The sequence below is a fragment of the Microplitis demolitor genome, chromosome 5 (genome assembly GCF_026212275.2).
Source record: "Microplitis demolitor isolate Queensland-Clemson2020A chromosome 5, iyMicDemo2.1a, whole genome shotgun sequence".
Lineage (NCBI taxonomy): Eukaryota > Metazoa > Arthropoda > Insecta > Hymenoptera > Braconidae > Microplitis > Microplitis demolitor.
This window is the reverse complement of record NC_068549.1, coordinates 4,160,628-4,226,078: the sequence shown is the minus strand read 5'-3', so window position 1 is coordinate 4,226,078 and position 65,451 is coordinate 4,160,628. Positions and strand designations below refer to the sequence as shown.

Sequence of the window (65,451 nt, the reverse complement as noted above, 5' to 3'; positions counted from 1 at the left end):
TCTTGAATACTTAATATATGCACTACTATATTTTTTTCTCCACTTGTGTCCACGTGTTACTCCATTAAAATTTCAAATTTTTTTTAACGTTAATTTGGGGGAGGGTCAAATGATATCACGACTTAAAAAAAAAAATTCGCTTCTTACAGAAAAATTTATAATTTTCCCTGAAAAAAAAATCATTAGAAAATTTTTTTGAGGTTTTTTTTTGTTCTATGAGTGCAAAAGGGGGTGAAATGAGCCACATAAATGTTGTAAATTTTATAAGTGATCGGTGTCAATAAATTTCAGTAATAAAAAATAAAAATTTTAAAACTGGGGCAAAATGATCAAGAATTATTTTTAATTTTCAAAAATAAAAAATTGTAAACTATGTTTTGTACACTTTGAAAAATTTATAGAGAGAACGAGGATGAAATTCACTCTGAAGGGGAGTTAATTTTAATATTGAGACCCTGGTTCAAAATGAAACTTTTTCCTAAGGAAGTTTATTTAAATATAAAAACTCCGAATCGGAGTAAATGCAGATTTTAAAAAAATCCAGTTAACTCCAAAATCACTCCGCGGGAAAAACAAACTCCGTATTTACTCTGTATGCAGAGTGATTTTTTCTAAAATTTCAAATTCACTCCCAATTTTTTAGCATTGTCCTAAATGAAGAATGTCACCAATTGAACCTGAAAATTTTTTAAACAAATTATTTATTGAATTTCATGATTAAAAAATTTTAATAAAAAATCCCCCAGAAATTCAAAATTAAATCTCAGATAAAATTTACTTCTATAAACAAGTTTCAAAAAAGAATTTACTTTTTTTACCCTATAAACTATCAATCTAGATTACAATTATTTATTAACTAAACGAACTCTAAATAAAAAATAATAAAAAAACGCAATCTCAGTTCTCTGTTTTTTTCAGGTAAATTATCTAGTGTGCAGTAAAAAGCGGAAGTCGCGTGCCGACAAATCTATAGCAGCTTAACTGCAATGTTTGCACTAAACACATCCCACGAGTCATTAAGACTATATATACCTATATATATAAGGTTAGTAAAGATTGTACCCAGTAAACTAAAAGCCCATATCATTAATGAACCACTTGAACTACTACCGGAGTAGTATAGTATCGTGATTCATAAGTAGAAGTAGAGGTAAAAGTAGTATAAGAAGTATAAGTAGAAGTAGCTAAAGCTAAATTAACGATTAGATGCACACCCTGTTTATCATGTTATTTATTTTTAGTCTAAGTAAGTAAAAAAAATTACACAATTTATAATAATGAATATTCAAGTCCATTAATTCTGTATCGTGGGTTAGTTATTATTATTATAATTAATTACTGAAAATTTATATGAGAAAGTAAATGAGGGATGAGAGTAAAAAATAATAAATTGGTAGCAAGATGATGGAATATTGTAAGACGTGATCGATCTTCATCGAATGTCGTGTGCTCGCTACCGATTATTAGCCGGTTCTTTTTATATATATGTCTTATATGTCTTATATGTATATAAGGCATTAAAAAGCTTAATTAAAGTCGACGATCCGGTCTCTATACTCAAATGTATAAAAGAAAGAATAAATTTATGATAAACGATCGGGACGAAAAATTGCGAATAGTTTTTGACAAGAAACCTGTTTTCTTTTTTACTGATAATTTTTGTTAAAAAAAATTATTAGAGTAAATGAAAGAATTGTTAATGAATTTTAAAAATTAGACTGAGTGTTTGATAATTTTTTTTTTGGTTTGAATCAAAATTTTTTTGATTTCAGACATATATTTATTTGTATATATGTACGTGTACATATAGTTATAAATGTATTACACTTTAGGCATACAAATAGTCTTGAAACTGCCAAAATAAAAAGAGCATTTATGAGAACCGCATTGATCATTGTCAAAACACTGAAATAAATAAAAATGATTATTTTTAATTATATAATAAATTATTTTATAAATTAAAACTTTCAATTTTGAGTTTAAGCTGTGATAAAAAATTATCAAAAGATAAATGTTTATATGGTGATATCTATCTAAATATATATGGTCATATATGGAGATTTCAGCAAGTATAATGGAAATAAAAATGTATTCAGATATAATTAGATTTGACGAATTTTGGCTATAGATATATCCGTGTAAAAACAATTCGTTGATAAAAAAATTTCAAAAGAGCTTGACATGCAGAATTTCAAAATATGAGACAAATTAGAATTAAAGGTTCAATTTTTCTCGATCTTTTAGGATTTCATTAATGAAAAATTTGATAGATTTAGAACTATATTTAGACGATTTTCAAGTCTGATGAAAACATTTTTGAAGCATAATTTTCAAAACGTCTTCTTCTACATTTTCCCTCGTTTGGGAAAAATTCAAAAATTTGATATTGGAAATAAATAATGTAACAAGTATACGTTTTCATAATTTTATAAAAATGTTCTTATTTGACTCAAAACGCGCTCTCATAAAGTTCCAAATTAACTCTACTTCTTACTGAAAAATTTATATTAAAATCTTAAAAGTTCAACTCGCAGAAAGTTATAATTTAAATTGTTTCAAATAAAACAAGTGGTCTGAAGTCATTATTATAATATTAGTTATAAATCCAAAAGTATTTACGTATGTTTTTGCCATTCGGTGAACAATTTGGTGTAGGGGTAGTCAACTCATAATTAATATTAAACGGAACATCGTTAATTTGTATCTTACAATAATTTAGTTTAGTAAATGGTATGTGCTTACACTCCTTAGAACAGAAATCATCGTCCGCCGTACACTATGTTTAATAAAAATGTCTCATTTATTATTAAACACTTGAGTACTTATTAATGAATGAATTTGTCCCTTTTTGGGCTGTGTAATTTTGTTACGTACATAGTGGTCCGTTAAAATACAAAATGTTGGATTTGGTCTACTAAACAATGGCGTCTTTTGACTGTTCGGTGGATTTTGATTTTTTGAAGTGCAACTTTTGAAAGACTTACCAATCGTTAGACTGCAATTATTAGTATAGCAGTCACTGTCAAATGAACACTGAAATGTAATATTTAATAGATTTTCAGTTAAATATCGGGCAGATTTAAAATAATTGATTAAAATTTTTAAAATATTTATGTCGAAGTCACCCTCAGTTAATATTAAATTAATTTAATAAATATTCCGAGTTATTGCAGTAATAGTATTCGGCGTTTTCTAATAATTTATACATACACGACTGCCAATTGGTAAGAGATTATTTTTCAGTGCTTTTGCTTGTACTCCAACCACAATTAATAGTTTAACGATACAAAAAAATAATGATACCATTTTATGAAAAATATTTTTTAGCTGTGTTGCCACTGTTTCTAATAACTCTTCAGTACTTCTGTCGAAGAAATTTTTTAATTTAATAAAGTATATCAGTCTCTAAAACGGTTATATTTCGTTTTTATTGATAAAGTAAGCAAGATAAAATTTAAAAATAAATATAATTGCATTGTTTCGGGGCAAGACATTATTATATATTGGACTTTTAACAATAAATCACAATTACAACGAAAATATATGTCATAATGTCATTAATACCAATTTATGTCAAGCAATAAAGATATATATATATATATATAAATATATATATGTATGGATGTATGTATACTGTAAAAAAAGACCAGGGTAAGTTTGAGCAGTGTAGATGTTGAAATTTTCGGTGTTAAATTTCGATACTGAAAACGGTGTTAAAATAACACCGCCGAAGGTGTAAATATTCATTATCAGTGTTAAAAAAATTTTCAGGTTTTAACATATTTTTCGGTAGTGAAAATATTTTACTTTGTGAATATTTTTACGTCCTTGATCACTCCAATTAGACTGTGATTTTATTAATAAATTAAATTATTGGTGACTGAAATGGTGGGCGTAAAATTGTGTAATTTTGAAATAAATTATGTATAATATAAATAATTATTTAAATAAGTACATGGAAAAATTGAAACATCCTCCAGATAATATTAATTACATTTTTAGGGACGGCCCCATTTTGCCCGAAAAACTGCAAATTTTTTTTATTTGCTTTGAATATCATTAAAAAAAACAAAATTTAACGTATTCGGGTCCGCAAAAATTTAGTATTTCCTCAAGTACTTGTTTTGCCCCTCCCTCTCCCCTATATATATATATATATATATATATATATATATATATATATATATATATATATATATATATATATATATATATATATATATATATATATATATATATATATATTCTTATAATAATCTTGAGAATTTTTAATAAGAGCAAATATAATAGCAGCAGGATTTATTTACTAGATTTTATAATGAGAAATTAATAATAAAATAAATTAGAATATTTATCAAGATTATTTATTTTATCCAAAATTCAAAATATAGTTGTTAAGAATACACATGAAGAAATCGTTTTTGACCAAAATACTCATATTATATATAGTAATGCTTTACTATGTTGACCGTACAATTAAGATTAAAGAAATGAATAATTTTTTTATTGAAAAAATTTATTTTTTGTTTAAAATAAATCTTCTTTCTTATTGATGCAATAATGAAGTCGAGTTCCAATTAAATTGTAACATTTGTTGGAACAGCAATCACTGTCTGTTATACACTAAGAATAAAAATGATTGATTTAACTATTTTTAATTATTTAGAAAAATAAAAAATTTTTTTTCAGTACTAACATAATGTCCAGGTTTCATGCACCAATTTGGCTTTACGCAAATTTTACTATTGAAAAATCTGTCGAACGTAATACATTTATTAGAACAGCACTCAACGTCGGAATGACACTGTAGTAAATAAAATAATTATGTAGTCTTATAAATTAATAGTTTATGAAAAAAAAAGACAAGTAGAGCTCTAATTAATGAACTGATTGAAAATGTCAATTATTATTAATATTATTATTATTAAATTTCGGTATTGGAAATAGTAAAAGCCTTTAACTTTTATTCCGCCTCCTGCGCCGAAAAAATTTGTATTATGGCAACTCAAAATGGCCCTTATTCTCTCCGAATTTTAATGAAAAGCAATAAATTCAGAGTAATCAGGACAAAAAAATGAGTTTTTTTTTGCGTATCCCAAAATTTACCTGATCCTCTTCATTATTTGCAGCAATCAGCACTTACCTACTCCATATACAAGAGGGTAATTTTTTTACAAATATACTTACTGTTTCGTCATTTTGAAAGCATTTAATAATTTTTATATTTTCTCTCGTAGTAATAACAGTGGAAGTGATATTTTCCGGCTCACAATAATGATATTTAGTTCCCATTTGACTCAGACATAAGTTAGAACAGCAATCATCATTTTCCGTGCACTGTGAATATAAAAATATATATGTTTATCGTAAAAAGCTTATAAAATAACCATGCATGTTTATGGTGAGATAGTATTTTGTTATTAGTGTATTATTTTTCCTATAAAACAGTTTATGGTTTTACTCCGGTCTCACAATTTATGTATAATTATTCTCTACGGAAACCCGGAGGATTGCTTCAATCGCAAAAATGTCTGCTGTTTTCCGAAAATAGTGATTAATAAATTTAAACGTATGTTTATTTTTGAATTATTTTTAAAATTAAAAAAATTCCCAAGTTTGTCGGGCGGATGAAAATAATTGTCACATTAAGCTTTAATGATATAATTAAAATGAAATTAGAACGTATACCCGGGAGATGACGCCGACACTTTAGTATTTTAATTACACTAACAAATTGATATTTTTCTGTAATTTATAAATTCTTAATCTAATAAATTTATGTTAAACACTGATTAACACCATCACATATTTTATTTTATTACCGATTAAATCATCAAATTTCATTCCCCCTCCCCCGCCTAAGATATTAATTCATAATTAACAATATAAATAAATGAATTATATTTCATACATACTTGATAACCAGGAATGAGACAAATATTTTGTGATACTTGTGCTCGTATTTCGATTATAATTAACAGTTGAACGACAATTATTAATAATAACATGTTTTATAGCTGACAGTATACTTTTTAAACTTTTTTTAGATACTGTCTCTAATGACTCTTGTCGTATTACTGGTGGCGAGTTTATTTTTTTTTACTACGTATAATGCCTCTGATTACTATTTTATACCTATAATTATATTAAAGATTACAAACAAAAATAAAAAATCATCAGCCTTCATTGTGACAGTATTCTATTATATATGACTCTTATAACGCTAAATAAAAACGTAATATGACTATTGAAAAAATTTTTATGAAATTTAATAAAAATTTAAACGGATACGGAGCATAATGGGATGCAAAAAAAATTAATTAATTAAATTTATTTTTGCGATTTTAATTATTGCATTAAAAAAATATGTCATTTTTGTAATCACAATATTTTTATAAGTCGTAAATCGATAAACATTTTTACACTGAAAATTTCATATCTAAGTTAAAAAATGATTTTTTGTAGCAGAAGAAAATTGAAACTTATTTACCCTATTCCAATAAAATAGCAACTTCATGTAAGAACATTATTTTAAATGATATCATGACATTTTTGGGCTAAAAATATATATTAACTTGGAAATTTCCAAAAGCATTATTTTTTATAAGAAAACAAAATATTCCTAATAGTGGTTTTTTCCTTCAGTGTCTATATATATATTTTCATTCAACTTATATTCAAAAAATCTGTAATTGTGATGATTTATTGATATTTCTAATGAAAAAAAAAAGTTAGTTTTCAAAGCAGGTTCTGAATATTTGAAATCAATCGGAATCCTTTGACTCTTTGGTGTTATTAATTTTGAAAACAAAATAATATGATTACTATTTCTATCCCTAGACTTTTCTGTGATGAGTGTTTTTTAGTGAGTATTTATAAAGGAAGTCAAGAGTAGAGATTGTTTCCTCGAGATTACTTCGGTAGTCAAGATCGTGTTCGGATAGTAAACGAAACTCTTAAAAAAATAAAAAAAAACCTTTTTAACCAGACAGCTCCATTACACTATACTAGATATAACACTTAAGACCTTGAGATTCTTTTTTTCTGAGACATCACGCACAAGAGTTTGGGATTCTGTCATGACCAGGATCAGGAATTGGTTTTTACTTTGAAAACGTTTATCGGTTCTTAGGAATTGTCGTCTTTTTTCTACTAATTCTCTAATGTTATTCAAAGTCTGGTGTCTGTGTCTTTGTCTTTGTCTGCTCTATATTTTATTTTTGTTTAGAGTAAATACTGCATTTTATTCAGAAATTAATCGATTAATAATTTATTTAGTACACTTGTACACAGAAAAAAAAAATATTTTTTACCCCAAGGCAAATTTTATTGGTCACAAGAAATTATTTTTTCAGTGTACCATACACTAATAATTAGAGACTTTTAGCTTTAGGGCTTTTTGAACTTCTCATAAAAGGTTAAAAATTTTTGATTTTTTTTATTATTAATTAAAATACTCAAAAACTACCCATTCAAGTAGTTTTAAAATTATATTTTGTTGGCAGCAACAATAAGCAGAATTTCCGAAAATTAGTGACATTTTTATCTTATTTTAATTTTAAAAAATATGTTCAACCTCCAAAACCACAGAAAGACACATTTAGAAGAAGATGGGGCAAAACAAAACAGAGAAGCAAAATGTGACATTATTGATCAAAATTTAAAAAAAAAAATGGTTTTCGTTTAGAAATGATTAATTAGCGTTTTTAGAAAAGGGATGGGTCAAAATAATCAGCCCAAACAAGTATGACCAATTTGAAATTTTCAGTAACAAAAGGGTGTCTCTCTTTGCACCACTTTCACCCTAGTGATGTTTTTGATCTAAAGACTGGTCGGAAAACATAATGATACTAGAACAATATCACAACGGATATTAAAATAGTATCACACATGTGTTACAAATTTCGAACCAGTGATACAAATTTTGTTTTAGTTTTTGCGCATGCGCAAGTAAACCGACGATTGTAAACATTAATGGTTAAGTTGTACTAGTTTTTGTATTTTCAGATTCATTTTCATTTTTGATGTTATTTATTTGAAAAATAATATTTCAAAAATGTTTTTTTTAATATTTAATAAGTGACTAAAATAAAATACGTCTTAATTATTTTATTTTATGTAGCAACGAAATTAAAATAACAGATTTGTATAGGTTATAGTCGTCTTAACGTATGTACTTTACTTACGTATACTAAACTATATAATATATAGTACATGTAAAACGTCATTAAAAATACATTAGATATAAAACTTATATCAGAAAATGGTACCAATGTCCCTGATTTAACAAAAATTCAATTTTAATACTGTAGTGATGTATATTCATCATTGAGTAAATAATTTTTCTTTAATCAGGGGTAGTATCAAATTATTTAGATCCAGTCCTGATACAAAATTTGTCTGAGGTGGTACAAATCTTAGATCACTTTTTTTCGTGTGAGAAATTTGAGCTCTGGTCAGAACTTTCTTAAAAATAATCTATTTATTTATGGAAAAAAAAAAAAAAAAAAAAAAAAAAACAACTAGATAATTTAAAATAAATCAAGAGTACATAAAAAATCTTGGTACCATCGTAAATAAAAGTGAAATCCTTCACATTCCAACAAATTTTTTTTACTTCGTATTTTCCTTCTATATATACGTATATATATATACTTTTTTGTAGTTATTTTTCAATGGGATTTATGGTTCTGGTTTACTAAAACAAAGAAAAGTCGCCAATGGCCAGTTAAAACAAAAAAAAAAAAAAAAGTAAAAGACATAAACTAGAAAATACTTACCCTTAAATGTAAAAAAAAAACTTATAGATATTTATCTCCAATGGGTACAATTTTACCTGAATTGTCTAATGTCCAGACTCTTGCCGCTATTCGCCGTTTCCGGAGTTTGTGGGGTCACATAAAATTCCTGGGTTTAAAAAAATAAGGAATTATATATATTTTATTTTTCTCCTTTTTTCGCAGATGACGTTAACGTTAGTGACAAACTCGTCGATCAACACGATGATATATAACACACTAAAACCCATTAGCTATTTAATGGCACCAATAACCATGAGCTATTATTATTATTGTATTTTATATAGTATATACATTTTACTTATTATAAATAAAACTTTCTTATCGAGATACTTAGTTAAAAACATGGATATGTTATAAACGGATGTCGTTCAACTGAAAATTTTTATATAATTCTAAAAGTTTCTAATTTTTTTCCGGTTTTTAAATGGCTTTTGAAAGAGAAAAAGAGAAATAAAAAAAGAAAAACATTTGTCGGAACTCTGGCAGAGGACGACAACGACGACAAGACCATTAGGGAAATGGAATCGAGACATTCGTACCAAATGACTTTTATAGCTTGGGTGTGAATTAATTATTATTATTTTTTATTTATTTGATTTTTTTTTCACTCAATCATTAGTTTATATTTATTTATATTGAAAGTGATATAAATAATATTTCAAATTATAGAGTTGCAGGGATGGAAAATTTTAACTTTACTCCAGGTAAAATTAGTTTACTTCTTTTATAAATTATTATTTAATTATTTTATGTTCAAAAGCTTTTAAGTCGGAAATTATAATATTCAATATATAAGGATACTAGCAGACTCTAGTTGGCGGTCGGAAACAAAATATGGTTACTGTTGAATAATTTAAAAAATTATAACATAAAAAATTTTATGAAAGGAATTAATGATTTTTCTTATTTTTTTAAATATGAGATTAAAAACGGGTTCAGTGGATTGAAAATAAAAAATTTGTGAAGTGAAGGCAGATTAAATCTGGATTGACTTTGAAGTAAATGCGGAGCTGTTGACTATATGGGTATTTATTTAATTCCCTCGGAGTAAAATTGACTTCGAAGGGAAGCTTACCTTAAATTAAAACTCCCGAACTCTGACGAGTAGCGAAGTGAATATGGATATAAATGAAATTTATAATCATGACGAATTTACTCCCGATTTTTTACAGAGTAGTAGTTTCTTTAGGCAAGGTTTATTTAAAATGAAAAATAACTGTATAATTCGAAATTAGTTTGTAAGACGGCTAAAATATATTTGAAATCCTGATTTGTGATATTTTTGGATAAATAATAATATATATTGTGTAGCAAGATATGAAACAACACGTTTTCCAAATACTAGAGGGAAAGAGAGTCAGTTGCTGAAAAAACCAAAGTCCTCACACTCAGAGAACTTTTCAATGAAAAATGCTTAGAAAGTTTGGTATAATGGGCATTTCACCAATATATAAATTATTGCCATGCATAATACAAAAATATGTTATATACTGAGATCATATAAAAACACTTAAGTTCGCGCTATTCTGGTATTATTTTCCAAAATGTAAGTAGACTATCTAGATTTCAGCAAAATTCTTATCAAAGTTTAAATTATTATATTTTGCATGAAGATTCTGAAGTTTTATAAAAAAATTTTCAGACAGAATTTTTCAATGGAAAATTTAAAAAGTGACTAAACTATTACTAGCTGTGCTACATGTACATATGGACAATTCGTTTTTATGTAATGACTGCTGATACAAGCTTAAACAAAACTTCCGCCCGCACTTATCTATATATTCTTCTATTTTTGCAACGCATAGGCGATAGAATTTCTGATTCGTAGTGTCATTATAGCTCTAAATTCACTTTCCAAGCATACAAGTATTTAAACTATGGCTACAATGTATTTAAGTGCAAGTAAACTTATAAATGTTGTAAATTGACTCATAAAACATTTTAATTTACGGTGTATTAAAGGGCGCTATCTTATGACGGTTAATAGCAGAAATCGATTTTCTTATATTTTATAGTCCCATAATTTTTTCCGTTTAATTACAATAATGTATCAAGTCCAAACAGATGGTTTATTACAATCTATGCCAACATATTTGTTTTTGCTTTTTACAGAATATAATACCAGCCTCAGCATTGGCACGCTAACAATATAAAGATGGCGACTTTTTAAGAAGACTACTGCTATTTTATGAAATAAGAGCTTTTTAAGAAGTTCTTTTTTTATCAATTCAGATCATTTTTTATCAAATCAGAAATAAAAGATCTTCGTATCAAGAAGTCGTTTTTATGAAGTCAAAAAAAAAAAGAAGAAGAGTTTTTCGAAAAGAATTTTTTAAGATAGCAGAAATATGAAAAATATGAATTTTTTAAGGAATTTTTTATATTATCATAACATAATGCATTTAATCTGGTCCAAATTTACTAAGGCATTTCATTTTGACCATGATATAGATTTCTAAAACATAAATATGAACTCATTAAGACATTTTTTATGACGACGTCACATTGCTATCTGGGGTTTTTTTTAATTTCTCAAAACATATACAGAGAAATTATTCTTGTTTGAAATCCTATTAGAGTGTCATAATAAAACCGAGCCATGTTAGCCACTCGCAGAAATCGAAATAAACGCATGTGACAATAACTATTGCCACAGTAGAATTAACATCCAGGATAATTTCCTAAATTACTATAACAATGTCGATTCTACTATGGTCATAGTAATTTCTGAATATGTATTTCGATTTCCGTAAGGTGGCCAGTATAGTCCGGCTGTACTGTGACACCATAGTTTTTTAAACAAAAATAATTTCTCCCTGTTAAATATGATTGTTCATATAAATTTGATATTTCTACCCCTCGACTACAAAAACAACTCTAAAAACGAATCAGGAAAAATCTACTTATTGCGGGTAAAAAGCATACCACTACTTAAATTAACGGCATACTTCTCACTATTAAACGGTAAATAGTCACTATTTTCGTTATTTCAAATTCCAAAAAGAAACAAACAGAAATATCTATACCATATAACAATTCGATTGTTTCTTCAACACATCTACGATACAAAATTATAATATAGCAACTAAATAAAATAGTTTTTATAAAAAACATATCAGATAATCATTATCGCCGTACTTGAGGATAAAAAAAATTTAAAACGAAAAAAAGAATGAAATATCAGCGAGTAATTAACGAGCTTAGATTAATTGCGTGTATAATTTTCTTGATTATCGATATCCTGGACAATTTCACAAACTCGCCGCTCTCAACAATTTTGCATATATGGAAATTTACTCTAATTATTTATCAAATGCATACAGTCATACATGTTGCACTATTTATGTACTCCTACCATAAATAAATACATTCGTCCAACATCGAATTATTGAAGTCAATTTTGAAACTCCCAATAAATAACTAAAATAATTTATTAATAAAACTTTGATTTAAAAAAACCACAATATTTCAAAAACAAAAATATTAACAAAGAATGAAAGATTAATTATAATTACACGTATATTTTTACCATATCTATATATGTTTCTTACAATGCTTGATGTTTTTATCATTTAGTAAAATCTCTCGTCAGACATTACCCGAGCAGTCGCAAAAAGGGTTTACGTGCTTATGGGATCTTTAAGTGATTTTATTTAAAATTATTGAGAGGCGTGACTTAAGCTCATACTATTTATTCATATATATATACATCTATATATATAATAAGCTCATAAAAAGATATCAGAAAAGTGGGCGTATTATCGCCCCGCCTCTCAATCGTCCATGTGAGTTTAAGAGACGCCCGTTTGTAAAATTTGCTCAGGCTAAAGGATTCTCAGTCCCCACCTTCTCTATCGTATGTGAATATATATAAATGTATATGTATATATATATGTATAGATATATGTAGGAATATCTTAAGACTGTACCCCACTTCTACGGTATTATTTTGCCGCCAAGCTCTCCTACTACAGTAAAAGGTGAGTGTCCAGGGCAGTCTGAGAAGCGCAGTCACCGACTGCACTACGTCAGTCGCCGTGTCCTTTTTGACTTTTCACTAAAATTGTTTGTTATCTACTTCGACCCTTTTCTAACAACAATAGATAATTTATTGTTGACTTTTTTTTGACAATTTAACTAACGTTAGTTGATTTTTTTGCTGATTAGTTAACTAGTTGACAAATTAATTGGGGTGTTTTTTAAATTTTTTGTGATTGTGGACTTGTGTATTAAGTAACTTGAGTGTAGAAAAGATGAATTGACGAGAAAAAATTGGTGATTGGTGACAATAAATAATAAACTGTAATTATTGTAGAGTTTTGTTACTTTTAGAAATGGGATGCATAATTTATTTGAGAAAGTGAGGTGTTGACTTTGATTTTTTAATTTAATTGATTCATGGTTAATCGATTGATTTATTAACATACGGACTAATTGAGCACGTGACTGTTGTTTGCAATCAATTTGAAATTTTTAAATGAGAGATTTATTTGATGGACTATATTGAGTTGTAATTGACGCAAAAAAATTAAGTGCTTGTTTTTAAACTGTCGACGACTGTGTGATTACATTTTATTATTGGTAAGTTCTTTTTTCAAAGTTGTTAAAGAATTTAAAATTTTATTTAAATGACAGCCATTTTGCCGCTACCCCCACTCTGATTTTTTACCCCCTTTAATTTATTGCGGGTTATTTACGGTGGAACTGAAATGAGAGAGATGATATAAGGGGAAAATAGCGGATGCATTAAACAAAAAATCGGGAGTGAATTTAGAGTAATTACGGATTTTATTTAAATCCCAGTACGCTTGGCCTCTCGGAGTTTTTGAAAAAAATTACTTCGCATACGGAGTGAATAGGAAGTTTCCCTTTGTCTAGGTTATGTTGCTACTAACTCACTGTCTACAACTTTTTAAAATTTTCAATGTGCAAAAAACAAAAAACTATTTTTGGATCATCCCAACATACATTTGAAAAAACATTATAACTGAAAATCACCAAGAAAATTATGTAGGATGTTTCATTCTGTAAAAACATCTCATTAATATAAATTATTTAAAATTTTCTCATTTTAAGAAATCTCTTTCATTTTGATCTTCTCTAAGCAGAAAACTTGATTAATTTTATTTAAATAAATTATCCTAATTTTGAACTACAATTTTCGGAAATCTTTAAAATAACAAAAGTACTCAATAACAAAAGTTGAATCAATAAAAATTTCGTGTCATTTCAAATTGTGCCATCTCTTCTCCTTTTGAACTCAATATAGGGAAGGGTCAAGCAAAATATATAGAGATGATCAGCAAAATCTCCATTTTTTCCGATTTTGAAGGCCTTATATCTTTTACTACTTACGTACATTTAATAAAAATGAGATCACTTGCCATTTAAAAAATTCATTCTCAATTTTGGGTAATATAGAATAGTCTAAAGAAAAAAAAATGAAAATTTATTCATAAAATTTGTGAATTTTCCAGTGTACTCTATGGAGTAACTCTTTTTCAAAATTCAGGAATAATTATTTTATTAACAATTTTTAAGTTCAGAAAAATTGTTTTTTTCTAATTTATTTATATTGGCCTTTATTTTAAGTCTACAAGTTTAATGTTTGTTCTGAAAAATAAAATAATAAATAAAAAAGTGATATTATTTCCCGAAGGTAGACATACTGCGTAGGTTTAGGTAGACTATCTGCAAGCTATAAAGCAATTGACGTCTACTCTTTAACGTGAAGAATAGCACAACAATACAATGCTATCTACATGTTAAACTTTTTTGTTTCACATACTTTGTTTTGCTTTACTTTATATATTTTGTATCATTTATTAAATTTTTTGTTTACATTAGATTACTAAATATTTATTAACGTACGACGACATATGTTTATGATTTTGTATATACACATATATATATTTCAGTCTGACAAGTGAGTTTATACTAGTCCGCATGAATCTGGTATTTATATGCGGGTGTCACACTATTTTTGTTTAAATGCAAACGACTTTTTTTCCGCCTCTTGAACTCATATACGCATAATATTCATTATATTATATATATTATAGGTGTAAAGTATGTAAGGCTGTAATCAACTGAGGGCGGAAGTTTAACAATCTGACCAGATAGTTGCTATCATTATCTTTTATACGCTGATAGATGTATGTAGTTTTTTTTTTTACTTTTAACTCATCCTATACATATATATATATATATATATATATATATATATATATATATATATATATATATATATATATATATATACATTCAATTTAATGGTTACTCATAATTAACGACTTAGAAAATTAGTTTACTAAAAAATTTATTAAAATTTTTTTTCTATATATTTTAATTTTCTAGATGTATAATTAAAGGCATTAAAGTTATTTTAAAACACCAAAAAATTGGGTGTAAAAATTATAATACATTTAAACAAAAAGTCTTGCTGTTTTCTTCTTGGAGATCAAAACGGAAAAAATTTTTGAAATGGAACTATTCTAAATAATTTATATCAATGACATTTTTTTTAACGAGGCATGATATTTTTGTATTGAATATTATCAATATTATTAATATTGACTAAATAATATGTCTATGATAAGAAAAAACGTCACCGCGTTTTCTTATATGCAGAATAAAAAATTCTAAATAATGTTCTCGGTGATATTTAGTGATAATGTTTTTCTGAATGTATGTTGGGATGATATAAAAATAGTGATTTAGTTTTTTTCACATTGAAAATTTAAAAAAGTTGTAGTCAGTGAGTTTATAGCAACATAACCTATAAAATCCACTGATTCTTCGCTATTAGAAGTTTGTTGCGTCATCTTTCCCTTAGTAGAAATAAAACTAATGGTTTTATTTGTGATTACTAGTAATTAAAATTTTCATTACGTTACAGTCACGCCGAAAAAATATTTTTGAATCTCAATGCTTAGGTCCAAATTTAGCATCACAAATTTTGTGATTAAAAAAATTCTTACTCATGGAATTATTTGTACATTTACTACTCTAGATATCTGTATATAGTTCTACATCCGCTGATGAGCTTTCATTAGTTTTCTCAAACAATTTCTCTAAATAATATTAACATTGAAATTTGAATTTCATGAAATGCATGTAAGCTAATAGAAATAAAATTAATTATAATTATTAACTATATATAACAAAATTTCTAATTTAACTGTTTTAACTTTCTCAAAATTTTTTTAAAATGAATTAGATTTTATTTTAGGAATAAATTAGTTTTTTGTTTTTTAATTATTATTAAGAGAGACCTGAAAGACAAGAGATGATCGAAAGACATATGAGACACTCAAGACGATTTAAGACCACTCATTTGACTGGAAGGATAGAAAAAATAAGAAAAATAAATATATGTATATATATTTATATCTTGTCGTGATATTGGTGAAAGAAGAAGACAAAGAGAAAGAAGACACCGGCGATTTAAAAGCCACCTTCGGAGTTTTTAGGCCTAATTAGTTGTCGCCCGTCGTCACGTTTGTAAGAGTATAAATATGTATATATATAAAATTATACTTTTAGACGCCTGATCATTTTCAGCACAATGTATTATAGAATCTGTTAAAGTCACCCGACGGTCACAAAATCCTTCTTCCGCCCTCCGGATTCTGTTCATCTCTCTTGTACTTTTATTTTTTTATTTTGTCTACATACATATTTTGCCTTTTTTTTTTATTTTATTTATTTCCCATCCGGTCGTTTGACAACGCGCTTCATTCTTAATCTTTCTGTCCCATCTAACCAAAAGGAAATAATTATTAGTTAAATCAAACAGTTAAATTTATTTTATATTACAATTTCATTTTATTGAAATAAAAATTAGCAACAATTGTTGACAAAAAAATTTAATGTATAAGTACATCACAAAAAAATCTATAGGTGAATTTTCAATTTACAGAAAAAAAAAATAGAATTTTCAATGATAGCTAGGTTAAATAATTCATTATAATTAATTATTAACATGAAAATTTTTCATTGCTTTTTTGAAGGACAAAAAATTAAAATAAAAATATCGATGTAAAATCGGTAGAGCGAGAGGTTCTGTTGAATTGTATATATTTATAATTTTGTAAAAGAAGAGAGCGACTAAATTGGTTAGAGGACGAAAAAAATAAATTAATGGAGGGTCGCGTGTCCGACGGGAAATAGCGGAATGATGACGCGGATTCATTTCTACCGGCGGGGCCCAATCCTTCGTTGATGACACGAACATGTCTCACATGTTTATATACCGTATATATATATAGGAAAGTATGAGGACAACTCAAAAATGCTCGAAGATTCGAAAATCTCTGACTATTTTAACACTGCAAACTTTATATATATATATATATATATATATATATATATATATATATATATATATATATATAATATTTATTCATTCGTGTTCTCTAGGGGAGACCGGGGTAAGACGGCCCACCTAAGCCGATTATTATTCTTTGTGGCTTTTAACCATCAAGTCGATTTACTCTCGTCCAACTTTAACTCAATTCACCAAAATTTTGGTGAAGCTCCTGAAAAAAAATTTTTTTTTGGGGCAAGACGGCCCCCTCCGAAAAAAAATGAAAAGAAATTTTTTTTTTTTTAATTGTAAAAAAATTTCCCGCGTCACAAATGTTTATATTTTTCTTTTTAACAACTATATTTACTTATATATTATTCGAAATAACCTTTTTTGATATAATACGAGTAATTTATTCACTTCTGTAGAAAAAAATTGAGTGTTTTAATTTTTTTCCAAACATATTACCAAATACTGTACCAAATTTTATAAATATATTATTCATAATGTTACATATAATAATTATAATTGTTTTGTTGGATTCTATAACAAATTATATGAATAAATTAAAAGTTATTTAATAAAAAATAACTTAATTGATTAATAATTATTTTTCTATTGAATAAAAAATTGATTATTGGTATTTTTAACTTTTTCAAATGCTCTATTTTACTCCAAATCCATAGAATTAACCAAAAAATGATACTTCTATTAAATTAATCATGATTAGGTTAAAATAATATGAAATACTTTTTTTTTTTATAATTTTTGAGTGGTTCATTTTACCCCTAGTTTCACGTATAAGGCTTAAAATGAGTAAATAATCTGAATTTGTGATAATCAAAAGAAAACAAGAAAAAAAAAATTTTGGTTAATTTTTGAGGTGGGCCGTCTTGCCCCGGTCTCCCCTATTTATTTATTTTTAACACTTTCATTTTTTGCTGCCTTCCAAAATCTTTTTGTCGTTGCCGCTTTGGACGCCTACATGCCAAAGGATTGATTCGCTAGATGACCATCGATTGAGTTGCTCATGTCTCGATAATAATCTTTCATTATTATATTTTTCTTTTATTCAAATCTTATGTTTCTGAATTTTATCTCTACTTGCTCATTTATCAACTCAAATTAATTCGTTTGCCTGAAATTAAAATTTCTTAGTGTCAAACTCTCCGCTAGGTGGCGCATACGTTAGGTCATCTCATAAGTAGCATTATTGCTTTTATAGTAGAAATAGAAAATTAAAGTCTCTAATAAAGAATAACTTTTAAATAAATCCGAAAAACCTTGAATTTAAATTACATAATCAATAATCGTAAATATAAATGATAATGATAAAAAATAAAAACGATTTAGTAAATGCATTAAATTAAATGCAAGTTGAATCGTCATCTATTTTCACAAATAGCTTCCTACATACAATAACAATAAAGAGATCATGTCTTTTACGATAATTGTACAGATCTCGACACATATATATATATATATATATCTAATCAAAATAAAGATGTTTTAAAAAAACATAATTTCGATTACAATTTAAATTTACTTCTTTCTTTTTATTTTATTAAAAAAAAAAAAAATAAATAAATAAAGTCAAAGTACTGAGACCACAACAAATAAATGTAACTGAGTCGACATAACACTGACAGTTATAACGCACTGGTACCATTTGCAAGATCGTTTACTCGCGATTTCTTAAAATAAAAAACTTAATGCCGGTTCTTGTGTTCGTGTCATTGGTTTGCCATCAGAGTAGTGAGCATCGTCGATTGACTAAAAGAGAACTAAATATTAAGTGTTTATATCAATTTTTATAAATATAAAACCACTAACGCACGTAATCGTATTCATTTCCCACAATTTTATTTTATTAAATACACATTTTTTTTTTAAAAACTTAGATAACTTGTCTGATTATTTAGCTTATAACCTGTAGATCTTGTTTTACTCATAAATAATTGAAAAAACTCATTAGAATATTTTCAAAACTTTATTTTTTTTTTGAGAGAAAATAAAAATAAATTTTGAATTTTTTAGTACCGGTTTAAAAGCAACTCGTGATATTTATTTAATTTTTTTAAAAAAATTCTCTATCTATACTTGAGTCTCATAAATTATATCAACACCTCGAGGCCTCCGTGGGTTAGGTCTGGAAGCCGCGAGATGCGCCCACGTTAATATGCTCTGATATCCTTTGCTTAGCTAAGCTGAGTATATATTTGATCTATGATATTATCCTGTCTATAGAATTGACAAATAACTACCTCTCACCTCATCTACTTAGTCATATAAATATATACTATTTAACATTTAATAACGAATGCAGGGCAAGTTGGTCTCTAAGTAAAAATCAACAGCATCAGAATTTTTTTTTCCATTATCAGTTTAGTTCAAAAAATTTGTAAGCTCTTACTTTTTTTTTATGCATATTTGTATGGGAATTGAAAATTTAAATTCACTTGCTATGCTTTTATGTGTTACTGATTGCGAAGAAACTGAATAAAAATGGGTACATGTAGTAAAGTCTTGCATACGGGAAAAATTTGGCAGCGAAGGTGAGTATAATGTTAAGATACATAATGGGAATCCACGAGTTAATTAAATATTCCGATCAATATCTTTAGGTCTTTTATTACACTCTTGGTTTCTGTTTATGAATACGAATAATTAACTCCCATGAGTATATAGATTTTATGTGCACAGTAAAAACTACATATTTAATCATTATTTAGCTACTAATTAATTGAAGTATTGTTTAAATTTGTTATCTCTGATTTAAATTATCTACTTATAATTAATTTTTTTATGTCTATTTATTTTATATTATACAGATTTATATACATATACATATACATACACATATATGTTAGAAAACCAGTTACAGAACTTCAAAGTTGAGACAAAAATAGAAACTAATGATACAGTTGAATATTTAAATAGACTCTTATTTTTTTTTTATATTGTAAAGTCTGTAAAAATTTTTATATAAATTTTGTTAATTTACTCTGATGAAAATCGGAAGTGAACTTGGAGTGAGTACGAATTTTATTTCAATTTAGATTTAATCCGTGAAACCGGAACTCCGGAGTTTTAGTGTTACGATAAACTTCCTTTTGGAGTAAAGGAATATTTCATTGGACTCAAATTTTTTTTATATTCAGTTTTGTAAAAATTTTTAGATCAATTTTGCTAAATTTGGACTGTTGAAAAACGGAAGTGAATTTGGAGTGAATATGGATTTTATTTACATCTAAATTGACTCAGTTCTGAAGTTCAATTATCCAGTTTTTTTTTCGTTGAAAATTTCAAAATTTTTTTTTTCTATAAAGGCAATATGAGGAAATGAAAAAAAAATTTCAGGTTTTAGTATTTTTAAAAAATATATCAACATATTTTTTTTTAATACTCAGGCCATTAGCTTCAGATAACTATATTATACATCAGTATTAACCAGTAGCAACTAATTAATGCATATTGATAAATATTTCATTTTATTAACTATTTAATGACTATTATTATATATTTTAAAACGCCCCTTAAACGATTAAATTAACGCGTACTTAAGGCAACCACGCAAATATTATATTAAGTATAAAAAAATATTTTCATGCTCAATAATCGTCACTTTAAAACCAACAAACAACATCAGGATCATAAGATCAGCAACTGTAAATTTACAATAAAATCTGATAAAATCATGTCTTGGTAGCTTGACATCGAATCTAAGCAGTTATCATTACCCACACACATACACATGAAGATATATGTATATATGCTTAACGAACATCACCCGTATGAAATATATGCACATATACATACATATATACAAAAGTTGCAGTCACAGCTTTAAACCCGTTATATCGGCGGGACATGGCAATTAATTAGAGTCTGTCAGCTGCATTAACTGCCTAGACACTAGGCCAATGCAAACACCTTATTTCTATGAGTTATAATTATTTTAACTTAAATCCTCCTATCAATTCTTCAATTTATTGATTGCATTAAATTTTATATCTCGTTGACCATTTTTTTTCTAATCTATTAATAAATATTTCAAAAATACACCCATGAAAAAATTCATTACATCTAATAAGATCTGATTATATCAATTTAGATTCCATATTTTGAATCTATATATTTGTATCACTAGATCTACTCAAATTAATGAGTCTCTCAGATCTCAAAATTTTTTTAAATTTCCTGCTATGAAAATTGAAAATTTTCAAAAATAGGGAAGTTATTGGTTTCGGTCCAATTTTAAAAAATTGAGTTTTCATCAGATCTCCAAGTTTTGAGGTTCTATACTATTCTGACCATTTTCAAATGGACGTATGTTCCTTCGTGTGTGTATAAACTTTTTTTGAAAAAGGATCACTAAGGCTTAAAGCTAATTAAACTTTGAAGTCGATTTTTTAGGTTTGTTGCATAAGCGTAAATCGCTCGACCGATTTATTTCTAAGTTTAATCAAATCTAAGTCTTCACAAACTCTTTCGATTGTCGCAAATAAGCTGCCCAATTTCAAAATCAGACAGAAATAAAATTTTTGAAATATGTATTGAATCATATTCACAAGACTACTGAAACTAAAAATACCAAAATATCGATTCTGAAAAATTTGTCTCTTACTGTGTTTTGAAATTGGGCAGCTTATCAGTCGATTTGTTCCAAAGATGTCGTCAAACAGAAACTGCTTTTTTTTCAGCGAAATTTATACTCTTGTCCAACCGTTTTTTGAGCTCTAGAAGCTTAAAATTTTACCAAAAATAACATATTCGAGCTCTGGGTTCGAAATCAAGGGAAAGTTTTGTGGTTGGTCCATAGAGTCAACCGTTGTCCAGATTTTTTTTTTATTAAAAGTTAAAAAAAATATTTGTCAAAATAATTGTGATTTTTTTTAACTTTCTCTAAATAGATCTCCAAACAGAGTTCCAAGTATATCCATATATACTTTGTAATATGTATATGAAGCTGTGAGAATATCAGTAATTAATTAGCTGAATTAATTTTCGTTATATTTATTGATATTGATAATAATGATAAATAGAATAATTATAATGATTTATAATATCATATAAAAATAATATATGATGTTATTAATTTCCGGTATCTCCATTATATTCCATAAAAATATTATAAAGTTATATTATATGTAATATATATATTTCATGTATGTAGAGAAGAATAAAAAGAGTAAATGGAGTAAAAGAAGATCTAGAGAAGTTTATTGATAAGATCTTACGTGGGAATATTGATTGAAGTGAGATAAATAAGAAAGTATTAAATTCTTAAGATACTAGTGAGTCAAGAGTATTTAATATGTAATTTGTAATCCACCTTCATGTGTGTGCATGTGTGTGTTAAGCATAGTATAATGAGGATAGAAGGATAGCAAGATTCTGAACGAGTTTGTATTTTAGATTTAATCATCAGCTTCTATGTAATTACTTAGAAAAATTTATCACTTTATTGATTGACCTATTTTTTTAAATTATTTAAATGGACTACATATTTTTAATTATTCAATTAAAGGGTCTACTTATCAAAAAAAGTAATTGATTTACTTTAAAATGTTATTCGTGTTGAAAAAAAAAAAAAAAAAAAAAAGACAATAAAATGCAAAAGGAATAAAAAAAGAAAAGCGAACAGCTGATGGCCGCGAATCCATCAAGAAAATTCCATGTGCTTGCAAAGCGTAAGAAGGAAGGATTTAAATATTCAAGTTATTCAACGGTGGCTAGTCCACATATCTTAGGTAGTACTCGAGGGTTACGGGCACATTTATACCTTTGTAGGCTTCGTGTGCGTCAACAATTCTTATAAATTTTTATTTATACTGTACTAGTATATATATATGAGATACACGCGACGCACATATCAGAAAGATACTTAGAGCGATATTCGCCCAGTAGCAACTGGTGCATTAATTTAAGACTAGTGAATTATTACAAGCTAGTAATTGCCCTCGGTTTTATTTATAGTAGAGGGAGAAAACGAAATATTAAAAATTTATGTAAAATTGTAAGTGGAATTTATTATCATTATCAATAATTGGAATTTTTATATAATTTGATGCGAAGTAGTTTACTAATCTTTGGAAATTCATAATTGCTGTAGTAATTTATTTCGATTTACTACTTAAGAAAAAATTGCGATTGTAAAATTTTTTTTTTTTAATGTTCTTATTTTTAAAATTTTTATTCTTTCAAAAAATTAATGAAATATTGCAGTTAGTTGATAAAAAGTCTAACTGATTAATAATTATTGAAAATATCATAGCCAATTGAATATAAAGAATACCAACTTTTAGAAAATTTCCAAAATTATTATTGAAATAATTCAAAATATTTATTAATTTTATTTTAGCTCAGAAGTATTTTGACATAAATATTTCACAACATTTCATAAAATTTATTCAAACCTCCTCAATATTGAGATAAAAATTATTTTTTTTTTTTTTAAATTTTGTTTTTTGTTACACTATAGATTAAAATGTATCCTCAAGCGACGAAAATAATTTTTTTTTGTTTTTCACTCTACCCTTATATACGTCGAAATTTTAAATCCAAAATATACAAGGAACTGATAAATTCTCAACCCTCATTTTTTTCCATGTATGAATTTATATTTAATAATTTATTATATAAATTTTTTTATTTTTTTAAATATCATCAATTTATTGCTTAGTGCTGATACTTAAATTCAGGTAAACGGGAACTATAAAATTTTTCATAACTTGATATTAATTTTGACCTTTGGTGGTTTAATAAAAAAAAAAGAAAAGAATTAGGTAAAATATGTATTAAAAGGTATTTTAGTTCGCACGAGGTCAAATATATATAAATGTCAAATTGTATTTATATGTAAGTAGTACTGAGGAGTAAAGTATATTACAAGGCATTCACCTTTCCCTTATTTTATATGACACTTATGATGTTATGAAAATAAATTTTATGAAAAATTGTATTATAATTATTTATGTGAAGAAGAAAACATACTAATTAATTTATTAGCATATAAATAGTAAAATAGATATTGATCAATTGTTAATTTATATTTATGTCGTAATGTGGCTATTTTCAAAATGTATACAGAAGATATGTAAAAATTGAATTATATAAAATTATGGTGCTTATTAATTGCATTAATTAAATGATGTAATGCACATTTTTTTCAAGTTAATTTCATTTTATGTTTATTTAAGTGTATATAAATTACAGATTTTAATAATATGAAGTTAATATTAAAAACGAGGCAAAATGGATAATTTTGAAAAATATTAATCGACTGTTACAAACATATGATATTCATTACTAATGTAACAAAACTTGCTAAAAAAAAAAAAAAATAATAATAATTTTCCATCAATTTTTGATTCTAGAAATTTTTATTGATAGAAAAATTTTAATAAATTGTTAATAATTAAATATAACATCATATGTACAATTAACCTGAGTAACTTTAGTCCAGTCAGGGTAATTTTGAACGTCTCCCAAAAGTATGTTTAGATTTTATCAACTAAAATTTCAAAAACTTTGAATTTCAAGCCGTCTGTTGATTACGTGTATTATAAAAAATAAATTATGTCACGTATAACTATTTTTTTTTTTTTTGCAAATAATCTTTTCCTATTGGGCCAAAATTATCCGGGATTCCAATTAACTTACATTTTTTTAGTCAAAATTATTTTTTTTTCCAATTGTCAAAAAACTTTTTCTTAATATTAATTTTTCAAAAAAAATAAACTTCAAAAATGTCCTACTGTCAATTTTAACTCGGAGCAACTAAAAAATTACATTTAGCCAAAAGAGTTGTTTCCCTCTAATCCGTCAGGGTAATTTTTGTCAGTATTCAAATTTGACTATATTTTTTTCCTAAATGTAGAGTCATGTGGGGCAAGTGTGTGCTGTAGATAAATGTTCGCACAGTTGTCCCACAACTCTACAAAGATTTTCTTTAAAAATAAATTAAAAGCCAAATAAAAAATAAAAATTTTACAGACAAATTTTATCCCCCTCTCTGTCTCTCTCTTTCTTCTCGACTCTGTTATTATACCAGAATCGTATTACATTTATATAGCATTTATAACCACAAGCTGATAGGAATTACGATACGATAAAATACAAATCAGCGTCCTCAGGCTCCTTGCATTCCAGAGTTATCGCTCTTATAAGCCTGGATGCGCGCATTTGCGTACTTACACACACGCACACACACTTATTATTCAAATAATCAACGTATCATTAATACACACATTAAATTTATCATAACAACAATTATAATTATCGAAAATAATTTCCACAAATTAACAATTTCTAACACGCAATTACTCATTTACTTGCTACTTTATACTATTAAATAACAATTACAATCTACAATAACAATAATAATGAAATGACTATTTGATTATTTATTATTCAATTATTAAGTTATTATATTTTCTTTCATCACATATTCAACGATTTTATCTGATGTCAGTGAGAAATTACGTTCATTCATAAAATACATTATTTTATAATATCAAATTGAGTATATCTATATCTACATCTATACCTATATATACATGTATATTTGTATATACGTTGTTTCTACTATAAATATATGCAAATATAATTTAATTATTAAAAAAAAATCAAATAAATAAAAATTAAATGGTAGTTAAATGTTAATATATTTAATATCTGTGATAAACATTTTTTTTAAACAGATATAATTTATTAATGCAAATTATTTTATAATATAAAAAAAATTATCGCCTTCAATGATTGAATTACATTAACACGTATCGGTCATTAATATATTTATTTGAATTACACTTTCTTTTAAGTAATTAAGGGTTTGAGAATATTTACAATAACCTCAGTACTATTACATATAAGGGAGGGAGGGGCAAAACGGGGTAAAGGGAATACTAAGTTTTTGAGAACTCAAGTACGCTAAATATTCTTTTCTTAATGATATCCAAGGTAGATAGAAAAAATTATCAGTTGAGATTCGAAAAAGAAAATTTTTATTTTTGCGGGCGAAATCGGGAACCCTCTGATAGAGGTGAGAAAAAAAATTCTGGATATTAGATAACTTCGATTAAATTAAATTTTTTTGTTAGTAATTTATGCAAAGAAAAAATACATTTTACACAATTATTTAATGCAAAGGAAGAAAAGAAAAATTTTAGTAGTTTTTATCAAAAATCAAGTCATTAATATTTTTCGACTGACAATCGATCTTTTAAAAAGTTTACTACTACAGTATTGCTCTGTATTCTTTAGAAAGCGAGTCCTGTAGCAGTTACTGTTCTAGTCCTGTTGCTGAAACAGGATGTCCTGTTACTGCTACAGTACTGTCTTGTAGTATTTACAAAACTAATCTTGTAGCTCCTCTAAGACTTTCCTGTTGCGGCCAAAATTTCTTTCCATGTAATTATTAATATTTATTTACATATAAAAATTTTTAAATAAAATAAAAATAAGTGACTTATCATTGAATTTATGTAAATATATATACATAGGGGAAGGAAGGGCAAAAGGGGTAGAGTAGGCAAAACGGGGTACCCCCACAATTTTATAAAAAAAAAAATTTATATTTTAAATGGTTTTCAAACATTCCAAAATCACTTTTGTAAATATAATTGAGTGTTATTTTGAATTTTTTTTGTTAAACTTTTTCAAAAATCAATTGTCAGTTGAAAAATATCAGTGACTTTTGTTTTATGATAAAAACTATTAAAAATTTGTTTTTCTTCTTTTGTATCCAATAATCGTGCAAACATAATTTTTTTTCATGTAAATTACTTGCCAAAAAGTTTAACTTAATCAAATTCATTTAAAATCCAGAAACTTTTTTTTTTACCTTTTTTAGGGTTACTCAATTTTGCCCGAAAAATAATTTTTTTTTTTAACGGTAACTGAAAATTTTTTCTATTTACTTTGAATATCATTAACAAAAAAAAGATTTAGTGTATTTGAGTCCTCAAAAACTTGGTATTTCCTTAAGTACCCCGTTTTGCCCCTCCCTCCCCTCTAATAATGCACATAAATACATTATATTTGTCCAATTAATATTCTTTAGATAAATTAATTACTTACAGAGAATTATTAGTAATTATCGTTGATTATTATATCAGTTAATTTTTCTGTTTGTTTTATTTGAATAAATATATAGAGACGACAATATATATGACATTGCGTAAGAGGATTTAACGGGATTAAATTTACAAGACAAGTCCGCTAGTTATGTTTCGTATGAGTGATTCAAAAAAATAAATAGCTGATTAAAAAATTAACAAAACTGTGTAAGGATTACTAAGTAAGAAAATGTTAATAAAAGTTAATATGTGTGTGTATATATGTATATTCAATAAATATATATGTAGAGATGAGACCCGTGAATGTATTTCGTAATGCACTCGAGCGAATCTATCCGTTAGTATCAAGACTGCTAGAGCAGATAAGCTTGTAATTTTATTTTTTACTTTTTTAGATCAAGTTTTCACAAAAATAAATTAATAAATATGTATATCTCAATGTATGCATTATTAATTAATAAAAAAATATTTTGAAAATTTTGTCTATTTAAATATTTGATTTATTTAATTATTAAGTATTAATTATATAAGTCTGGTACTTAGTGAGAATGTACTCGAAGTACGAAAAAAACTTAAAACTTATCGTTAATTGAATGATAAAAAGTAAAGGCAGGATAAGTAAAAGTAACTTAAAAAAAAAAAAAAGAAATGAAAGATATATGCAGTAGGTATATAGATTCGCGTGCAAAATCCGCGGGCCGTTACTCAAGATTTATAATTACGGGTTTTAGTCGAGTCGCGCGACGACGATTTCAGGATCGTGTGCGCGACCGGTTTTGAGGATCAGCAGGATCGGTAGGCATATATATTCACAGCATCACACTTTCAAAACAAAGAGTTTAATAATCTTTAATAAATGGAAAAGAAGTTATATATTAAATTACAAGAACAAAAATAACAGATATAGAGGAGGGACGGGGCAAAATGGGTCCCTGAGGCTAAAATAGGCTTATATTTATATTACATACGACTTTTTTCTTAAACGGCCCGTTTTACCCCCTTTCCTCTACTTAATTGTTAATTCACAGAAAAAAAGGATTTTTTTGTTCTAGAAATTTTTATTCACCTCAAAAAAATTTATATACTCGCTCCAAAAAATTTGTTTTTTGAATTGAAAACAAAAATTTTCTTGCGCTAAAAAATCCTGTTTTTCTTTGTACTTTGCCGCTAATAAATTAAAAAGAATTAAATAGATTTAATTTCTTAAAATTTTCCCGCCAATTCGAAAATCGGTATATTTTTAAAATAGTCTAGAGGCTGAAGCTCACAAGTTGACCTTTTTTTATTACAAAAGGTGGTAACTTTTCGGAAAATACACCCATACAAAATATTCCACTGATAGATAATATATTTGAGGACCAGGCCTAAATACTAAATTATCCACCGAAAATTTCTCAATTATATTTTTTCAATTTTACAGGAGTAGCAAAAAAGATCTTAATTTTTATAGTTCCCTTAATATTTAGCAGTCGATGTGAAATTTTTCAAACATAATTAATGCCACGGACCCAAAGCTCACCCCCTTCTTGCAGGGGTCGTTTCCTCACCTATTTCAGGCATAAACTCGAAATAAATATATAGCACAGCCCACATAAATTACGATAATTGCCATCAGAAAATTTGAAAAAAAAATTTTGTCAAAAATACTAAGAAACTATCAGGAGATTCGCTAATGAAAACGTCGATATAATTTAAAACCAAGTAATAAACATAATTTATTATCAGTAGTTTTAAATAATGAGAGCATTATAACTGATAAAAAGTGAAAATTAATTAGTAATAATAATCATAATAAAATAGTGATTAAAATTAAAAAGGTGTCGATATAAAAGACACTACTGGTATTAATATATTTATATATATATGTAAGTTAAAAATATTAAAATGATGACTGGAAGTTAATTGGAAAGTGAGCTTAGTAGTCGAATCCTGGGGCGCGATTATTCTTTTCTCATTGAGAAAGGCCGTTATCCTGAGGATTTATTGCTAGCTCCTGTTATATCCAGGCTCTCATGACCGGCGACCGGTTGTCCTGGCATAGAGCATTGGGAGTTGGCTATCGCTACACTCTCATATCATCTATATATATATATACATATATGTATATGTATATAATATAATCATGTATTTAAGATCCTGACCGACTGCTTGACCGTGCGATCGAAAATCTTCTCGATAATATCTAACCACTATTAAATCCTTTATTTGTTTTTATTAATGTCTGGAGTATCGCCGTATACAGTTGCCCTACACAGACACTCACACGTAAATAGTCGATATATTTTAAAAATTTAGTCTAGCTTCCTTCTTGCTGGTTATGCTGACAAGCTTACAACCGGCAGAACTGCATCCATGTCCACTGCATTTACACTATATACTACAGTGTTATGTACTTTTAACATTAGATTCCCTCTTTACTTACCCCCGCAATTCAAGATTAAAGATCCAGGATCCAAGATTCAAGTCTACGATCTAATATCCGAGATCTGAGATCTAAATACGACCACGACAAGAACTTGAAAGATGATGTTAGAGACACACGCACGTACTCAGTGTCTCGGTACGTGAATTATTTCGGATTAATCAGATCATAACGAGCTGTGCAGCATCCTAGTAGACTTCTTTATATATATTTTTAAATTTTAATAACCGGTCATTCTAGCTCTAAGCTCTTTACGTGCCTGTGCCTCCAAGCGGCTTGCAGCGTACGAGTGTCTTGTCGTTCATACTATTTTTATTATTATTATTATTATTATTTAGAATAGTCTATTAATGTATAAGAGAGAGGTCACACAGCAGTTAGTGTCTGCATTAAAACGATTGAGAGTAGATATATCTTGGCTGTTATAATTTTCTGGAAAATTAATTTTATTAATTCTGCAGCAAGTAATACACGAATGGGCAATCACGCTGATCAACTTACATACTTATGTGTTACTTTGTAAACTCTTGATCAATATTGTAAATAACTGTTGTATATTGAGATCATTATAGCTGCTTATATTTAATTTTTTTAATTTTTATTAGAACACTCACACGATAATAGAAATACCGTTCGGGCCGGTTTCGGAAATTTTTTAAATTGAAATCAATTCATTTTTAAAATGACTGGTCTTATCATTGATTTTGAAATGTGTGAAGATGTGATAATTACGTTCTATTGCGATGATAATTTTTCTATACTTTTTCGTTAATTGAAATAAAATGTTATGTTCACGCTCAGTGACTAGAGTGATCTTATGAATTTATTTAAATCCGCATTCACTTTGATTCGAAGTATTAATATTAAAGTAAATGCTCCTTCAAACTGAGTCTTACTACGAGGGGATTAAATAAATAAAGAATCATCCGCTTCGCAATCACTCCGGATTTTATTTGAGTTCACTCCGAAAATTTTCACAGTATGTCCGCAAATAATGCAGTGACCATTCATTACTTTTACTTAATTTCTAATTATTTGCTGTTACAAAACATATAATTTTCTCCACAACGTATCATTGCAGTAACGAATAACTTTTCTGTGACCATTTCATAGAAAAATTTGATTATAATCGACCCAACTAACGAAAAATTATTGAACTCAAATAAGTCTAAGCTTCATACTGTAAAAAATTTTCGAAGTGAACGTGGATCAAATCCGAGGTGAATTTGGAGCAGATTATTTTTTTTAATTTAATCCCTTTGGAGTGAAATTTTCCGTGTACCAAATAAAGGTCATTATGTAGGGTAAAGAGGGGCCTCGGGGAAGGTTATGGGCCCCTTTAGAATAAAAGGCTTATATATATAATATAAATGTAAGCACACCCCCCCCCCCTCCCCCAACCCGATAGACAAATATCAAAAGTAACTAAAGAAGTGATCCAGTCTCTATAAATACTTCTATTTTTTTTTCCTCTATAAAATTTTCTTCAGAAATTGATTTTCAACATCATAAATATATTATTTAAAAAACCAAAAAATGCAGTGACATTATTGTCTCAATTCTGTTAACACTACAGTTTAATTTAGTGATGACACGGAGCAAAAATTTAAAGTTTATTTTATCCATTTTTCAGTTATACACCTCTATGTATATATATATTTATTCACGTATACACAAAGGAAATAAAGGAAAAAAAAATCATATATATGTAGATATATAAAGAAGTAAGCGGTAAGAGATAAAGTAAGAGAAAAGTAGACATGCATCCATATAATATAGAATGCAACAATATTTCAGCCGGCAAGCGAACAAGATTCGCGACAGCGGTCGCTTCGATTCAAAAAAGAAATGACTATTTGCACGGTTACTAACTCGAGCTAACGCTAATGCACCAACGCTCGATTCTTGGACGGTCACTTCTGCTTTCATATATACCAACATTAACACATAACACATATACATTAACATATATATCCATATATTTAACACAAGGGTAGAAAAGATGCGTATATATATGTATATATACACATATGTGAAAGATGCGAGAAGACGACTTTACACTCACCTATGGCACCTCCAGCATGTTCTCAACTTTACTTTACGCTCTTGACAATTAACAAAACAATTCATTTTTTTAACTTATATTTAATTTTTGATTTAGTGGTAGCAGGGGTAAATAATTTTGTAATCGGGGCAGACAATTGCCGGGAATTTATTTGGTTCCGATCGTAATTTATCGGGCTATTGGGGGGAGAAGGGGTTGAATGTTGATGTAAATATATATGGTGGGTTGTGAGAGCCCCGGACAAGCGGCGAGCAGAGACGTTGTTCTCTGGAGAAGTGGACATGGGGACAGAGAAGTCGAGGCGTGACACACCGGGCGACAAGGCGCGGCAAGTTTTATATTATAATTACGCCTATTCTCGATTCTCAGGTGATTCGCTACCCCAACACGCGGTCAATTGAGCGCCGGCGCCGTTTTTAAATTTACTTAACCCTAAACTTGTAAATTAACACAAAAAAAGGTCGGAGGAAAAATAAAAATTGTTTTATTTAATTAATATATGCTGAATATATTTATCGAGCAGATGAAAATTAAACAAACATTTTTTATGCGTTGATTTTTTTTTTTTTACTTAAGACTCAGTCGCGAGAACATTGGAAGATTTTTTACTTGTTTTGAAATTTTGTTTTTATTATATAAGGAAAGTCGGGGCAAAATGAGCTAATTTTGAAATTTTACTCATTTTGAAAATTGAGGTTTTTTTTTTTGTTAAAAATGGAAAATAAAATTTTAAAGTCTTCTGTTGCATCGCTGAAATTATGAGATAATTTATTTAAATAGGCCGGGGGTAAAATGAACAAGAAAAAATACCTGTAGTTTTTTATTTGATTTCTTAATTTAAAAAACTCTAAATTTGGTCTTAAAAAAAGAGAAACATAAAATAAAAAAAAAAATTATCAGATTAATTAGTAATAAAAAAAAAATCTCAATGATTTTGTATCATATTTAATTGATAACTATTAAGAAGTAAATACCTCAATTTCTTTTTTCTTATTTTCAGAAAAAAGATAATTTTATTAGACTTCTGTTTATTTGTGTTATGTTTCGGTAACATATCCATTAAGCAGCTGTTATGTTGAAAATTCGAGGACAGATATTTAGATATTGCGTGAAGATAAGTTTAAAAAGTGAGCAACTTAAATTAATAGACGCTATTCATATACCTGTCGAAGTGATTTGAAGTCTACTTAAGTCCATATATATATATAATGATAAAAACAAGAGAGAGAAACAGATGGCGTCGTTTGTATTATTGAAAAGTCTTGTTTTCAACAACAAACAAAAAAAAATTTACCGGAAGTCTTTACGTCTTTTGGTTATTTTTTTTTTTTTTTCATTTTGATTACCTATTAATTTATTTTAAATCTTATTCATCTTCATTGGTTTAATGATATCGTAACACGCAAATTAAAAAATCAATAATAGTAACAAATTATAATAACGACGTCACAAATAATAATAATAATAAAATAGTAATACAAAAAGTCATAGACATATATTGAATGGAATAGCATCATTAATTTGAACCTGATTAAAAAAGCTCATATATTGTAGCACTGGTTACGTTTGCGTATATATATATATATATATATATATATATATATGTATTATATTTATATGTAAGTGTAAATATAAAGTAAGGAAGTGAAAAAAATGGGTATAGTCATCGTGTGATGGTATCAAATGAGCAAAGTTGTATTGCGTCGACAGCGAAAGAGAAAAAATCAAATGGTCTTGCACATGCAAACCGGCGATAACTATTTTCTTAATTATTACTGTAATTAAAAATAATTTTTTTTTTTTTTCATTTAAATGTATGGGTATGAGGCTGTCTTATTTATGGAAAAATAATTATTAATTTTATTATTCTTGTAGCATAATTATTATGTAGATTCAGTAATAAAATTATGTTAAATATGTAATTGGTTTTTAATTTTTTCATATATTCAGGAACTATTACTTTTTGCTATTCCAAATTATTATTATTTTTTTTTTTGTCAATAAGTTATTGTGGAACATCACTTACTCAAAATAAAGGAGAATGATAAAAAAAAAATTCGTGAATATTTTTAGATTTTGGAAATTGATTTGAGATTTTTTAATTTTTTATAGAAGATTTTAAAAAACCCTGATTCAAAAATTTTATTGAGGCCTATTTTACCCCAAAATTTAATGCACAATTTTTTTTTTTGTCTTGGATTAAAATTTGATCGACTTATTGACAATTTGCGATACTGCAATTAGCCGACGTCTAATAATTTTTGTATTTTTTTTTTAAACGATAAATTAAAAAAAAAAAATTTCAAAAAATTGCACCTATAGCTTTTTTAATTTTCTACATGTGCATATTTTTATTTATTTTTTTTTTTTTTAAATTAAATTGCCGAAAAAAAAATTCGAAAATTGTTAATTGTCTGCTAACTTCAAAATGACATTTTTTGAATTATTAAAATCATTTTCAACTAGACAAGAGGTTGAAGCTTAATTTCGCCGCTTAGTTAATATCAAAACTTTTATAAAATATTTATTGAGCTAAAAAAAAAGTAGATTTTACTATCGCGTTTTAAATTGCACGCAATATAGGCATTCCTATATAGTGATTTGATCTCAAAGATATGTTTACTTTAACCTTTCTGCACTCGCTTTTCTCACTCGCTATTTAATTCCTGATCGTCCTCACACACGTAGTTCCAGTCATGGGTCCATGCCATGAATGTTCACGATCCCGATTCCCGATCGACCGTTCGTTTCATGTAAAGTAGGCGTAAGTAGGCAAACCGGGTGTCACACGGATCTTAGTGCATTCCGTTTATGTACATTTTAAAATTATTATTTTAAGTCTAAAATAAAATGAAATAACCAGTAAACTATAAACAACATTTTCGTTAAGTAAATAAATTAAATTAAACATGTTTTTATCGATCAAAATTTAAAAAAAAATTATCAGTAAAAAATTTCATTATTAAATTTTTATTGTCTACGTAATATTATATTTATATGCATATTTAATAAATTATTATTAAAAATATCTATTGGATCGGCAGTTCATGTTTCTGTCGTCCATACTGGCAATAAATTATTATAATGTCCTAGTCGATAGATAATAAATTGTCGTTATTGCTCTAATGCTCAATCTGTCGATACATATTTGAGTTTAAAAGATCTGCAGAAAGGAGAGAGAGATGAACTAGTTGACAAAAAGAAAAAAATACTGTTTAGTTTGATGTGTCATAAATTCAATTCTATGTATCTAATATTGCTATATATATTGGCCTAAATACAATTATTTGATTTATTTGCGTACTTGTGTGATAATGTTGTTATTATATAAATATAATAAATCAATGGATTTAAATATATTTATAATATATATAAAAATTATTATACAAAGGGCGAGTTACCTACGTAATATTGATATAAAACCCACTTTTTATCAGTTTTATTATTTTTTTTTTATACTGTTATGTAGATCTGAAAAATTTATATGCATGTCTACCTAAAATGGTTTGATGAAAACTAATAATAATAATAATAATATAATTACATATATATTAAATGAAAAAAATTATTGAAAAGTTACGCAAGAGTATGTCAATTTCGTTAAGTAGAAAAATAATTTAATTGCATTAGAAGTTTTCAATGAAAAGTGTCAGCCAATTGATAAAAGCAAACAAATTATAACTAGGGACATAAATTTTTTTCATTATGTAGCGAAAGTTTAAATTCCTGCTCTGTTTCGCGGGAAGAAAGTTGGACTGTTTTTTCATATAAGGAAACACATGAATAAAATTAGCGCATGCGCTATTCTTTATAGAAATAGAGACACTAGTATATTTCACACCATGGGAGACAAGTAGGACATTTCAGCCCGTGTGTATAGTTGGGTAAATTTTTCACGATCTGTACCTGAAAGTTTGAATCATTGCCTCTGTTAGTGAGAAGAATTGCGCATGCGCTAATTTTTATCATTCGCTTTCTCATAAAAGAATGACTTTCTTCCCTCTAAACAGGGCAGAAATGTAAACTTTTGGTGAAGATATGGTAAAAAATATTATACACATCGCCTAGGGGGGTAAGACATCGCAATCCGTATGTTTGCCACACTCGCTTTTGGGTAGACAATTACACATCTAGGTTGGAGTGTCGTATTTTACTCCCTCGGTGTGTAATGTTCTATTAATTAAAAATTAAAAAATATATGCGTTCATTGATTGGTTAAGTAATCATTTACTGTCTCAATCACTCTATATATATAATTTTTTATATCTTTATACAATGTTATTTACTATAAGATACTTAGAGTTTTAATCACCTAATAAGTAATTAAATTACTGTAATTAAAATTTATCATAAAAAAGATAAATACAAATAAATTTTTATGACAAATTACTATTTTAATACATTATCAGTTTAAAAGTAGAAAATAATTAGCTAAGTCGTAAAAAATTGGCTATCGTGTAGAATTATATAAATATATATATATATATATATATATATATATATATATATATATATATCTTAACAATTTTATGTTTGCTTGTTTTTTAAAACAATATGAAATAAAATAAATAAATGGTCACAATAATAAAAAATATATAGCAAGTTGTCACTTGCCCATTGCCTGGATTTAAAAACTGAGTTTTTTAATCATGACTTAATTACATCCGATTAAACATGTCACTTTTCAGACTTGTCACGTAATTTATAAAAGAAAAAATTTTATCAGTGAGGTTAAAAAAAATTCAAACTACCATTAAAAAACTACTGTATATAAATATTGATTTTAAATAAGATTAAAAAGATTAAGTCAAACGTATCCAAATATATACATATATACAGTTAAGAAGGCACGTGCCGAAAAGTAACTTTTGAATATACTCTTTTTCAATTCCATTCCATTCCTTATAACTTATAAGACTCTACTCGCTACTATATAGTAAATATATATACCAACATCACAGCGTGATCCCCAAATTTTATCTCGTGTTTGCATCTTGGCTCGGATTACCTCTCGTTCGCGCCTACTCGCCGACGGACACTGGATAGTCCAGTCAATGAGTCGAGGATAAAGTATTATATAGTAATTTTCATTTTCATCGAACCACATCAGTCATTACACTCACGGAAGTGAACATCCCGGAAAAAAAGACAATTTTTTCTTTTTAAATTTCCCTTGACAATTATAATAAATAATTATTCCTCCACCCATATGTGTAATAAAATTAAAAGAAATAAAAATTGTTTTCATTACTTGCAAAGTGATTTTAGGTGTTTTCCACAGAATTACCGACTGTTAAATAATTTTTATTCATTAATTTTTTTTTGGTTACTACACTAGCGCTATTAGAAATTTTATCTCCAATGAAACATTTTAAGTTTTAAAATGTATAAAAAAAAATATATATGTAGGTATATATATCTATAAAAGTATGTGTATTATATATATATTTTGGAAAAAAAAAAAAGAAGATGATGTCCTTGATCGTGACTCCCGTACATGGCAAATGGACGTATAAAAAAGAGCTGAAAGGAAATACGAGTGATTCGTCGCGACCGTGAATAAACGGCTTGTAATAGGTCTCGACAATCGAGAGTGATACAAGAAACAAAATATTTCAATTTATTTTTTTTTTATTATTATTATTTTTTTAAGACAACTATCGGCAATTAACATACGTAATGTATTATTATGTGATAGACGAAGACATTGATTTTAGTATAGATTGTTAATTATTTTGTGTAGAATAGAGGGTAATTGTATTTTTATTTATATCTATATATGTGTTATATATATAGATGTGTTATATAGATCTAATAGTTTTAATGTTAATTATAAGCATGTTTGTAAGGAGCTTTAAATCATTTACTTCGGCAACGGTATAAGATCTCATTGCAAACTGATAAATCAGTCACATGTGAGATCTATTAATAAGTTGAACGATAAATTATAACAAATTTATTGTCAAGAATAAATATATTGCCGGTTTTAATATTATAAGGATATTAAAGTTGAATATCCTTTCTAGTAACCTCGTAACGATTTCATAATTTTATATATATTTAATTATTTTTCATAGTCTTATTTATTTTAATAAATCAATCCAACATTTTATTTTATTAAATTAATATTCATATTTTTTATTTCATATGAACATTTGAATTTAATTCAAGTGTTAATTTTTTTTTTTGAGCTATGGAAGTGAAGGATAATTTTTTATTTTTATTTTGCAAGGGCAGAAAGAGAGAGTAGTTTGATTTTGAGAAATTTTTGAGATTTAGATTGACGATAATTATTACGATCGTATTTGGGCGGTAAATTAGGACGAGATTCAAAGGATATCTTTTTTATGACCATTAGGTATCTCGAGAAAAATTTTCAGATTTATTTTGAAAACTTCAAGGGAAAACTTATTTTCAGTGGGTTTCTAATGATCACTTGAAATTTTAATGTGTTTTCAACCGAAATTCAAATTTTGGAAAAATGTACCTCCTTTCATCTGTTCATTGAAACTACGGTGGCCCGAAAAATACTAAATTTAATGAAAAAATTAAAATAAAAGTTATACATAATGAACTTCGTGACTTATTTTTTTCGAAGCTCAAATTTTCATCCTTTAATTGAGACAAGAAAATTTGAGCAATGAATTTTTTTTTTTTGTATGACCCCAAAACCTAAAATTTACGGATTTTCATCTCGTATATTTATACTCATAAATAATTGTAACTTTGTAGGACAAATTTTGACATGAAAATCAATAGAAGTATTTTTGAACGAGATTAAAAGCTTTAAAATTCAAAAGTTGCTTAGAAAATAGACTCCTCAATATTTTCTAAAAAAAATTAGATCTGAAATTAATCCAGATTTCCTGACAAAAAATTTTTTTGAATCAATTTAATATCTTTTTCAAAATTAAAAATTTTGAATTTTATAATTGCCTTTTTTTGAATTTGTGTCTCTAGAGATCTTTTAAATACATACATTTGAATAAATAAAAAATTAGGTCTCCGTAAAAAAATGAACTAATTTCCAAAAAAAGTAAAAATTATCAGCGTGCCCCAAATTTACTTGCGTAAAAAAAATTAGTTCACTTTCTTCAAATTATCTTTTCCTTTGTTATAAAATTCCGAGCATTAATGACCTCATATACATAAAAAATATATTATCATCCATATTTATATAACATAAGTGCTAAAAAAAATATAAGAATGCTTAAGGATCTTTATTTCTTTCTCTCAATCACACACACGGACACTCACACATATATTTATAAATTTTACCAAACATCACTACACTCACATACATGAATATCAAAGTATTCGTGAGTGTTTGAGGCCTACAAGAAAACCCTTCTACGAGATCGGCGCCGTGGCGCCTTCGAGGTCTCCAACGGCAATCCTATTGGAATATAATCTTGGCCCACACCAGTTTTAAGCTTCCATTTGCTGCTAAAGGTCTCATCTCTCCCAAATAATTCATCTAATAAAAAATAAAAGGCATAAAATCATTTCATCTTTAATGTTTTAAATTTTAAATCATCTCCACTTACTTATTTTTATTTTTTTTATTAATTCTTCATTATTGAAATTTTTCACTCTAACCCATGGAATTTGAATAATAGGCAAAAATAAATAAACATTAAACATTTATATATGTATATATATTTATATATAAATTTTATAAATACATCTATATTTATATACACAACAAAAATAATCCATTAGTGCTATCGAGTTTTATTTTCAAGTGGAGTCTATCAGCATCCACCTCTTTTAGGATGAATCTTGGATCAATAAACCCATAGATCCTGAAAAACTCCTCGTTTGACAACCGCAAATTGATATTTAAATTTTTAAAATGCATCATTTAAAACCTTTATTTCACTTTCATGGGTTTTAAATTTTAATGACCTTTTTTTTTACATTTAATTGTCACCACTCCGCCCACGCTTACTTTTATTTTTCCATTTATGCAAACAGTCCTTGTTAATTGTCTCTTATTTGACTCTCATAGTCATACAATTTATATATTTTTACAATGGAAAAGTCTATTACGTTTAGTAAAGATTTATTGTAGCAAAAAAAAAGTAGTCATGTCTTAGTTTAAGTTACGTCCACTTAAAATTTCACAGATACAAAGTGCTTGGGGCACCTCAAAAATTTAGAGTGAAAAAAAAAACTGTATTTATCTAGAGTATTCAATTTATTTTTGAATAATTCTTTGGGGTAAAATGGAGCGTCTTAAAAATTTCCTATCTTTTTTTTTTTAAATTAAAATTTTGACAAATTTGTCAAAAAGGATAAAAAAAAATATTTTTGGGCGCTCAAATTAATTCTTCGTTTAAATTTACCCGCGTATTTTGGTCTTTTTAAATGTTGATAGATTTAGTAAAAAATTTTAATTTGTTATTAATGAAGAAATAATTAAATAAATAAGTATATGTGTGTAGGTGTGTATGTGTGCATGTATGTTTAAATAAAAATAATAGTAAGTTTCTGGTAATATTCTGGCTGTTGGACTACACAGACTCAATAATGTATTACCAGAGATGGGACTTGTTGGCGCCAGAGACACTCCTGGTTTTGGCGCCACTCGAGCTACCCTGGAAAATATCGTCATTGTCGCAATAAACTACTAAACTGTGGGAACTTACTAATTAATATCACCATTATTAAATATATAATATATATAATACATCTGTTAAATATACTCGTCATAATAATTTTATATGTATATAAAAAAAAAAAAAAAAAGAGTTTATCGAGTCTTTACTAAGAAAAATTTATTTATTTTTTTATAATCAATTCAAAATAAAATATTACCAAAGTAAAGATATTTACTATAGAGTACAGTGTCATGCTTCATTGCATCTGTATATAGAATATAAATTCTGGGTTTATATTATCAAGTGATAAAGATAAATGATGTGTAAAAAAAAATTTTTTTTTTTCATAGGAATTAATATTTTTTTTGGTTAATGAGAAAGAAGTGACGAATAATATAATAATTAATTTACATATTTTAATTTAAGGTTTATCGTGGGACAATAACGTGAATGCTAAAATCCTTTGATCTTTTAAAAATAAAAAATGGAAAAAAATGATACAACTCTTACATATGTTGTAAAATCATTTGATCATTTCGGAAAAAAAATTTTGTTATTTGAAAATTGAAAATTTGGTTTAGTTTTTTCAAATGGTAATCAAAAAAAGAAGATTCACTTTATTCAAATGCACAAAAACTCATTATTTCCTTAGCGATTCCTTTTTGCCTGCCTTTCCCCGACATATAATCTTAATATCCATTCTTTATATATTTAATAAAATCAATACCAACTTGACATATTTATAAATATTTATCAATGTTCCAAATACTATAGGCTGTGATAAACATATCTATGTATATATTTAGATTGATAATAACAAAATTATAATGAGCTCTGAAAAATTGCATAAGTAAATCAAAATATTGTTCATTGAAACTCGTTATAAAAAAATATCTGAAAGCTGATAAATGTTAATTAATCAAATTAATTCAAAAAATTATATCACGAAGCGATTAATATAAAAAAAAGAACATGTCTATAAAATACATCATATAGTTTTTTGTAAACAAGTATATAGTATAAATATATAGTATGAATGACTAAAAACACATATGTATAATATATTTATTAGGTCATTATATTAGTCAGTTAATATAGTGGATAACTTGTAAGTAGCATAGAAAACTAAGTCATCGATTATACAGTAACACGTATATACGAGTTATATTAGTAGTATAAAATGTATATATGTACTAAAGTTGTTTTAAGCTTGTCGCAGGTGGGACACTCGATAAAACCTGCACTACTGGATTAGAGAAATCATATTATATTTTTAATCTTTGGTAAATAAATAAATTCGCCCGCTGTGAGGTCAAGTAGGTCAGCTAATTTTTTTTCTTTAAACAACTATGGGCTCTATTTTTTTACCACTGTCCAATATATGTCAATTAAACTTTTAATTACTATTCAAATAATAGAACAAATGTTGTGAAATGGAAGCTTGTTAAAATAAATTTCATACTTTTTTATATGAGTTACATTATTCAAATATTTTTTCTCTTTGTCATTATAAATTTTCGACGAGTGCTAAAAAAATAGTTTTGTAAAGAAAATAATTAGACTCGTCAGTGACGATTTAAATTTTATATCCTATCGAAATTAGGAGATTCAAATAAAGTTGCGGGAAAATGATCGAAATAAATTTTCATTCAAAATTTTCACACAAAAGTCGGATTTCATTGAACTCTAGGAAAAAGCCAATTGAAGGGATATATATTTTTTTAAATATTTATGTATAAAATCATAACATTTGTTTTTGGCGCCAACAAATAAAATGTACAGTAGAAAAAAAAGCTGCAATTACTTTTTAAAAATTTTTTTTCGACTAATTCAATTAAAATTGTAACTAAATACTTGTTGCACTTTAACGCCACTCCCTCTTAGCTGAGGTATAATTGTCTTAGTTTTCTTTTTTCTCAGTCAAAAAAAAAAAAGTGTAACTGATTCGTATGACATCATTGTATTGGAAACTTACAGGCACAAAATTTAACAATTAAATGTAATAGTGGTCGGATACTCAGGATTTAAGAAATGTAACACCCCCCCCCCTCCCCTCCCTTTGACCGACATTTATCTCGTTTTTACTTTATTAAATTTGAACCACAAGCAAATGTGATATATCAGTCTAGCTCGAGCTTTTAGCGGGCCATTTGATCTCCAGTACATCGGTTTGATGACATTTTTCAAACCCGATACATTTATAATAAAAATAAATATTTAAGCGATGGAATTTAAATTTGTAGCATTAGGCCAGTAACCCTGTTTTACAAACTAAGATAATGTAGTTGAGGTTTTGATGTTGGAGATGAAGAAAAAAAAAGTAAAATAAAATACATAAAGAAGAAAAGAGTAAAAAGAATAAGTTTTGGTCCCGCCTACATGCGGCTGGCATTTGTGGCCGCGATGGCTGCTATCGCGTATCTTTAATTCACGGGCAAACTAAAAATCCAACGGAGGTGGAGACGGCTCTTCTTCTTATTCTTATTCTTGTTCTGCCTCTTCGTCTTCCCAGTCTTGCTCTTCATCCTTTTATTCTTGTTTTTATTTCTTACCCGCTTTTTCATCCCGTATCTCTCAACTCGCTCACTCACTTACTTTGTCTACTTTAACTCGTTTTTTATTTTTATCCTCATCTCTTTCTTTGTATCAAGTCTCCCCCTATAGTCCGCGGTATTCTCTCCCCAATGTGGCAATAAATAACATTGGGGTGCATTTGGATTGGTCGAACGTTCGACCATGGCGGTCTTATAGTCTTTTAGTCCCGGTGATATTCTCTTCTCGGTAAACTTGGGGTCATGATCCTGCAGCTTATAATAAACTAAAAACCAAATTATTTATTTATATCCTTAACAATTAAATATAAATATATGTTCATATATTTTATTAGACATCTACTTACATCAAATATACATATTTTTTTTTCTATAGAAAATTTCTTAAATTATTTATATTTATCATTAAAAAAAAATAATCCTGCAGCTCAGACAAAAATTTTTGAATTTTTTTTCAACAATTTAATATATAAAAAAAAAAAAAATAAAATAAAAATATGCACATGTAGGAAATTTAAAAAACTATAAGTGCAATTTTTTAAAATATTTTTTTTTTAATAATTTATCGTTTTTAAAAAAATCCAAAAGTTTAGTATCATAACAAAGTTTTTTTTTTTTTCAATAATTAAAAAATTATCGTAACTTAATTGACTTAAAATAAAATTTTGGAGTCAAAATATTTTATAAATAACATAAATTTTAATCTTTAAAAATTTATAAGTTCAAAACTTGGATAAATTAATCTGGCAATTGATTAAAATGACAGAAAAATATTAATAATAAATAAATACATTTGTTGTAGCAAATGATGTGGTAGCAGCTTTGAAGGAGGATGTTCCACGGGAGCGGAAGTGGTGGTTACGGCGCGGGAACCGACTACCAGACCCAGTCCCAACAACAACAACAACAACAGCAGCAGCAGCAGCAACAACAACAGCATACTCAACAGTTACAAGCGCCTGTCTATGTGCCATCATCTAGGCCAGCTATTCCAGCAGCAGCCACGGCCCAGTATCACTCATTTCCGGGTTCTGCTTCACCCGCATGGTACACACCAACTTTACACATCACATAAACCCTTCATTTATAATAAACGATAGCTTTCTCTATAATATATATTTATATATACATATTTTTAAGTACCGACGCAAGACAACTGATAGCTGATAACTTGCTGATAATTCTTATCGTGCTAACAACTAAGTAGTCCATAATTATATAAATGCACTCAAACTATTTTTTTTTTTTTTTTCATTCATTTAAATTTATCCCGGTAGCCTGTATAATGTAAAAAAATTTACGGAGTGAGCGCATATTAAATCCAAAGTAGATTACTGCTTGTTTATTTAACCCTCTCAGATTTCAATTCACTCCGAAGAGGAATTTATTTAAATATTTTAATTCCGGTTCGGAGTAAAATTTACTCCAAAATCACTCCTTTGAAAAGATAAACTCCTTATTTACTTCGTATGCGAAGAGATTTTTTTTTGACTCCGGAACTCCAAGTGGCGGAAAAAATTCGAATTTAAATAAAATCTGTAATCACTCCCAATTTTCAATGTAAGGTAAGAGACCCGGTACCCGATTAGGGAACTAGGTCTCTTATCTTGTATATGAAAATGAAAATAAAATTTAAATTTTAAATTCATTTTTTTAGGGAGAAAACTACTTCATGGCAGCATGGGGTAGATAGTTACGCACATCATGCACTGACAGGACACACTGGTGGATCGGCAGCAAGTATGGGTGCGCATAGTACACATGGGCATCCGCATGCAGCGCATCCACACACCGGACATCCGCATTCGACCCTAACTTCGCCATTTTATGCACAGAATGTCGCCATGATGTCGTCCTGGAGAGCTTACGATAGTGCTGGCTTCCAACGCGCTTCACCTTACGGTAAATTTTTTTTTTTTTTAGACTTTTATAAATTTTTGTCTTATTAAAAAGACAATTCATATTTGATATTAGTAATAGTTATGGTGGTAATTTTAAATTTTGACAGAAGTTTATAAAATTGAACAGATTTTTTTTTTTTCAAGGAATTTTATTGGTTAATGTGATACGTAAATCGGAGAATAGAAATATAATAAATATAATATATTGTTATGTGGATAAAAAGTAAAATATAAAAATAGTGAACTACTTGCACTACGCAAATTGATAAGATAACATGTAATTTCCTACATATTGCGATTAGTTATCTATTCAACTGTGGGAGGGAGAGGGGAGTGTATACTATTATCTATGATGCGGGTTCGTTTAGAGAAAAGAGTAATAAATAAGTAGATTTTTTTTTCAATTTCACTGAAAAGATGACATGCGAATAAATAACTGTTATTTATTAGGATTCATTTTGAATGATATCGCGTTAGGAATTTAAAAATTTTTTTATATAGTTATAATTACAAGGTAGATTTGTGGTCTTTATGTCTAATATATATGGCCACATTGTATATTTAAATATTTAGTATAATGGCCTCGAGTAGTGAAATAAGTTAATTATCGAGTATTAAAATTTCTTACAATAGTAATGGCTGACAAAACGGTTTAATAATTTATTCTTTAAATTATGCGATAAAAATTTTAATAGTACTACATTTTTGGTACTGGCCCGGTGTACTATAGATTTAATACTTGTCGATTCTCTGTATATTTATATGTATAAGAAGTGAATTTAAAAATTAATTTATCCAAAATAAAGTTGTAAATTGATCAAAAATATTTGGGTACATTATACTGTACAGTATGCGAATAACTCCTATTTTATTATAGAATTTTTTCCGATGACTTTTTTCCGTTTAGAGAAGAAACATTACTCAATAAAAAATGTTGTGTCTGTGTTAAAAACAGTCGGTGTTAAATTTTTTTGTTCATTACTTTGTGTTAACACATTTCAGCGTGTCACTTAAAAATTAAAAATCGATCCACTATTCAACACTAAATATTTACTCTCTAAATCTGAAACAGTGAATACCACTTGGTATACTTATAACTGAAACAGTTAATAGTCACTGTTTTATATTTAGAGAGTACCTATTATCAAAACGGGTATTACTAATAACGTAATAACATTTATTAAGTGTTATTTTCCACTGTGTAGTTTCTGCCCAATAAGTTTCTGACTCTATTTCATCCCTGTCAGAATCGCATTCGTTTACTGTAAACTTTTAAATATTTTTATCATTCTAATAACCAACTAAACTGACATTTTTATTAAGAAAATTTAAAAAATGAATACGAGTTCCATTAAAAAAAATTATCATATTACTAAAAAGCTATTTTTCCTTCGTAAATTACTTAAATTTGCGTAGTTAATATACAGCACTTTTTTCACGCCGCTATTATTCAGAAATTAGCCTGATTCGACCGATTCCAGGCATAAAATTTCCCAATATCAATGGAGTTAAAATAATAAATATATAGTGCGTAGCACAGGATTAATCAAAATTTCATATTTCGGGTATCAGATCCTAGTCTAAAATCGTCTTTTTCAATTCTTTGCCACACAATATTCTATAGTAATTTTTAATCTTATGTTTAAATAAATCAGATCTGATTTTAAAAAACATCCTATCAAAAATAAAAAATGAAATCATAATTACATGGCTTTGGTCTGTTTTTTTAAATAACTATAAAATTAAAATTATGGGAAAATGTTATTTTTTTTCTCTCATATAAACAGAAGCGCGGTTAACCACATGGGCCATGAGTACTTGAGGAAATATGTGTATATGTATATATATACACATACATACAAAATGATAGCGGTTTCTTTTGAGGCATGGATTCTCGAGTGTTTTCCCGGTGCATCATAATCTTAGGTGCACTTAAAAGCACACATGATTTTCATCTACGTTTTTAAGATCGCGCAAGTTACTTATACTTTCACTTTCTCATTCTTATAACTTTATATTTAATATTATTCTTCTTCTTCATCTTTTTCGTCTTCTTTTTCTTTCAAACTTCTCAGTCTCTCGCTTATTGATGTTAGAGGATCAAAATTACCAGATGACCGTGAAATATTACTACCACTTTGGATATTCGTTTTAATCGATTATATTTTATCTTGACGTACGATAAATTTAAAGTATATTTAAGATAATAAAAAAAAAAATTAATGATCACTTAAAACGAAAAAATATTTTTTAAAATTACGTATTATTTTTATTTTATTTAATATTAATAACGTAAAATTTATCACTAAAAGCTAAAGTCAAAAATATCTTTTGAAATTATCGATTGAGGTAAGATAGTACAGTGACGCTCCATGTAGAGGGCAGGAATGATCGACAGTATTCATTAGTTTATTTAAATTGCGAGAAATAAATTTTACATTTTCATTTTTATTTTAAGTCATTTAATTTTTATAAGATTGCATTCTACTGATGAAGGTACTAATTAGTACAGGGAGAATTGATAGTAAATGTTAAAATTAAAAAAAAAATTATCTAATTATTTCTGCGGCAAATGGCAAAGAAATTAAAAGTAATTAAAATGTATTTTTATTTTTATTTAAAATTTGTGTGGCAGATACTGCAATGGACTTTCAATTTGCCGAGGGACGCGAGTGCGTTAATTGCGGTGCTATTTCCACCCCGTTATGGCGACGCGACGGTACAGGACATTATTTATGTAATGCATGCGGATTGTATCACAAGATGAATGGAATGAATAGACCACTAATAAAACCATCTAAACGCCTTGTAAGTATTAAATATCATATTTATAGATTATCATTTATTGTAAATCATTAAACTTTTATCTCTTCTTCACGGTGAGAAAAATATTGTAGTAAATTGTTATTTCACTTTGAAAGTAAATTTCACTCTGCGGGGATTAAATAAATAATAAATCATCTGTTTCGCATTTACCCCGCACAGAAAAAAAGGATTTTTTGGCTCAAAAAATTCTTACCCTAAGAAAATTGTCGCCTTATAACTTGAAAACTAAAATTTCCCTAGGATGGGGAAAAAAATTCTTGCGCCGAGAAATCATTTTTTTCTGTGCAGATTTCGTCCGTTTTCACTCCGAAAATTTTTTACAGTTGTCTCGTGAAAAGTATTATTGTTTTATTCCAGATAAAACTGCTATCATTAAGGTGTCAAAAGTACTTTTCAATGCATATACTCAAAACCCGATTATTTCACTAATAAATTGCAAAAAATTGCACTCTGTTCGAATCTAAAGTCATAAATCACCAACCTAAATAAAAATTAGTCTTGTAAAGATAAAAAATACTAATATAATATATTCTAAAGATAACATTAATTATGTCAGTTAAAAAAAATTTCACGCTCAATAATTATCACAGCAGTATTGATAAAAATAAACTATGATAGCTCCTCTATTTTGAGCTTATCGAAAATTTTCGTTATCAAACAAAAAAAAACTCTACCAATAATTGAAATCCCGATTTAAAAAAAAAAAAAAAAAGATACTTATCAACAATTTATCACCATTACGGCACGAATAATTGTCATTGGAACAGATTTCTGAATTCCAGACTGCAACAAGACGTCTAGGTCTCTGCTGTACCAATTGTGGTACACGAACAACAACACTATGGAGGCGTAACAATGAAGGTGAGCCAGTTTGCAACGCATGTGGTCTGTACTTCAAACTTCACGGTGTGAATCGACCTCTAGCAATGCGTAAAGACGGTATTCAAACACGGAAACGTAAACCAAAAAAGACTTCCGATTCCACGGCCTCGAGGACTTCCACCAACGACCATGAGACTTCAACTTCAACCACTTCATCGCCATCTAACGGTAACTTTCATCAACATACTTTATATTTTTCTGATTAAACGGAAATAATACTTGCAAGTAAATTCTCATACATAAATATGTTTTTTTTAGAATTAAAAAGTAGTCAGCAGCATCATCAGTCAGAATCAACAAAATCATCATCATCGGTATCAACTGATCGACCTGTTTACCTCGGGCACACACCTTTACTGGCAACCGGTGTAATACCGACTGTTAAAACAGAGCCACGAAGTTGCGACGGGCTTATCGGACAGCCTTACTCGTCTTATTACCAACATCCACATCAACATCAGTTAGATACACCGACAAGCGAGCATCAACATCAACAAAATTACTACAATGCACAAGAGACTTATCATCATCAACATCATGTCGCTACTGCTGCTAAACTTCTTGCTTCATCTTAGAAAAAGTTATATATTTAATCCATACATAAATGAATAAAAGTAATGAATATAAGTAATGAAATAAATTTAACTATTAATTAATTAATTAATTAACTGAATAATTATAATTAATATTAATTAATTAATGGATTGATAGTTATTACTCAATGTGTGATATCTTAAGTTATTTGCGCACACGTTATAAACATTTATATACATATTATTTTCTTCTTTATTTACGTATATATATGATTTTAATTTTTTTTTATTTTTACAATAATTATTTGTAAATATTTAAAACTGTAATAGATTATTGATTTATTTTAACGAATATTAAGAACTTTTCATTATAGTAATCAAAAATTTATAGTGGATTTTGTACATAGTTATTAAATTATATGTCAATTACTTTTTTTTACGTCGTAATTATATTAAGCAGTAAAATACATAATTATATTCAACAATCAAAGTAGACATTAAGTTATTTGTAGACTAAAAAAAATTATAATTATTATTATTGTGTATTGATGATAAAGAATAATCAATTTTTTGTGTACTTATATGCAATAAAAACATGTATAAATGATAAGATTCATAATTTGTTATTGCACCAATTAAAATTTTTTTTTTTTCATTTCCCACTGCAAAAATCAAGGAGTTTGAATTTAGCAGACATCAGACAAATTTAAAATTATTAATAAATAGAGTAAATAATTAATAAAATACAATTTTTAAAAAATGCGCATTTCAAAAATTTTGAAATTAATAAGTGCATTTTTTATAAAAAATATTTTTTTATTTATTTACTCTATTTATTTATAGTTTTAAATTTTTCTAGTGTCAGCTACATTCACATTCATGAAAAGCGGCGATTTAAGAAAATTTCGGGATTATTGTTTTCACCCCGATTTTCTAAACCCGAGTTTTTATCAAATGTCGATATTTTTAAATCCTGGACTGATGAAAAAAGGGTTGAAATGAGACGAAACGCAATTATTTTTTTAATATTAATAAAATAAAGTTTTTCAAAATAAACAAATAACAACATTAAAACATAATATCATTTTATATTTTTTGATAAAGTTATAAATGACATTTTTATTATACTACTGATGGATCAGCCACGAGATTACTATCAATGATCCGATCAATGAGTTCTTGAGTTGGAAAGTCAGCAAGTATGATGACCATTGCCCGATGAGGATTTCGGAAACGCTGACTCATTTGATAATTAATTGGTTCTTGGCAATAAACATTACTATACGAGCTTCTGACAGCAATTAGTTCACTTAATGACTTTTCTTCATAATAGTTGGCGATAATATTTATAAAACACTTGTAATTCTCAGTGAAGCTGGCCTCCTGCAACGACATCATTTCCATAAATTTGACTCCTACGAAATTTTCATCACTCCACAGATTTCTATCAATACTTGATGATAGTTTACATTGTTGACGCAAATCAGTAATGCATTTACTAAACGAATCACCATATTCATCACCAATTGTCGCTAATAATATGTAACCTCGATACATTCCAATAACACCATCAAGAGACCATTTCTTTACAACGTTAAAACGATCATAATATCTGTTCAAAATTTCGCAATTATTAATATCAACGTCAGACGCTGATGAGTGAATCTGACGGACTATAGCGATCACGAATTCATCTGGATGTTTTTCAAGAAATTCATTAAAAATATTCAATGCATGACCGAACATAATGTTCAAAAAATAAACTCGATTGTGAAGAGCAAAACGATTTGAAGTAGGACGTATACCAAAATCGAAAACACGTATTCCATATTTCAATTGCTCACTGAGATTCAAGTATTGGTTTTCAAAAGTATAAGAGCCTTCATAACCAGCTGATATATAAGTTCCCGGTAGTGATATATTATTCATTTTTTGAGTGTATGGTAATTGTGACAATAAATTACTACGGTCTTCATGTTTTCTATTACAATATTCTGGGCAGTCACAAAATACATTTGTGATAAATATATACACTATTGTAATTAATAGAATAAATTTACACATTTTATTTGAAATATAATGTTCGAAAGTTGACAATAATCAAATAACTATTATATTTATCAGAGCGACGACAGTTAATGTTACATTTATAAAATAAAACGGTTGATTATGAAAGGAACGAATATCGTTTTATTTTAGTTTTTATTGGGCAATTTAAGTTGTTTTCCATAAAATGACGTCATACTTTATTGGGATTTACAGAAATTTGAAAATAACCATTAAATTTAATATTTATAATGACTTGAAATTAAAAAGGAATAAAAATTTTCCATCTATTAATATATGGTGGTAATTATAGAGACCGGAAGGGGCAAAAAAAACGTCACTTAATTGTAAGTAACCTTAGATATTTCAAATTCAGTAACCAGTTCTTGATTTTGATATTTCAGTCACTAGTTTTTGCGGTGGAAAATGACGTAATACGAGTAACTCATTTATTGTATGCTGCTGGAGTCGACAAAAAAAAACTAATTTCAATAACTTTTTAGAATGTAATTCGCTATGTCATGAATCCGATCAATATGAATTTCAATATCAGAGTCACTTGGGGAATAATCTTCAAAATTGCTATAAATAATGCGGTCAATTAATTCCTGAGTTGAAAAATCAGCCATAACGATTATCAATGCCCGATGTGGATTACGGAAGTAATGAGCCATTCGGTGATTTATTGGCGTTAAGCAGTACCAATCACTTGATCCATCTAACGCCATAAGTCTTGCAGCTTGATAAGTATCACTATGAGCAGCGATGTTATTAATAAAACATTCCGAATCTAAATAAAAACTGGCATCTTGTAGGACAGTCAGTTCAACAGCTTTTTGTTCTATTGGATCTAACTTGTTCAGTTCTAAAGAATTTATAAATTTTGATGACACTTTACATCTAGAATTCAAATCAACAATACAATCACTAAACAAGCTGTCCCCAACCGTTCCTAATAATATATGACCACGATACATACCAACAGTATCAGTCAGTGACCAATTGCTGATCATATTCGTATGCATGTAATCATTTAAAATTTCACAATAACTTTTAGCTACATCTGATGCTGGCCGAAAAGCTTCATTTAATAACAAAATTATGAATTCTTCAGGATTACTATTAAAAAATTCATCAACATCATTCAATACGTCACCAAACATACGATTCAAAAAATATAAATCATGGTGTAAAGCAAATCTATCCGACGTTGCTCGCACCGAAATATCTAAAACACGTACACCATATTTTAATTGATCAATAATACTCAAATCTTGATTATCAGTATTTACTGATGAATGTGTTCCAATAAGTGCTATTTCATTTATTCGTTTTTCATCCGGTAAATACTTCAAAAAGTCACTGCGATCCGAATGACTTTCATACTCGTATTTTGGGCATTCGACTCTTGAGCATCCATCCGTATAAATAATGTAAATAAATAAAATCGGAACTATAGATTTCCACATATTACTTATATCCTTATAATTACTAAATATTTAAGCCGACGAACCACTAGTTTTTTTATTAGACAAAATTTTTTATTAAAACTTTCCTAATGTAGTTAGCAATGTAACTTTTACTAACTGGCTATTCAATTTCTAACGCTTGATAACTAATAATGGAACAAAAAAAATAGATTTATTTTTAAAGTGACAAATAAGCTATTAAAGTATAATTATCGCTGTAGCAACCAATTTTAAACGGAAAAAATGATCTATACAAATCGAGAATCGACAAGTTATACAATGGTAAAGTGATCAGTCATTACTATTATTCTAAATAGTAATTCTTCAATTTATAATTAAAACGCTAATAATTATAGGATAAATATGAAAATTTATTGTCTATGCAGTAAAAATTAATATTTGAACTTGAAAAATCGTAACTTAATTATTAAAAATTTATGAGACGTTTTATAAAAATATTGTTTGGAATGTTAAAATTATCTATATTGACCACTGGGTTCCGGGTTATAATTTCAAACACTAATTTTTAAAGTTTTTTTTTCTCCGTGTAGAAAAATTATTATTTTTTTTTTTTTTTCACTAATTAGAGAAGATCTGATCTTACCTCGCTTATATAGAACGAGTTTGGACCGTATTAACTTTTGATGTTGGAAATGTTAACTTTATTTATCTATATATATTGAGATCTTACAAAATAATAATCGTTACCATTTCAGATTTATTCAATGAAATTTTGATTAGCAGGGGCTTGAGTCAAATATGCGTTTTATGAAATACAAATAAATTTTATTAAAATTAAATAAACTTGTCTTTCAGTGCACAATATAAACATCAATCTTTATTGTAAGATGGTAAAAGGTAATGATTGGTAATCATTTTTTTTTTTTTGTCTAATCAAAGATCGAGTTTAATTTTATGACAACCACTGAAAAATAAAAATATATATAATTCTTGAAAAGTTTTAATTTTTTGCGCTAAAAAATTATTTTATTTTATAAAAGCATACATATTACTTTAATTGATTTCTACGAAATCCAGGTTTATCTTAATTACGTTATTTTTTTTAATTTAATGATTTTTTTCTTTGTTCTAATTTCGAGAACATTTTGTTATGAAACAGCCAATCAAGAAATAATAATAATAAATACAATAATTTTGAGTAATAGGTGTGGGTAAATTACGCACTAAGAAATAAAAATGAGAATATAAAGTCACGGACTTTGCAGTTGGGGTCATAATAAAAAATAATTTAATTGTACTTCCAAACAATGGGTACTAGATTTTTTTGCTTAATAATTGTGGCGGTGTCCATTTTTCAAGTAAGTTTTCAAACTTTTTTTTTTTTAGCATAAATAATATTTTTAGTATTCATTATATTTCGATTGTTAATTTTTTTTTTCAATAGCTATCGGAGCAGTTAGAAAATAATGGAGTAAATAACTGTAGTATCACTGTAAATCCTGGTATGAATGTCCATCTACATGTTAATTGTTTTAATCCTCCTCAAAATATTAGTAATATCACGATTGTTCTAAATGAACCAAAAGTTGATCAAGATCAAATTGTGGAGGGCATTAATAAAAAAATTGAAGTTTTGAAAATTAAATTATATGAAGAAATTGAACATTATTTAAATGTTTCGGTAAACGAATTTAAAACCAAGCTTTTGATATGGGCAAATAGCCTCGGTACAGATGTGATTCGAAAATTTTCTGAGAAAAGCAAAACAGCGATACATGCATTGGATCAAGTAGCCAAAGCTAAAAAAGATAAATTTATCATCAATCTTGAGAATTATACTAGGAGAGCAATTCAGATTTACAAAAATGAGACATACATTGTTTCAGTAAAGTTGGCTGAAAAATTAACGGAATTGAATGAAAAAATAGACAGCATTAAAATTCAAAATGTTAATACTATATTGCATCATAATAATAACAATAATAAAGTAGATATGAATTCAATAGATTGGAATGACTCAAAAGTAGATTCACTTGAAGCTTACTTAGCATCGCATAAACTTGAAAGTTCTGATACAAAATCATCATTTAACTTTGGTGGCTCAAATACGGATTCACTTGAAGCGCAATTAGCATCGCATGAACTTGACAGTTCTAATACAAAGTCATCATTTAACTTTGGTGGCTCAAATACGGATTCACTTGAAGCGCAATTAGCATCGCATGAACTTGACAGTTCTAATACAAAGTCATCATTTAACTTTGGTGGCTCAAATACGGATTCACTTGAAGCGCAATTAGCATTGCATGAACTTGACAGTTCTAATACAAAGTCATCATTTAACTTTGGTGGCTCAAATACGGATTCACTTGAAGCGCAATTAGCATCGCATGAACTTTACAGTTCTAATACAAAGTCATCATTTAACTTTGGTGGCTCAAATACGGATTCACTTGAAGCGCAATTAGCATTGCATGAACTTGACAGTTCTAATACAAAGTCATCATTTAACTTTGGTGGCTCAAATACGGATTCACTTGAAACTTACTTAGCATCGCATGAAATTGGCTGTTCTAAATGTAAATCATCATTTGACGTCGATGATTTTGAAATAGATTCATTGAGGCGCAAATAGCATCACATGAATTTGATAGTTCGAAAACGAAATTATTAGCTTTGAATGATTTAAATATAAATTCATTTGATTGAAAAACAACATGGCCGGAAACTGGTAATTCTAAAAAACATTCTTATGATTTTGGTGCCTTAGAAATATATATGCATAGTGTTGATAATAAGATAAATTTATCTGATCTTTATGATGAATAAATCCATTTTTCCGGTATTATTGTCACCAAGAATTACTATGTCACTATTATTATTTTTATTATTATTATTATTATTATTATTATTATTATTATTATTATTATTATTATTATTATTATTACTATTTTTTTTATAACTGCTTAAACGAGTAAGTACAGCATTAATAATAGTAACATTTGTATGCAATAATACCGTTAATTGTATATTTAACTTGTCAATACCGTAATATTAATAACAAACTACAAAAAAAACAAACTTTGTCATCCTAATATTCATTCAATTCCTGGTTCTCATTGTACATTACTTTCCTACATCATCCCTTTATTATTTTTTATTAATTATTTAGATGCTTAAAATTGCTTAAGATCACAATTACTTCAGTAATTAAATAATTGTAATTGATTCGTAACAACAATAATTTAATTGCTGTAATTTACCCGATCGATTAATTCTTGAGTGGGAAAATCGGCAAGGACAATAATTAAACCACTCCGAGGCTTAAGAAAACGATTAGCCATAAAATAATTAATTGGCTTGTGACATTTCATTTTGACTGCATCAAAACCTTCAAGTGCGAGTTGTCGTGGTGCAAATGAATTCCGATAATCAACACCCAAAATGTTGATAAAACATCTATAGTGATTATTTTCCAAACTGAATTTCTGCAGTTGATTTATTTCAAAATATTTGTGAGCCATTAATCCAGTGCGATATACATTTCTGAGATTAAAATCCGACGATAATTTACATTGTGTATTAAGAGTAACAATACATTCACTTAGTGATTGATCTTTTATGGTCGCTAATAATAAACGACCACGATGCATTCCGATAGTATCATTTAGTGACCAATTTTTGATAAAACGTTTTTTATAATCATAGTCACTTAAAATTTCACAATTACTTTTAGTGACATCTGATGCTGGAGTATACCCTTGTTTTAATAACAAAATAACAAATTCTTGAGGATTATTTTTAAGAAACTTGTCAATGTCACATAATATTTCACTAAACATATAATTTAAAAAACTATCGTGATAATGGAGTGCAAATGTATTGAATATTGCACGCACAGAAATATCTAAGACCCGGACGCCAAATTTCAATTGGTCGGCAATTGTCAAATCTTGATTATTATCAACTGCTGATAAATGTGATCCACTAAGTGCTATTTCATTTATTCTTCTCTCGTCTGGCAGACGCTTTAAAAATTCACTATGATCTAAATTACTTTTGTACTCGTAATTTGGACAATCGGATGGACAACTTTCTGTCAAGAAGACATTTAATAAAATTATTATTAAATAAATTGCTTTGCGCATTTTTTCAAGACCTTGTCTTTTTTTCATAAATAAAATTTTAACTATATCTGATATTTTTGATACTTTATATAGTCTTCATTACGTTAGATTGAATAGCTAGATAAATAAATAAAATATATGACATTAGTTATATTTGTTTTATTATTAGATTTTTTAATTGTCGTGTAGCCAATGACGAACGATTACAATAAGAAGCGTATAGTTCGTAGACAATTTATTTATATAGTTAAACGATTTTATAGAAAAAATGTCATTTCTAATAAAATTTGTGCGCACTCTAATAAATTAATATTTATTACCATGGAAATTATTATTAAATAAAAATATAATGGAGCTAAGTTTGGTATATTTATTTTTATGTTGACAATAAATTATTTAAATAGGTCTTAATTTATAAGTAATTACTACTGTTTATCTAGATACCTTTACGATGCGGGGACTGAGGGAAACAGAAAGCAGATTTTATGAAAATTTTTTTTTCAAGATTTGTATTTTTTCAAAATAACTATGTTGTAATTTTCAAAATAAGGGCTATAAAGTAATGTATACTAAAGGCACGCTCATATATAGGTCCTTATAAATCATTAAATTTTAATTTTTTTGCACACCTCAAGCATGAAAGCAAAATTTAAAAAATGTATTTTTACATTTTTCCCTCGTTCAGAAAAAGTTCAAAAATCTATAATTTGAAATCTCTATTTCAAGGGAACATTATTGTAAATATACTTTTCCAAAATCATGGTGTAGGGCTTTCTCATTTGACTCAAAATCTACCCCCATAAAGTTCTAAATCAACTATATTTTTTAGTACTAACATTCAAAAAATTAGAAAAAAAGTTCAATTTAAAGTTATAATCAATTTAAAATTTAGACATTCTACACATCGAATTTTTTTTTTTTCAACTTTTTTAAAAGGTACCCCATTTTGCCCGCCAAAAATAAAAATTTTATTTTTTAACGGCAGCTAAAAGTTCTGTCCCCCTTAGGTACCCCCTTTCCCCTCTCCTCTACTTATTTTAAATTTGAATATTAATATAATTTTTTTTTAACAATTAAACGACAATAATAAAATAATAATGAGTAAAACTTAACACAAATCAGAACAAGGATAGCTTAAGTAAACATTATTCTATTGGGTATAGAGCATCGTAGCGATTTGTTTGACAATTCCCACCCTCAACCCCTTTCTACACGCTTATATTTACCCTTAAGTGGAATCAGAATCTAACTGCTCACCAGGATATGTGAACATACTTAATTCACCTTTCGATCGGGTAACATTTACCTTTTCCAGTATCATTATAAAATAATGGGTGAGCTCAAAATAATTTTTTTATCAAAATTTTTCAAATCAATTTTTTTTTAATCAGTGTTTTGACCGTTTTCTTTTTTGTTAATGAATATTATTAAATTTATGTCAATTTTAATATACTATCGAAAATCAGAAGTGATCTGAATTTTATTTAAATCCGAATTCACTCTGTCATCCGAGGTTCCGAAGTCAAAAAAAAATCACTTCCCTTACGAAGTAAATAGGGAGTTTATTTTTTCAATGGAGTGAATTCAGAGTGATCTAGATTTTTTTAAAATCCGCATTCACTTCGATTTGGAGTTTTAATATTAAAATAAAATTCCCTTTGGAGTAAATTTCTTTTTGAGGGAATTTAAAAAATAAAAAATCATCCACTCCGAATTGACTCCGGATTTGATCCGAAAATTTTTTACCGTGTAGAATCCCTGCTATACTTAAATTATTTTTATTAGGGCGCACTTTGCCAAGTCCAGTCGCATGTAAAGTTTGTGGTGATCGTTCCTATGGAAAGCATTATGGTGTTTATTGTTGTGACGGGTGTTCATGTTTTTTCAAACGGTCAGTTCGACGTGGAGTTGTTTATACTTGTATAGGTATTACTTAAAAAATAAATACATTAAGTTTCCATATTTTAAATTACATAGATTAATTATTTTAGCTGGTAATGGAACTTGCGCAGTAGATAAAGCAAGAAGAAATTGGTGCCCACATTGCAGACTAAAAAAATGTTTTGCCGTAGAAATGAATATTACAGGTAATTCGACTATTATTATTATGAGTATGAGTAAAGAAAGAGTGGTAAAAATTCTGAAGTTAGTGTTATGTGTGAAAACTTGGACTTGATGACGAACAAACAAGTAGCCGCGTGACAGACACGTGCTTGATCATACGACGACATGTAAACATTTATAATTGACAACCGACCACAAACATACTTGTCAAAATCGCTGCTATGCAAATAAAATCATAACAAGATTCTACATAGATAAGTGATAAAACGCTCTCTACCTTTTACTTTTTACCTTTTTATTTAAACGCAGTAGGGTAAAAAAATTTTTAAATAAATAATAGGGGTGTTTATTATTTAGGTAAGATCGCAACAACACGACCTTGTATAAATTTCACTTTTCAATAAAAAAAAAATACAGAAGACTTGTATGATACTCCCGAGGTCTCAAAACATCCAACGGACACATTGATTTTGACCGGAATCATTGTCTAAAAAATCGATAGTAAATCTAAACCCAGGGTTCGGAGTTGGGACAAAAATTTTTTTCCTTTACATCTATGTGCTAGCATTCTTCCAGAAGTCTTGCCTGATACCGCCGAGGTCTTCGCATCCAATGGATGCCTTAATTTTGATTAGGATAGCCGTCTAGAATTACTTTTTGAAATTCATTTTACTCTCGTCAGTTTTTTACTGATTTGTAATAAAATAACTCAGATATTAAATACGAAAAAATTTTGTTTCGTCAAAATTTCGAAATGATAAAACTATTTAGGATGACCAAGTAACCCCACATTTATTCTAGTGATTATATAAGAAAACATTTACAAAAAAAAAAAAAAAAAAAAATTTGTTAAAAACCGAACCCGCATGTTGCCCCACTGTCTCAATTTGCCCCATTCTCCTTTATATAGAGGAGACGGGCAAAAAAGGACCAGTCAATGAAAGTGAATCATCTGAAAATTTTTATTTTATTTTTTCATAGTGAAGCAACTGAGAAAAAAAATATTTTTCTAGACCAAACGGTGGAATTTTATAATTTTAAATTTTTTTCAAATCATTTAAATATAGAATTTTATAAATTGACTAGACTTTTTATAGATTTATAAAATTGTTAAATAACAGATTTTTCTATTCTAAAAATTCATTAATTTTAAGCTGTACAAGATGAAAGAGGTCCACGAACAAAATTTAGGGACAGGATTCCATCAATGAATTCTTCAGTTTCTTGGGCACCGACAGAATCTTTCAATATAACAAGTGTATATAATAATAATTCATCATTTGGCATAAATAATAAATATCAAGAAATTACTTTTACACCAAACATCAATCCGTTACTCCACCAAAGTCAGTCATTTCCGAAAATGATAACTTCTGGTATGAAAATTCTTCAGTAAATAAATTCATTAAATAAATTATTCAATTTACTAATAATGTTATTATTTATCTAGACGAAACAATGCAGTATGAAATAGTAGCAGAAATATTTTTATCATCAATCCGCAACGCACGTAGACATAAATATTTTTCTAAAATAAATCCAATATCACAAAATATAATATTGCGTAATAATTGGTCGGCTATATTTATTTTACATTTATCAACATGGCCGATTGATTTTACGACACTTAATATTACCAGTTCTATGGCCAATAAAAATTTAATTAAATATTTATCATCAGCACGATCAACTATTGCCAAGTTACAGCTCGATCAAATTGAATTATCGTGTCTCGAAACTTTTACTCTCTGTTCTGGTAATTAATTAATTTAAAAAAAAAATAACAAATTAACTTTGATCAAGAAAATTTTTTTTTCTTACAGACAAAAATAATTCTCGACTGAAAGTTAGCATTCTTAATTCAAGGAAATTTTTTTGAAGACCTCAATTTTCTCGGATAAAGTATAAATCTTTTCTGATCGAGACGAATTTTCTTTAATAATAATAAACTCTCTTGGTTCAAGAAAATCTTGACATGGTTCCCGAAAACTTGTCTTTCAAAATAATTTCTTGACTCAAGATAACTTTTTTTTCTGTGCGAAAATTGCATTTTTGAATAAATATGTTTTCTTAATTCAATAAATTATTCTTGAATCAAGACGTAAAAAAATTATTTTTCTTGATCGAAGAAACTTTTATAGAAATTAATAATAAAGAATCTCTAAATAAAAAAAAATGTTTTTGAGATTATTCAAGAAAATTCTACTTGATTAAAAACTTCGACTTTATCAACTGACAATAATATTTTCTTGAATTAAAAAAAAAATTATCGAGTTCAAATTAATTTTTCTTGAATTTTGATTTTTTCTCTAATAAAAATCCATTTTAATTTTTTTTTTTTTTATTATTTACAGAAAATATTGAAGCGGTTGAAATTATAAATAATGCGAAAAACTCAACACTACAATTGTTAATAAATCATTTACAAGAACGTGAAAATTATAATTATAGATTAGCGGAAATTATGTTCGCGTTGCCTATTTTATTTGGTTGTTGCTCTAAAGAATTATCGGCAGCATTATTTACTCCTATTATCGGCGATGTTTCACTCGAAAAGGTGATCGCATCTATTCAATAATAATATTAACACGCAAATATGTTAAATATTAATTAATTATTTGATTATTAATAAGTATTATTTAATACGTTTGTAAAATAATTATATTTAAAATAAAATATATAAATGAATTTGTTTCTTTTTTTGATAATAAATCATAACTGTGTTATTGATCTGCTATCAATCGAACTGATTTAACTATTGAAAAAAATTTTTATCATGTATTTTTAAACAACAATTACACTATCGAATTCAAACATCAACATGAACATTAATTAAATCAAGCAGTCAGGAAAATTAATTTATTCATGTCATTCTTTTTGGTTAATTAACACTGACGACATGTTTTTTTATAGCAAAAAATTATTACTAGTAATTAATTTTTTAATTTTTAATACTGGGTTGGTATTAACTGAAAATTTAGAATGGAAACCGGATATCGATTACAATTGTAAGTAATTTATTTATTAATTATATGTAAGAAATTTTAATGAGTTTTTTTATTGTTATAATTACGGAGGAATAAGTCAATTTTGAAAAATTTATCTTTATAGAAATGCACAGAAAAAAAAAATTTCTTGGCGCCAAAAAAATTTTGCACTATAAAATGAATACAAAATATTTCTTAGGGCAAATAAAAATTTTTTGCGCCAAGAAATCCTTTTTTTCTGCATATATTAATACCAAATATTAATAACCAGACACTAGTAAGTCGATAGTAGCAGATTTTGGATGGAAAAAATTTATGTTACTGTCTAATAAAATTATTTAAAAAAGTTTTAATCAGAAAAATTGTCAATACTTTTAAATAACAACTTTTTCTGAACTAGGAAAAAATGTAGTAAAAATCATGTGGCTCAAAATTTTGTAGTGTAAATAAATATTTTATATTTTAGGTAAAGAAGAACGACAACCAGTTGTTGAATACTATCGTGAAAATGGTATACAGTATTTATTTTTTTCACAACGAGTTACTTGGGAGGAAGCACGAATGATATGTAAGAGTTATTATTCAAGATTGGCAATACTTGACACTATGGAAAAGGCAACTACTATTGCACGATTGTTAGCTGATTCGAATATAGGTTTTCAAACTGAGAAAAACTTAGAAATAAAAAAAATACGAAATGTTATATTTCTATAAAAAATTGTTTTTATTAATTTAGAGATGGAAGACACTTGGGTTGGCGCAAAGAGAATAGATTTCGTGTGGTACTGGATTGACAAAGACACAGGCCCGTGGAAAAACGTACTACCAATAGAGCCAAATGTAGAAAATTTTCCGCCCTGGAGTCGCGAGCCGATTCGACCTACCAAAGAATGTCTTGCCATTGATCGCCAACTTCATCAATATCCTAATTTCGTTGATCTCGATTGTCGCCTTCAAAGACCATTTATTTGTCAAAAAAGTTGTTGTTAATTTTTTCGATTTTCTCCCTAAAATTGAATTAATTGTTATGGGTGTCAGAATTAAATGATTTTCAATTTTAGAGGATGGTGATATGAATACTCCGATACCGTCAAAATGGATACAAATAAATAGAAATACATTCACGTTGTACCATGGCAAGGTAACGTGGCAAGAGGCTGCAATATATTGCAGAACGCAGGGATTTAGATTAGCGGTTGTTAAAAATTTAATTGTTACACATATTCTTATTAATAGTATGACTAAAACTCGCCCAGGTGAGCAATAAAAATTTTTTGATCATTAGATATAATAGTATTGCGATTGTTAATTCTCGAACTACCGCAAGATGTCGCAAAATAAAACCTTTTGTTCGAAAATACAGAATTCCAGTCTCCATAGATATAAAATATTTTTTTTTGACCCGTATCAAAATATTTAATAATTTTTAGTCCTTGTTCTCAGAAAAAAATTTTGTTTACTAATCAATAGATTGATCAAGAAACTAATATTTCAAATCTACACGGAGAAATTATTATGTTATATTGTACATATTTTTTAAATATAAAATTTATATTTTGTTGAAAAGATTTTGAAAGTGTATGGATCGGAGCATACTTCAATAATGGCCGTTGGATTTGGTTATCAACTGGCTCGATATTAAATTCGCTAACCGACGAAAGTGGGTATCCTCCATGGAGATATGGACGGCCCGAAAAAAATAGCGGCTGTCTTCTTTTAGATCGTCATATGGAAAAAAATTCAACGTTTCTTGAAATGTCATGTGATCACAAACGTGACTTTATCTGCGAACAATGTATGCACCAATAAAAAACATACAGCGTATTTCGATGTATTCAAAAATAGAAAATCTACACAGATAAAAAGGATTTCTTGACGTTAAAAAATGTTTTTGAGCCAAGAAATCTTTTTTTTCTTTGTACTAAAAAAAAATTATCATAGATTCTGATGACGAAGAAAATGACTGGTGGGATGATCCAATTAAATTTTCCTATGACAACGATACATTTATAATATATCCATTTGACAAAACATGGAATGAAAGTATGGAACATTGCAATAATTTAGGCAGTGTATTGGCCAACGTAAATAATATAAATATTATAAATATGATAATTGAGGCAATGGGTGATCATCCACGCGAATTATCGCATGTATGGCTTGGTGGTAACTACATTTCAAAAACTGACGAGTGGTTTTGGGTGGCTACCAATAAAAAAATACCTAAAGACAAAGACGAAAATGGTTTTCCACCTTGGACGAGTATTGAAGGTGATGACGGGATTGTTTCTCAATCAACATCAACTTGCCTCAATTTAGATCGAACTGATCACGTAAAATCACATTTTTATGGGCTAGATTGTACCAGCAAACAACCGTTTGTTTGTAAAACCAGTAAGTTCTTACAAACAAGTCATTTATTATTTTTTCTGTTGTCGTACTTAGTAATCTAAATTTTCTACTCAATCGCAGCATGTGACATTCCACCGACAATAAACAATGGAACATGGAAATGTGCAGACGTCATTAACGGACGACAATGTACTTTAATGTGCAATAAAAGCTTGATATTAACCGGAATAAATTCGATCACATGTACGTTCAAAAATGGCTGGTTTGCCGGTGACAACTTAATGGAATTTCCCATCTGTTTGAATGCATCTGATTACACCGAACGCATGATACGCTCGCTGAGCAAAGATATACAAACAAGTTCAGCTTATTATCTTCTAATGGATCATTCTTCGCCTAATATTAAACCAATGGCTATAAAATTTGCTCAGAATATTTTGAAAGCTTTCCCGTAATGTTCTGTTCCATTTTTTTAAATAAACATAATTTTGGGGTATGAATTAATAAATTTTAATTTTGGGACTTTTTTTTTTTGTTGATAGAGCATCAAATCAATTGAAAACAGGAATGACAACTTATATCACTGATCCACCGGCATTTATACCTTTTCGGCAGATAAATAATTGTTTTTTAATAACTGCGTTAAAACATTTACAAAATAGTACGATGAATAATACAACTGTCATGGCAAATATTACGAGGATTAATAAAGAAATTTCTATGTACAATGGACGGAAAATAACAATAAGTAAAAAAAATTTAATTAATATCCTGTGTGGATATATAGATATTTATATGCATATATATTTATATATCGCATCGGATTATGAGTAGATTGAGGCAATACCTTAACTTTGAAAGAAAAAATTTTTCTACACTGGGAAAAATAGTATATTACACACCAAGGGAGGACAGTAGGACATTTCAAACCACGTGGACTGGGAATCCTACCTTCCTTTGAGGTGTGTATGCTATTTTTCACCGAAACCGCACGTAAAAGTTTAAATTTTTGCCTCTAATTGAGAGGAAAATAGCGTAAACGCTAATTTTTATCATTTGGTAACGAGTCCTAACTTTTCATGGACTTTCTACAGATTGTCGGAAAAATAAAAAATTCGGGAAGTTATTATTTTCAGCCTGATTTTCGAAAATCGAGTTTTCATCGAATGTCGACGTTTTGAGGTTCTAGGAAGCTATTCTCACTACTTTCAGAATTATTTTCGAGTGTCTGTATGTATGTGTGTGTAAACTTTTTATAACTTTTGAACTAGGTAACCAACTTCAATGGTTTTTGCGGAAATCAAAAGAGTTTGTTGGCCGTCAACTTTCCTGAAAATTTCAGATCATTTGATCGATTAGACTCTAAGATAATTGAGAATTACGAAAAAAAAAGTGTACAAAACAATCCAGAAAACACAACTTGTAACAAAATCTTAATCCAAATGAATTTAAATTATGACAGAAATTATT

The 65,451-nt window shown here is 27.6% G+C and overlaps 3 protein-coding genes across 3 annotated transcripts; 2 read left to right on the top strand and 1 right to left on the bottom strand.

Annotated features, from left to right (window-relative positions):
• Positions 1 to 4,401: 4,401 nt before the first annotated feature.
• LOC103569034 (uncharacterized) lies at positions 4,402 to 6,065 on the bottom strand. Its single transcript, XM_008546111.2, has 4 exons — positions 5,916 to 6,065; positions 5,188 to 5,337; positions 4,697 to 4,804; positions 4,402 to 4,623 (listed from the first exon to the last, which is right to left on the bottom strand). The coding sequence occupies exons 1-4, from the start codon at positions 6,006 to 6,008 to the stop codon at positions 4,528 to 4,530; spliced, it is 447 nt and encodes a 148-aa protein (XP_008544333.1). The 5' UTR covers positions 6,009 to 6,065; the 3' UTR covers positions 4,402 to 4,527.
• Positions 6,066 to 14,863: 8,798 nt separating this feature from the next.
• LOC103569032 (uncharacterized) lies at positions 14,864 to 55,296 on the top strand. Its single transcript, XM_053739312.1, has 7 exons — positions 14,864 to 14,956; positions 43,636 to 43,880; positions 44,491 to 44,735; positions 47,370 to 47,542; positions 48,343 to 48,610; positions 48,701 to 49,005; positions 53,896 to 55,296. The coding sequence occupies exons 2-7, from the start codon at positions 43,666 to 43,668 to the stop codon at positions 55,084 to 55,086; spliced, it is 2,397 nt and encodes a 798-aa protein (XP_053595287.1). The 5' UTR covers positions 14,864 to 14,956; positions 43,636 to 43,665; the 3' UTR covers positions 55,087 to 55,296.
• Positions 55,297 to 59,768: 4,472 nt separating this feature from the next.
• LOC103569043 (uncharacterized) lies at positions 59,769 to 62,619 on the top strand. The gene is made up of 4 exons (XM_014443069.2): positions 59,769 to 60,018; positions 60,093 to 60,398; positions 62,096 to 62,284; positions 62,366 to 62,619. Exons 1-4 carry the CDS (start codon positions 59,850 to 59,852, stop codon positions 62,617 to 62,619), a joined length of 918 nt encoding a protein of 305 aa, XP_014298555.2. The 5' UTR covers positions 59,769 to 59,849.
• The last annotated feature ends 2,832 nt before the right edge of the window (positions 62,620 to 65,451 follow it).

Bases quoted from the DNA above. Each gene is read 5' to 3' on its own strand.
- LOC103569034 (XM_008546111.2), bottom strand. From the start codon at position 6,008: ATGTTATTATTAATAATTGTCGTTCAACTGTTAATTATAATCGAAATA. The intron at 5,338-5,915 runs GTATGTATGAAA...TTATATTCACAG, and splicing joins GTCTCATTCCTGGTTATCAA to TGCACGGAAAATGATGATTG. The intron at 4,805-5,187 runs GTAAGTATATTT...TATTTACTACAG, and splicing joins GCTTTCAAAATGACGAAACA to TGTCATTCCGACGTTGAGTG.
- LOC103569032 (XM_053739312.1), top strand. From the start codon at position 43,666: ATGTTCCACGGGAGCGGAAGTGGTGGTTACGGCGCGGGAACCGACTAC. The intron at 43,881-44,490 runs GTACACACCAAC...TCATTTTTTTAG, and splicing joins GGTTCTGCTTCACCCGCATG to GGAGAAAACTACTTCATGGC. The intron at 47,543-48,342 runs GTAAGTATTAAA...TCTGAATTCCAG, and splicing joins TAAAACCATCTAAACGCCTT to ACTGCAACAAGACGTCTAGG.
- LOC103569043 (XM_014443069.2), top strand. From the start codon at position 59,850: ATGAATTCTTCAGTTTCTTGGGCACCGACAGAATCTTTCAATATAACA. The intron at 60,019-60,092 runs GTATGAAAATTC...TTATTTATCTAG, and splicing joins TCCGAAAATGATAACTTCTG to ACGAAACAATGCAGTATGAA. The intron at 62,285-62,365 runs GTTTTCAAACTG...TTATTAATTTAG, and splicing joins GTTAGCTGATTCGAATATAG to AGATGGAAGACACTTGGGTT.